Here is a 72,089-nt window from a genome sequence, read left to right as displayed (position 1 = left end):
AGGTTTCACTGTGATAAAGTCTTTTCCCACATCAACACTTCTGAATTTTTCATTCCTACAAATCCCTTTTCTGTGGCTTCCAAAAACCCCATATCTCTGGTACATGCAGAAGAGTGCAGTTCTTCCTTTCAGTTCTCTACTGCCTCAAATCAATGCAAAAGTACTACCTTATGCTGTTGAAATGTCTGCTAGCAATTAAAATTGAAATGATTCTATGACGAAAATCCTCAAAAGACCAGAGATTTGTGCTCTTGGCATAAACCTGTAAGATGAGGTTCAGGCTCTTACTTTACTACAGCTCCAAGATATCATGGTGAACAAGTCAAATGCTGCCACATCCTTTAAAAGATACACAGGCATACTGCTTATTGTCTTGGAAATGCTTACATCTTCATTGTTAGCAAATTGTCACCCGCCAAAATAATTTCTGACCCATTATTTAGTTACTAGAGTGCTCATAGCCAAACCTATGTCAAAGCTAAAATAACCCAAAGAGAGATTTTGAGACTGAGTAGACATCCGTCCCACAGCTAGGCACAGTGCACACCAAATCTATGTACTTTATATGCACTTCATATACTCTCACTAAAGACAAACTATTACAATCTACAGAAGCGATTTCATGAAAAGAAAATCTGAAAGCATAGAGAAATCTGGACAAGCATCAAACAGATATTGAGTCTGAGACAAGAGATAGCTTTCCCAGTGGGCTTGGGGGTGCTTAAGCAATCTGACAAGACTGGTTCAAGGATCCTCAGAAAATGTAGTGCTTTTTTACTTTTGTCTTTGGTTTGTGGGTTGTTGTTTTTTTTCCTCAAAGAAAAGACTCTGAGAGGCTTCTAAGTCACACAGTAGGGACTGGACCACAGGATGGTGAGATTGCCACAGCTGCACACAGAAGCAGCCAGCTGAACACTGAGCCTCACTCCACTTCTGCCTCTGCCGGCTGCCTGGTCCCTCCAAGACACCACAGCAATGCCAGAACCTGTCCCTCAGCATCCTTTCTTTTTTCCCCAACTAATTTAAAAGATTTTCGTCAGACTTGCAAATTACTTACTGATGTCTCCGTCATGCTATCATTGTGAATATGTTGTTTACCTTTGACGCAGCTCTTTAACTGTGTGAGAAAGTATGTTGCTGTCCTGACACCCTATCTATGCAGATGAATCTGTTGAGTGGTATGTAGTCAAATTATTTTAGTTTTTTGCAAAAATCTGTCTGTGTGACCAGAGGTTGTAAGAGAAACAGCATAAGACATAAAAGTATATGGCGTCACTGTTAGCGTCTCCTTTGTCATGGTCTCTCTTTTTTTGTACACACTTTTATACCAAGTGGTGTGCAGTATCCCTCCCAATTTGTAAAGCCTATGAACAGAAGCAAGTCCATTCATCAAATTATTTATTCTAAGGAGCTTTGTTGAAGAACTCATAACATATTTTCAAGCATCTTTTTTCTGTTAACAGTATGAAAGCTGCCATTACCAAACTTACTATAGAAAAAGCTTGCTGAAAGCTGATTTACCAGGATCTCTATTTAATTGCAATATCTTATTACATGTAGATGGCACCACCCTTCCTCCAGAGAGAAGGTTATAAAGCTAACTCTGCAGAAGAGTCATGCTTAATGAGCCTGGACTTTTGCCACTTTGCTGTGTATGATTTCTCCATTAAATACAGCAATAGCATAAATACGTATTTCTCTTGAAGAGCGGTGGAAATAAATTTCCACAGTAGTTACAGCTGGCTTAGCTTACTTGTTTCTTTGCTTTTGACTCAACAGGGCTTCCAACTTCCTCTCGCAGATATTTACAGGAGAAAGCGAAGCCTCCAGATGGGCTACAATTACTAGAAATGGGCAGGTGTTTTTGTAACAGAATCAGAACTAGTTGGATTTACCTCTGCAGTTCCAGAAGCACTCTGTTAAATAACCTTATTTAACCTACAGTATTTCCTGAAGACTGAGACTGAAAGGAAAACAACTCACAGGTTCAGAAAAAGGCTTTTAATTCAACTTAGTGTTGGCTGCATGGACTAATAGGTATGCGTGGGAAATGACGCAGCAATTGCATAGGGAGCAGTCTGGAAGCAGGCACCTGAATGTGCCCGATGGTGATGCAGTGCTTTGTGCTACAGCCTCCTTGCCCCTGAACTTGGTTCATCATCAGCCTAGGGAGGGGGCAAAGCTGATTTTTCATTAGCTGTACGCCACCTGCATCACAGCTCCAGCCCTGGCTCTCATCAGTGGAACCAGGGGAATCTTAGCCAGTTCTAATTTACATTCATTTGCAACATCCCCTCTGTGAACATTTTCCTGATGGAGAATAACTGGAAAACAGCAGGACTGGACTGTACTCTAGCCTTTTCCCAGCATCCACCCCAAGCTGGAGACCATGTTTGCAGCCCCCCTGACAGGTCTACACCCAGGGAGGAATTCACAAAACTATAGCCCATCTTCAGCTCAGGGGTGCTGTCATCAACACACTTAGGGATGTAGAAATTGCCACATCAAATCAGAATAATGGACTGTCTAGTACAACATCCTGAGGCCAGTCACAAATGCTTCAGAGAAAAATGTTTAAAAAGTGGTAGACAAATGTGGAATAATCTGCTGTGAGAGAAGTTTTTCTAATCTTTGTGGAAAATTAGGTGTTACACATTATTTTGCACAATATGCACATTGGCTTACCTGCTAATTAATCTTGTCTTACAAATGTCAAGCAGAGGGGAACTAATACGAAAAACCAAATGAGTAACAGGATAATGTCCAAGAGGAAAGGCTGGCATAGGGAATATCAAGGGTTCTTAATGAAGCTGTCACTGACAAACCCTAGTCTGGAGCACACTCAGATGGCAGCGCTCAGTCTTTCTTGCCCAAACTTAGGATCAAATTATGTATCAGACTTGAAAAATAATGATTTCAAAGGATGGGAAGGGAATTTGATTGAGAGGCTTGTCAGTAACGCTTACAAGTTTAACACAGAGCAAAAAGCACCCCTGAGAACATGTTTATGAAATTTCTCTAAGATTTATGGGAACACCTGACTGTGGAGAGGTTTGCAGTCTCCAGTGTTTGGGGTGGGCTGCAGAAGTTTTTAGATGTATCAATATTGCAAAATGTTTGCATGTTTGTTTCAGCTCCAGTTTACATTGTGCCTCTGTTTCTCATGTTTTCTTGTAAGGTAATTCACCACTGGTGACAGAACCACTGTGGTTGCAGTAGTGCAATATAACAGGTTTCAAATCCAATTCAAATAAAGCAGGAAGGCTTTAATTCATGGTATGGCAACATCTGGAAACACATAGTGAAAGTGATACATTTTCCTGGTTACTAACTGACATGCCCAAGATTTTGCCATTTTTCTATGCACAAACTAATCCCACGTGCAGGCCATTTCTAATTTTGTGAATAAAAGGCTGAGGAGGATTAGTATTGGTCACAAATTCAGTAGGAAGACCCCATTTCAGGTCTTAGAAAGCAGTAACAAACTGCTCCATCTGCTTTCCTGTCCATGTAGTATTATCATTCACTATGAATCTTCACAGAAAATATAATCTTAAAGCAAAAACACTTGCTTGCTGCAGAAAGGGATTTTACCACATCTTATTTTGGCTTCCCGTAAGCAAGCCCCAATCCTGTAGTAGCCTTACCTACTGGATTCCTATGGGACGTGGCAGTGAGGCCCCATAGGACGTTGCCTTCATCATGCCACACTGCTGGGCACTTCACCTCCTCTGGGCACTGCTGGCTGTCCTCTGTAATTGGGGACCTTCCAGCTGCAGTACTGGAGCTTGGGCTGTTAGTTGAATCCAGTTTGCATAGGATTACTGCAGATGTGGGGAAGATGTGGGGAATTACCCATCCCCTTACCAGCTCTCCTCTGGCAAGCCTGGGTAGCCATGCGAAGCAGACCCAGATGGATGGAATTTCAGCACAGAATACAAATCTTCTGGTGATCCAGCTGCACACTTGATGTTAACCCACACTGAAATATGGGCTACTGCTTCTATATCCATCTTGTCCCTGCCTCCACCTGCAAGGGTGGCATAAAGCAGCTGGTTCCGACTCTGAATATTTCTTACTCACTTACATGCTTGTAAAGAAGAGTTATATGGAGCAAACAGACACAAAGCACTTATTTTTCCTTATTAGCATTAGCAGTTGTGACTCTGGATGTGCAGAATCACTTTTCAAGGGGTTGTTGCATGCAATCATGACACATTTGCTTACTATTTCACTGTTACACTCTAATTTAAAATTCTGGAATGGTTGGTTCTTTCAGCGTCAGCTACAAATTAAACAATTGTGTCCTACGTATGCCCCAATAGCACAACTCAATAGCCTGGAGAAAAAGAAGCTTTCATTATTGACGCAGGGAAAAAAAATAATACAGTTGGCACTAAATGGTATCCTGCAAGCCATGTTTCAGCCCAGAGCAAATTTGAATGGCTAATTTTATGTCACAACAACAACAACAAAAACCCCAAACTGATGTAAATTAGCTACAAGTACGTGAACTGTACCTGCAGTCATAGTACTACAAATTACATCGTCAATTAGCTAATCTTAATTTGTTACCATATAGAAAATTGATTTTAATTGTATTTTTCTTGGCTTTTTTGATACATTTTATTTGAACAGAAACTCTTTATGTTCTCAGTGTTCAATATAGTGTCTGTTCTCGGAGCAGGTTGGGGTAGGATGCACTGTAAGAGAACTCACACTTACTGTGTGTCTTTTGAATATAAAAATCCTCTTACGCTATTAAAAATACAGAAAATCAAGACAAATAAAAAGGTTTCCTCTAGAGATAGTAACATGATTTAACATCATGTACGGATTATCTCATAACAAGCAAAAAAAGTGTGTTTTTAAGTGTGCTAGCTCTATCTAGTTCCGTCAACCCAGCCAAAAGCCTCACCGAAAGAAAATTTTCAATCTAGCTACAGAGTATACTCCACAAGATTTCTCTGCCCTCTCCTCCCAAGAAAAACTGAACCAAGGCACCTGAAAAACTCTTTATCTTGCATACATGTAAATTTTCTTAAGGCTACAAAAGCTGTTGTCTTTACAGCCTTAGAGCCTTTTCTGTGCTAAGGCGGGACTGAACTGGTTGTTGCTGATCAACTTCCATGAAGCCAAAATTTCTGTACGAAGTATATCCTTCCTGACATGTCAGAACTGTGCACAGAAACCTGGAGCACAACTTGTCTGAATAAAGTGAGCTTTCTGACATAGATATTTATTAAGTTCTCCTTTGGTAAAGTCTCTCACAGATATATGTACGCTCCCAGCTCGTCATGTACTGTGTTCTAAAGAACTGTGGCTGGTACTTGATACATATGTTGGTGTAGTTATTATTATTATTATTATCATTATTATTATGATTATTATTTTGCAACAACAAAAAACCCCAAAAAACCATGCTAACAACCCTTTTTCAAGTTAGTTGACTTAAAAACAATTGGTCGATGCTGTAATGAGTTATCATATGTGCTTCACTGTTCCCATAGCAACCTGTTAGAGGATAAAGCAAAGGCTGCCAGGGATAAAATCTCTGCAGGCCAGGATGCTGCAACACATTGCTGAACGTACCTAGCAGGCTCAGAGGGACAGAGTAGGCTGAAGAACATTCTCAGCATATCCTGGATTGAAGAGCACTGTGGGAAATGTGATATACTTCACAGGAAGCCCTTCACAAAAATATCAGAACATCAGTGCTACCAGGCAAATAGCAGGAGCAGCGGTAACTTCATGGGCATTTTTCTGAGACCTCCAGGAGACGGAGGTTTAGTGCTGCATAGATGTTATAGGATGGTGAATGCCAAAGCATTGATGTTGAAAGGCACAGATCCATTCAAGACCAAAAAGTCCGTGTAACCCAAAATACCAGAGAATTCTGGCATCTAAAGCTAGTCACTAGGACTTACCAGGACCTGTCTGTCTACAGATTTTTCAAGGTGTGGAGCATCTGCAGAAAGAATTGTAGTTTATTCAGCATGCCTACCATTAACAGCCTAAACATGCGGTTAGGTACGAACTCCAAGCAGCAAGGTTGGTTTGGTTAAGACATATCTAACTGTTAAACTGCTGTTTCAGCACAGCAGACTCATCTATAGTCAGCTTTGCTGCAAGCAGAAGCTTTGGCTAGCTGGTAGGAAAAGCAAACTCTGGGTGGCTTTGGGTTTTTTTTTTCCTTTTTTTAACTGATAATTTAAATAGAAAAAAATTATGTCTGATTAAAAATAAAGAAACAGTTGTTTATGAGGAAAAATGGACTATCTTACAGAATCATAGACACATCTGCATTCTTTCTCTCTCATCCTCTTTGGAATATGCTTCTTTATTCCTGAAGATGTTTCGTTTTATATTATTTTACTCCATCTAATACAAAAATGTTGTTGAAGGCACTGTTCATAAACAGGTGTCTGAGCCTGTGTCACAAACAGGATGCAATTGCTAGCAGCAGTAAAGCAGCAGGTGATAGTAGACCACACTGAGATGGTTATAAAACTGATACTAATTTCCACTAAAAAATGCAGCATTGGAGCAAAATTTTAGTTCTCTCTTACTGCATTACTATGAGAAGTAACACTGTATTAGCTAACTGGTGAGACAAATATAGATGGCTGTAAAAATGGAAGATAATTAAACAAAGCTAAACATAGAAATACAAAGAATACATTAAAAAAAGACAAATGGCAGAGAATGACATGAAAATAGAGGAGACTGAACATGAAAGAAGTGTTAAGACCACTCATAAATTTCACAGAAAAGATGCCCTTCATAATTGTAGAAGTTTTATATTTTGGAATTCATTTTGAAGTATTTTGCCTGTGAAGGCAGTAAATATTGTAACATTTCATAGCACAGCCATTATGGAAGATTAGTGAAAAAAAAATGGGTTCTCATAATCTTTTTTCATCTGAACTTCTAAGTTTGTCTTACAGTAACTTTCTACCTTACTGGCTTAATGCCCTTGTTCAGCACCCAAACTGCAGTGTTAATTAGCCTGTATTTGGAAACTCCTAAATTTAACTGAAGTTGAAGACAACAATACAAAATAAACTTCTAGTACAGCAAAGTTACAGAACTGGATTTGCTTTCTTGCTTACTATGTATGTTTAATGTAGATATTTTGATACAGACTTTCAGAACAAATATTTGTGCATAATATATATGACACTGTACACAAATATGGTATAACATTCAGGCCTTTTTGAATGGTTTTGCTCTATCACTGTAAATTTTATTCAACAAATACAACCTTCATGTCCTCACACACTTCATGACTACAGATTCAGTTCTACTCAAACTAAATATATTCATTCATAATATGCCCAACATTGTGAGTAGTAATGATCCCTAATGTTGACAACCTATAGTTGACCTTTCTGCTCTAATAATAAAAATATGACATAAAGCATATTTTTTACCTTGGTGAAGCAATGGAGTGAAAGAAGTGTAATATCCAGCAGGGCTTTTATGGCTGGTTCATAACCCCCCCTGCCTTTTATAAGAAATCTGACTAAGGACAACATAATAGTTTGTGTCTTGAGAAACATTTTTGTGCCTGAAATAGGAATAGGCTTGCTGGGACCTTAATGTCACTGGAAATCCAACATGAATTTCTGGAAAAAACAAAGAACATTTTTTTTCTTTTAAATGCTATTGAAAATTCACATGTGGGGAAAGACTCTGTGGCATAATTTAAGAATCCTCACTGAAGATATTCTTGATGACAAACTGTTGCACTGATTTTTTTCTGGTTTAATTTATAGCTGATTTGGACAAATAAGTTGTGATATATATATGTGTCATCATATATGAACTATATCAATCATTACAGCATATATAATTAATGTAACTTCAAGGTTGCCAAACTAGATTGGACTTTGTACTCCCTTCACATGAATAAGAGGAATTAGATCAAATGAAAGAAGAAAAAACTTTTTATGTGGTGATCCTGAAAGGAAGGGAAACAAAAGCAACTACATTCAGCAAATATGTTCTATTTCCCTGGTTTAACTCTTGCTGATTCAACTGGTGGCACTTACATGAAAGATACTAAGCTTTGGCTCCAGCATTCAAAGTGGTCACAGCACCCAAAAGAAAAAAAAAAAAAGTCAGGAAAGAACATTTAATTCTTTTAATTTCACTCACAAGAGCAGGAGCTTGGAGTTAAAATTGGAGTTAAAAGTCAGAAAGATTTCATTTTGCAAAATGTGTTCCTTCCCCCTCCACCTTGGGTGTGAATCTGGGTGATACTGTTCAGACTATAAGGGCTTCCCAGCATTTTCAGTGTGGAGTCACACCACCTACTTCAGATCACAGCTTGGGCTTGAACCAAAAGAAAAAAAAAAATTAACAATCCAGGTAAGGGGAAAAGCTTTTTATAACTATGATTTTTTTTTTTAGGTCAACAGTCTTGGAGGAACGTGCAAGGTGACACTTAAGCCACATCCACAAATGACTTCTCACCAGCTGCATTCTCCGTGAAGGGTGTAACAGCACCCTTGCTGTTAGTTGTCCTCAGAGAAGCCGCTGTCTTTCCACTGTTAGGCACAGCCTTTCGTTCAAAACATGGCTCTGGTTACAATAACCCGATGTGTCTGAGACCTTCTCACACATGAAGTATAAGTGCAAATTTGGCATCAGAACAGACTGTACAGGTTGTCAAGACGAAGAACAAAACCACTTCTGTAGACACACCCCCCTCCCCAATTTATAATCCTCATCTGCAGTGCCACTGGTTTGGCTTTTCACTGGCCCATCTCAGCTTTGGTTTCAGAGGTGTGCTCACTGCCCGTCATCCTGCCCAGTTCTTCCCTTTTTATCCACAGCTGTCTTTATGTTTGAGTCCTTCCTTCTTTCTCTGAGGCAAGCAACCTCCTCTCGGTTTTCCGCTCTTCTCAGACTTCACTTCTGGGTAGGTTTCAGCCATCCACCTTTGATATAATCTTCTCCTCCTCGTTTCCTGTCTCATCACTAGCAGTATAAAAGCAAAATAAAGTCACTCAGACAAGACACATTTAAAACTAAAAAGCTACAGTCATACTTGCTATGTGCTGCATTATATTGATTGAACTTGGAGGAGTGTATTTTTAAAGGCACACAGGTGGTAGCTGGCCAGTCCTCTGTGACCTTCTTCGCTAGTGGGGTGGTTTTGAATACTGTCATCCACTTATTGCTATGGCAATGAATATTCCTCTTTCAAAAGTGGTATATTGTTAATAGCAGATAATAATACATTCAGGTAGCTGCTTCCCTGCCTCCTCAAAGTGCTCTCTAAGATGTCACTCATGACATGCCTAAAATGTCACTGTTATTGAAATACTTAAGGACATTGTGATATTTTTTGGTACCTGTATTACAAGAGTTAAATAGAAACTATCATGAGTAACTTGAATAAATCATAGAACTTTCTTTGATGTTTTGATTTAATTTTGTTGGTCTTACCTGTTGCATGAAAAACCAGTATTACACGCTGCAAAAGTGATCACTGTGCAAAAATCTTTTCAGGCACACTGCAGCCCCTCTTACTGTTTGTATATTATCCCAGTAAAAATGCACAATAGACCCATGGCAGTGTTAGACTTTTTAAATGTAGACAGTACCAAAATGGTGGGATGCTCATGCTACCAATGTCTCACCCTCAGGGCAACACAAGCCCTATGCCTGTTTGCAAACAGCCCTGCACCAGCACTGCTACTGCCCCTGCACCTTTCTCTCCCCAAAGCAGGGTCTACTAGTAACACTGCCTGCAGAGCTGCTATTCCTCCCAGCAGTGGGTTGAAAGCAAGCCATGATCCCTCCCTTCTCTGAAAGCAGGGCTCCTTCTTTCCAGGTGCCAGAAGAAAAAAGGGGTACAACGAGTGGTGAGGGATGGGGTTGTCCCCACACCTCCCACAGGCAGGGTGTAGGAAGTCCTGCACTCCAGAAGACCAAGAGAGAAGGTCACCACCTCATACAGCATTTTCTGCCACACAAAGGTTCTCCAGATCAGATTTCAGCTGACCCTGGAAAAATCAGATGCCTGGATGAAAGAATGAAGGATAATCACCCCCAATTACTAATATTTATCTAATAATCTAATAATAGATTGTAAGTCTAATAGTTACTGTCTAAGTCTAATATTTACTGACATTAGTTCAGGGAGATAAGGTGCAGTTACCTCAATGTCTCAGTATTCCTTTATCTTCAAGATTTCTCACTGGGATGTTTCCCAAAAGTTATACCTACAGGTATTTGAAACATATAACAAGGCAAATGAGAGGGAATGGCAATAATAAAATGTTACAACAAAGCCACTGAATTTGCTATTGTATTTAGCTTTTGGGGATTGTAAGGCTTGCACTCCAGGACTGTAATTAGTCAGCAGTAACCCTTCACGACATTGTATTCTATTTCACTGAGTTCTGCCATCAAAATACCCATGCAGACCTGGAGAAGAATCGCATCAGTGTTAGCAGGCAGTCTCACTGTGAGACTTTGATTGGAAAGCAGTCAAATTGCACCATGTTTGTAACGTATTAATGAAATAAATGTTACGATGTTGTTAATGCTCTAAACCCTGTTTCTGCATAAAGATGATCTAGTAATATAAAGCATCATACTATAGATGATGAAATGTTCTCTTTTTTTGTATGTACCGTCAATCTCTCAGAAATAATTATAGTTCTGAAAACGATAGGGTAGCCCTTGTTCTAGGCTCTCCTCAGGATTTTCCTCAGGCAGTTTTCTTTCTATTGTCAGCTCTGTAGTAGTAGTTCAATGTTTTTCCTTCACATTCAAGTTCAGTTTAGATTCAAAACAACCCCTTTGATTTGCACAGGGATAAGATGATAAAGGTTTGCACAGTACCTGATTTTTTTTTGCCTGCTGTCTGTAACTGCTATAGGGATTTATGGCTTTAAGCTTTTAGCACAGTTTGGTAGAGGATATCATATTAAAAAAAAAAAGTCTCAAATAACAATACTGCTACTAGCACCTTTTTGGTTGTTTGTTTAATTTGTCTTTCAAATGGATATATGTGAATTCGGTGTTGTTTCAACCAATTCATATCTACCACTGAACTAAGAAATAAGTTTTGAAAGATATTATGGAGTCAAAATGGAAGATTCCCAAGGGAATGCCCAAGATGTGATGGTATATTCTTATTTTACATTAAAGCATTTAGAGAATTTCAGCAAAAGATATAATTTCATTTTTTTCCAGAGCACTACTGTATGAAGATCTGAAACTACTCACTGATGAAAATAATAGAAAAGAAACTAAGGAGAGGATAACCCAAAATAACATGCAATAGGCAGTCTTAAGAATCAATAGACTGATTGAATCATTGCAATACAGCTGAGCTACTGGAAGCCTTGGGGGGGGAAAAAAAAAAAGTAACCTGCTTTCACTGAATGGATACAGAACATGATGCTCTAGCACTGCTTAAAAGCAATTGCCTCCTACCTAGGCTTACCACCTAAGCCTGTCTTTTGCAATCTAGATAAGGGAGCAAGAAAATCAGATTGCTTACACTGGTTATGTCTAAACTCACCCAGATTTCTTTGACTGTAAGAAACCTTGCCAAGTATAGTTTGTTACAGCTTACAATGAAGTACTAGACAACACTAAATCATTGTGTCCAAATCATATCAAAATGCGGTGGCGCCTGCAAGCAGCCAGCTCTGAGCGAATTCTGGCGCAGCAGCTCAGCCTGCAAGAGGGCTGAGGCACCAAGCAAAGTGGCCTGGCGACACATCCTGCAGAACAGAAAATTACTGACATGCAGGAACAGCCAGGGCAGAAATCTTGTGTTCTTTCAGGTTTTTTAGAATTAGGTCATGGAAAGATCCTTATTTTCAGGCCTCCTTTAGCCATGCTTAAAATTTCTGTGTCATGATTAGAATCACCACACATAGTTCTTTTGTCTGAAGAGACCCTTGTTAAGTAAAGTTGTGAGACGTGGCTCAATGCTTTTGGTAATCAGGCAGTATGTTAGATTACCTCTTACACAAACTTTTTTTTGTTTCTATGTACATGAACTATAGTGATGTATAGCCTGAAGCCACTAATGGGAAAGAGTATGTTTGCATCATCAGAGAGAGTACATTAAGGAGCTATTGGATAAATGATTTAGAAATCATTAACAACACGTTGATCAAAGCTGTAGGCTGCATTTAGTTAAGAACATCCCTTAAAATGGGGCATTATTTAGGATTCCAAGAAAGTGGAGAGATCCTTAAAGGAATCCTTTTAGCCTCAGAGCAGATCCAGAGCCCAATCTTACAGTCACTGTTGTACTAATTAAAAAAAAATACTACCACTGCTATAAATCTTTGCTGTCTACAGAAACAAATAATCAAATTTGAACTGTTTGTAACTTACCAGAGTAACTGAACCAGCCTGTGCCCTCTACCTTTCCTTCAAGGACTCCTCAGGTATTAGCAGGTCTTCAGGTAGGATGGATCACTTTGGAGGAATACTCTTGGGCCAGGATTTTCTTTGGTTTCTGGGAAATAAGAGCGATACTACTACATTTGTGGAGATCAAGAGTGCCAGGGAAGGAAATGCAGAAAGTGGAGCCTGAAGAAAGAGGCTCTGTTTCTCTGCAGCAAACTGCTTAGATGAGAATGAAAAACTTCACTAGGTCATAGGGAGGTGGAAGTTAGAGCAAAACCAGGCTTCAATGCAAGCCCTAATTTAATACAGCTGAGATTTGGAAAGCTTTGGCCTGAAGACTTGCTCATAGCATCTTCTAACCATCTTTCCTGTTTCATCTTCATTATATTCTTTTGTAGAAAATAATATAACTGGCATGTGACAACACAGTATTTTCAAACTGATGAATACAATTGACACAAGAAACATCTGTGCTGAAATCTGTGATGAGATTACTACGTGCCAACAAACCTAATGGAAAGCACAAGGCAATCGCCAAGCCTATCAGCATTTTACCTGAATGGCTGATCTTTGCATAACCACCCACGCAGCAAACCTAACGTCACAGCTGGCCCAAACCCTTCTAACAAAATCGTGAAAGGAACAATTAAGAGGATATCACAAATAGTCGCCTAACCAGGCTGAGCAGCTATTAGCCAATCAACATCTTAACATTCAATCTTTGTCACGTAATAAACACTGCCTATATGCAAAAGTGAGATTGCAGGCTTTATGAAGTGACACATTTTTTCTTTATATCTCTCATTTACTTAATGACCTCGCAAATTGAAAAAATTTAAAGAAATAGTTATCACAAAATCAACTGAGATAAACAACGAGCAGCAAAACCTTACATCCCAATCTTAAATCCTTTTTCTTAATTTTCTGTAAGATTGTTAGCAGTTTATTAGTTTTTATTGCTCCAGAGGCATCTGTCACTTCTTAGTTTTGACTGGGACAGAAGTCTCAAAACACCAACTGGAAGCAACCAACCAGATTCTTCCCACTTTACACAGGTTTTAAACAGAACGACAATGAGGATAATTAAATTTGTAGACACAAATATACACAAAGAAAGGGATTTTGACCTTTTATTCACAGAGCTCCTATTAAATTGTGACAGAACTATTTCCTCCTGTGCAAAGTCCAGCCTTTGGGAAAATTGATAGGGGAAATTATAAATGCTGTAAGAATTTTTATTGTTAAAATTATAATTATGTAACACACTTGTAAAAATATTCTGAAGACAGTTTATCAGCAAACCTATTCCATTAATCAGAACAATCCACTGTGTGTATCTGTGTATATTTATACATATATATACATATATTTTGTGTCTGTTCAGTGTAGATTATTACATTAAGCTATATTAATAAAATATCCAGCTCCCCTGTTCTTTTCACCTTATCCTTAGAGCTTAGAAGTTTCAACAGCTTTTTGGTTTTCTTCATCTCCAAAATCTCTGAACCTTTCAGTGCTCCTGATTCTTCAATATAAGTGCCACACCTTCCTTTCTGCCTTGATAGGACTAACAGAGTCTGTAAATCAGAATCTGTACTGGAGACTGATTACAACTGAAGCTATGAAATCAAGATCATGGCTTTACGATAGACATCAATAATGGTCTATAGCTGATTTATACTTCATTATTATTGCTCCTGTTCGTAATGCATTGTGAAGAAAGAAGCATTAAATCAATGGGTATTTGCCTGAATATGGAGAAAATAAAAATTTAGTAAAGATCTCATATGTGGCTGTATATAAAATTACATTAAATAAATCCACACACTTTTAAGATATCAGTTGTTTTGTGATTTCTTTGGCAGGATTTTACTGGCTATTTTTTCTTATTTTAGTAAGTGCTACTTAGAATAATAAAATACTTCAAGCACAATCATATTTTTCTGCATTTCCATTTAGTTAGCTAAATAAATGAAATTATTGACATTTCAATAATGAAATGGTAGCCTGAAAAATATAAACTGAATTCTCTATGACCTTGGTAACATCAAAGTAGTATCACATAAGTTGCATATTAAACTGTATGAAAACACACTACACTGCATGTTACAAGGCCAGCTTGGAGTTGATTGGTATCTGTTTCCTGACTTGATTTGATTCAGTCAGTTTCAGAAGTGGACAATCAGTTAACACTGATAGCATTAAAAATTATCAATCTACTCTATTCTAATAAGGCATGACCAAATACATATAATTTAAAGTCCAATAAATTTCTTGCCTGATAAACTGAAGATTCATCTTTATGTTCCTAAAGAATTCAGGATTGATGGGGAATGGATAGGGCTCACCTGATCAAAAATCCCCAGTCTGTTTCACTGTCCTTACTAATTCCCCAAATAATTCTGAATTACTTGCAAAGTTTCGCTCTTCATCTTCAGTATCTTCACAGAATTTTCCCACATTACTTATATGAACTGTTTTCTCTTCCCCTGACAGCTACATCCCACTGAAACAGTCAAACTGTTACCCTCAAGAGTGAATCTTGGGACAAAGATAATTTTGTTCATAACTGATACAGCAATTTTCATCTATTTCCAGGTGATGCCCCATTCTTTTCAGTTACAGTGACTTCAATATATGGTGAAGCCTTCCTATCCTATCAGACTCCAGCAGAATCACACAAATAAGGAAGGTGTTACTGCAGGTCAGTGAAAAATACATCTTAAAATCACAATCACAGAGTGACTTTCAGATATCTTGGCATTAGCAGAATTGCAACTATTGTGAAAAGATGGATAGATGTATAGTATGGTTGATATAATGCAGTACTGTACCTTCTTCCTTCTCTATGTATACCTGACTTACAGACATACACAGCTTTCTTAACATTCAATTGCTTACTACAATAACTTCAAATAATATTTAAGATTACCCCTTTGGTAAAATAAAGTACCTGTTTAGAAACAGGCTAAAATATCCTCACAGTCTTCATAGTCTGTTGAATGAAGTCAAACCTGTTGTTGTTATGAGGTTTGTTTATATTTCAGAAAATTCTGCTTAATGGTAAAAATACATAATAGGTGATAGAATTAGGTGTTATAATTTTTGCTGCCAGAAGTTGTAGGCTACTGTGTTGCCTATGAACAGCAATGCTCATTTTACAACATCCATAGTCATGATATATTGTATAAATAAATTCTTTACTATTACAGCCTGCTCATTTCTACTTCTAATTTTTGTTTTCCTTATGTTTCTCTGGTGTATCACTTGTGGGGAAAATAATAATGATTCACATCATAACAATTTATTAACTTATTATACAGTACATGTAATGGTAAAAATCAATATTTAACTTCAAGGAAAACGATGACCTCAGTTTAGCACAACAATTTGTGTTTAATAAAATCGGTAAGGCTTAATTACTTATTAGGTTTAAAAATGCACACGGCTATGCTGCTGAATTGAAATCTAATTTTGTTACATTATTCATTTTATGTCTTCGTGAAAATACAGTATCATAAGTCAACTATTGTGTCTCAGTGCATATATTTTTACTGATGTCAGAACGGGGAAAGACAGAAACAATAAAGTGCTATAGAGCAATTTAGAGAAGACTGATATGAATTAAGTTTATCTCGCCTCCCTTTAGTTACTGCTCTTCATATGCTTTACATGTTCTTCAGTCTGTGGAGCAGTGCTTCACAGTAAGCCTCATCCACTCAAGTAACAGAGAGTGAATACAGTAACCCCATCTCCTGTTTTTTGTCTCCAGTCTTTGCAATATAAAGGGCAATCAGCAGTCAGATGCAATACAAAGGGCAATTTGAACTTCCTCCAGTTGTCATCTTGCTTCCTGGAGAAATTAACATCTAGGGAAATTTAAACTCCATTCTTCTAATCAGTTCTGGGTTTTTTGTTTTTCCCTTTTTATTTCTGGTAGCATGCTGTGGCTGGTGACCCATCAGAATTTACAGTCTTTATCAAGCAGGATTAAAGCTAGGCAGCGTGTTTATCTGCACAGTGCCAGCCAGTCACGTCCTTAATCTCGTTATGCAAGCAGTTAAAAACATGGCCATTTCCAGTGACCTCATGGAGGTATGCCTCCAAGAGACCCAGCTTGGGCAAGGGGGGTTCTTTTGCATCATATGATGCCATCGTGGTCACGGGGAAATATTGATGCTGTATTGATGCTATGGCTATGTCCTCTCCTAAGTCTTGAAAGGGTCTCTGCTGAGCCCCAGCTGATCGCAGCTCCCCAGAGGTCAGCTGTGACGGAGTATCAGCCATTCCATTCTGCCACACAATTTAATACAGAGCAGGCTACAAACTGAGATTACAGATTAGTTTAGATGGGTGACAGCTCTCTGTTAATTTAACAAAGGCAGTGATACTGGGAAATGTTTCTATGTCTCATTTGTTTCAGACAATATTTTATTATACAATACATGGGCTTATAGGGCCAGATTTATTGTTCTTTTTAATGCTTAAAGATGCAGGCAGATTTATAGCTGACTTTTCTCAACTGCTTTAATAGATTGCACTGTTTCTATCAAACAGAAAAAGTACTTCAGCGCTTTGGGAAACACCAGTAAGGGTTTGCCTACTTTTAGGGATGTAAACCACTACAGGCACAAGGGATATTGTGGGGAAGTAGGAAGTGCTTATGCAAGCGTGGCAGATACACAAGTAACTCCTTGAGTGGATAAAAAAGAGTGATAAAAGAAGATCCCTGCTTATTTGGCATCAATTCATAGTTCATCAGTGTCTGATCTGATAATCTTTTGTTGATATTCTCCATAATATTTTTTATTCTTCAGTTTGAATAATAATATTGAACGGAGTTAGCATACATTGGATTTTCTGGAAAACTGCAGTTTGTTTGTTTTGTTGTTTTTTTATACCCCCATACATTTCTGTTTAAAATCCATAGAGTGGTTCATGGTCCACAGCATATATATCATAGTTCTTACAAACACAGTTGCTCATTTAGAGTTTCATAGACCTAACAATGAATGTACAAGAAAAGAAACCTGATGTCAAATGCATAACATCAGAAAGCAGAAAGTATAATGACTTATTTTTAACAATCTACGTTTTTACAAAATTTCACAAGGAAATTACAATTGTCATCTTGCATTCAGCACCACATTCTCCCACTAAAAGTTATGACTTGGTAGGGAATGTTACTTCTGTGCATAGTCAATATCTTTGCTTTAGAATAAGTAGATTTATTCTTCATTTACAATAATATAGAGAATAGTAAAAGACATGTCAGTTTTAAAATACTACAGGAAAAACCTCCATGGGCAGCAAAATTACTGGCTCTAAAACCAAGAACTGGCATCAAATTAATTTTCTTCTGTCTAGTTCTTTCTTTTTCAACTATAAGGAAAATTCATCATTGTGTTTACATTTTGATTGCTTCCCTTTTTAAAAAAATATCAAGAAATACAAACAAATAATCAAACTAAAAAAATCTTCAGCCTCTTGTCTGCATTCATATACAACACCACTAGCTATAGAAAAGATTACAGTACTGTTCTGGCATTTACAGCATGTCACATGGTATATATGGCTAAATGTAATAGGATATTTTGCAAATATTCTGTAAGGAGAATGTGAGAGAGGTATAAAAATGTTATGATTTGCAATGGTGGAACATGGTCCTCATCAAATTCTTTTTGTGAGCTGGAAGTTCATAATTCCTTTTCACTACTTAAGGCCACTGAAAAGAATTAATTTGCATATGTAGATTTAAATAGATTGATTTCACTCTGTTTAAAAATTCATGACAAAAAGTTCTGGAATTTTCCATTTATGCAGACTAAGATTTCCCCACACTATGCATCTGGTAAAAAGAAAAGCAGTGAACTAAGTGTTAAAAGCCAAGAGTGAATTTCACAAGGTAAAAGTGTAAAGAGGTGGTTAAAAAGTTTAAAAAATGGGGGGAGGAAGGGAAGGAAAAAATATGCTTATGAATACTGAAATCCTTTTATCTAAACTGATATACCTGATTTTAGAATACCCTTTACAGAGTGAAGTACCTTAGACTCTGAAGTATCTATGGGGTAAGGATGGTTGGTATGCACTGGGTGAGAGAAGAGCTAAATGCTGCTGGAAGTCTGACCAGCTCCCTGTTCCATGAATGTGACACCACTACCAATACCAGCCAATTCCAAAGGGAGAGAAATAAAGACCACTTAATAATTTTTTCATCACTGAGTAAGCTCCTAGTGACTTGACATGCTATAACTAAACCATGGTCTGTCTATATTTAACCCCCACTTATGAATTAAAACGATGATGGTTTTGCTGCTATGATGATAAAAAAGTAGTCATACTCTACTGAATGTGATATAGATGACTGTCACTTAGATAATTCTGCAAGAAACAATTTTCTATTGTATTTCACTGAGGGTGTTCAACAACTTTCCGTCACTGAATGAATGTTACTCATGATTCCAGACCAAAGAGCATGTCCGGATAAAATCAGCTCAATCATATTGTTAGGAAGGAAAAACTTAGATGCCATATTAGCACATGCACAATGTTTGGCTCAGAGTCTGCTATTACAAAATCCTTTACGCCGTGGGCTAATGGATTAGCTTCTACAGCAAAGAGCTTGGCTGACACTTCTTGCAAGGCATAACGAACAATATAAGATGCCTGCTAAACAGTAATAGACATCTTTTGAAAAGAAGAACCCCACTCTAACACTGTTGTACCATGAGTTTGAAATAGGTTGAATTTGAAGCAAAGTCTTCTTTGTACCAATTCCTTAAAGTTTAACTAAGGATCTTTAAAATAAAGTGTAGGAATCTCCATAACTGGACCCAAAGACACTGATTGTGTTGAAAGAGATGCCTGAGACCAGATGTCAAGGGGGTTACATATGCATATCCACACAAACGTTAAGTACTACTGAGGATTTTTTAAAGCTAAACAGAGATAGCTTTTAAAGATTTTGTACAAACTCTTATAATCAGATGCTTAGCTCTGCCTACAGTATTTCATGCTGTTTAAGTGTTTTCATTATCATGTTAAGAATTTTGTCGTGCTTCATTTCCTAGCCTTTGAAGACAGAAGTATGGGACACCAGCCTTGGCATCTACACTCAGAAAAGTTCCCTGGCAAGTTTTAACACAGTCATTTCAGGCACCTTAGTAAGGATGGACCTCACAACAAAATAGTATTGTAATTCTAAAAAATCATAGTAATTATTGAAGTGCTCAAATATCTTGAAGGAAAGACTCAGAAAATTTAAATAATATAATATAATATAATATAATAAATAAAAAAGAGGGAAATAGCCCTCTTCTAGGGAAAATGCCATTCAATATTCCATATTCGGTATTCCATAAAGCTGTGAGTTATCAGAAGCCCTCTGAAAATCCTCCTTGCTGCATGCAACACAAATGATATGATTGCCAAGAGAATTTGAAAACATTGTTTTAAAGGTGGACGAGAAAAAAATCCCAGCTGGAATACCATACCACAAGAACAACAGAGCTTAAGAGTACTGCTGGAACAAAACCACGTTCTGTGTAAGATGTTCAGGATCCATGCACAGCAAATGTATCATCTGCTTTTGAACTGCCATCTGTCTCTGTTAGACCTTTGACACAAGGTACTGGAGACTCAAACACTTCTAGGCATTGTCAGGTGGAGAGGGAACAGTAAGGAAGAAGGGCAATGCTCCAACAAATGAAATCACATACAAAGCAAGAGAATGTGAGAAATGTAAACTGAGGCATTTTCTTTCACAATAACAGGACTGAGCATCACATGTAAATTTTAATTTTTTTTTTTACTCAACTGTTTCATATTTTGGTTCATACTTCCAAATATTTCAGTTACGAGTCAGATACTGGACTGGATATTACTGTGAGGGTTATGTACCTCCCTCAAGAAATGATCTCTGGTTTAATCTGAACTGACCAATTTACTTACTGTGGAAGGCCAAAGTTTATTTAAGTTTTACAAGTTAGACCTTTCCTGGTCATATTTAAAATCACTGCCAGATTAAATCTTTGGACAATAAATACCAATCTTTCAAAATAACACATATTCTATAAAATAACACAAAAATGTAAAAATGAGATCTTCCATATTTATATGTGAAAATAAGAAAAAGCCTGACCAAAATAGGTAAAAGATGGTACTTAGATTCCTGTTAGCTATTGCAATTTGTTTTATTTAAAGGAAAGACTTCCACACATTAAAGCTTATTTTTACACACCCTTTAAAGCAGGATTTACTTCACACAGATTTTGGTTGTTCTAATTAGAACAATTTTATGTCGTATTTTCTAAATGTTAATATTATATATAATGTTTGGAAACTTTTTTACTTCACTCTGGTGCTTACATAATTACAATCAGAATGTGTAATCCTGTTAACAGCATTCATTCTGCAAAGTTATTGACAAATATTACTTGCCATTATCTAAAAATATTTAACCCAAACAGCAAGCTGCTTATTTCCACTGTTTGCTTTCTGGGAAACATCAGTTTGCTTCCTTCTTCTTGTTCCTGACTGAAAGTACAGTATTTGTTTTAGATTCTGGGCTGCATCCTCAGGGGCATTACTAGCAGAGATAGAGATGCCATCATCCCACTCTACTAAGTGCTTGTCAGGCCACACCTGGAGTACAGTGTCCAGTTCTGGTCCTCGCAATTCAGAAAAGACATGGACTGATGGGAGAAGGTCCAAAGGAGGGCCATGAAGATGATCAAAAGGCTGCAGAACCTGCCTTATGAGGAAAGACTGGAGTTAGGTCTTTTCATCTGAAAAAAGAAGGCTCAAGGGGCGACATAATCACAGTATCGCAGTACTTAAAGGGCAGCTACAAAGAGGATGGAGCTTTCTTCACAAGGAACCACACAGAGAAGACAAGGGGCAACAGGTACAGGTTGCACCAGGAGAGGTTTCATCTTGACATAAACCAGATATATTTTACAGTGAGTACAACCATTCACTGCAACAACCACCTCAGGGACGTGGTAAGAGTCCTCATTGCTGGAGGTTTTCCAGATGCAATTGGACAAGGTGCTAGATGATCTCCTTTAGGCTCTCTTTCCCATGAAAGGCTGGACCAGATGATCTTTCAAGGTTGCTTCCAACCTGGGCTGGTCTATGATTGTATGGTTATAATTTAGATAGATTCACCTGACGTGACTAGTACAGGCTATGTTAGGAATCTTTCTAACATATCAAATCAGAAGAAAAGTCATAGTAAACAAATTTTAGATCTTCTGTAGGTAATAGAAAATAGCAAAGCTGGAGACTTCCTGGAGTAAGTGAGTTTTACAGCTGCACAGCCAGAATTGCAAAACCACCAGAGGGCAAAACCAGGGTAAGACCCTTTCATTTTGCAAACCTCTCTCAAAACAAGTAGCTTCAGGACTGAATTTACCCATCAGCAAAAAAAACCCAAAACCCACAAAACCCAACAATATAGAGTGCTGCACGTGGAGACAAGTGCTTCAGAGGGGATCCTCAGAGGTCTGAGGTGTGTAATCCACTAGGCTGGTAGTTAAACTGGGAAATCACAAATGCTCAGAAGAAAATTAGTGCTGGCCTACATATACAGTACAAGACCAAACTCTGCATGTGAAAACCAGGAAAACAGACAAAATAGGTGTACTGGATGGAGGTGCCCAGTGCTGGCAGCAGGGACCTGCTGGGGGCTCTGTGCGGAGTGGCTGGGGCTGCCCCGTGCCGGGCACCGATGGCTCCAGCTGGCCCCAGTGGCCCCAGCCCAGGGCACGGCCGAGGGGAGCTGGTGGTGTCGCTGAAGACGATTTCCCCAAGTACTTAAATATTCGCCTTCTTTGTTTCTTAATACCCAAATCAGTAAGTAAATTTATTGACAAGGAATCAAGTTAAATTCCCCAAATTGAGTCTGCTTTGCCTGTGACAATAGATAAAGCATAATTTTGTTTAAAGATCAGTTATTTGAATTATCTTGGCCTGAAAAATAGAGTAGATCTGAATTTCATTTTTGCCTCTAAAGGGAATTTGTCCTTAAATATGAGCAGCCTAGAACTGTCAAGTTTGTTATTAATGTCTTGCATTTTTATAGAGCTTTTCATATTGAAATATCCCAAAATATTTTATAAATTACAGCCTACTGGTCATCCAGCTTCCTGCCTGCTATTTACAGCATCTCCAGTAATAAAGGGTAAAAGAATAATTTTGGCAATGGAAATGACAGGCATATTTCATTTCACATAATCTTTTCATAAAAAAACCACACCAACAGCCTTCCAGGAACAAGAATTAATCAGTGGAAGATTACCCCTAATATCTTCTCAAAAAGAACATTTTGTGGAGTCAGTACATGTAGCAGCAGTAACAGGAGCTCTTTAGGGTGCGCTTCATGTGGTCCTGCCATGCAGACAGCTGGAGAGGAAGGAGCTCGTGTGGCAGCTTGAGCCTGGACGCTGGATAAAGGAAACCTCAGCCAGATGCCACGATGCTGAGGAACAACAAAAGGGGTTCAGACAACTTCCCTGTCAGTAAGTAGCCACCTCAGATGGCCCACCCATGCTGTGACAGGTGGCCTGGGAACTATTCCATGTGAACAATCAGGATCATTTCCCACTCAGACAAGGCATTAGATAGGGTGGTGGGTTGTTGTTGCCCTGTAGCATGCAATAGCTTCTCACATAGATTACCAATAGCCTTCTAAAACAATAGTTAGGTGAACATACAGCTTTGCTAACCTTTTGCAGAATGCTTTCTTCATCCACTAAACAGCAGTGACCCCCCCCTCTTTTTTTTTTAACTTCAGCCCAAGAGAAGAATAAGAACAAGATTTGCAGTTCTGGAAGAAACATAGTTCAGGCTAACATATTTATAATTAGGTCTATCTGTCTGAGAAAGTATAAATATTTCCATCTTTAGTCTATATTCAGAAACTATACAGTTTATAATCACACACTGTCATGCAAGGCAGAGCTTTTCATTGTAACAGGTTAAATATATATATATATATAAACTTGATTTTCTTTCACTGAAACTGCATATGATAGAAATTTTTTTGAACTCTGCACTGTTTCCTTCAGCATTTTGGGAGTAGTCATTACTCTTACATATTTGCCAGAACAAAAAACCCCCATATTTTTTGACAAATCTTTGATATGTCAGAATGAAGGTTTAACAGCTTGTGACTAGGGAGTTAAGAAACATTACAGTAAAGAAATTTCATTTTCAGGTTGGTTTTAAAAAGATCTGGTTTACTATGTTGTTTAGCATATGTCAAATAAAAGAATATATTCTGTTTCTTCTTCAGTTTTTCTACATATGAGAACCTGAGAGTAAAATTTTCAGGCAGTAGTACATGCAAATTTCAACCTTTGCCTATAGAAAAAGAAAAATGTAGAGGATTTTAGACAGAACATCTTCTTTTTCTGTTTGGCACTCTTTGTCTATTTAAAAGTAGAAAAAAGTGCAAAGCTATTGCATGAATAATTCATATTGAAGTCATCCTGGGACAGATTTACAGAAGCAGATTTTTCGTTATGTTCATGCTCTGAATGCAAACATAAATGCCCTTATGTGGAATATGGTCTTTGTATGCTCATTATACATTCAGTAGTTTCCAGAATATTCCCTGGCTGTGCTACTTAAAATTCTACAACCTAATGATTAAAAACACAGTCATGTGCAGTTCTATGCAAAAGATCATTATTTTACGTTCCTTTCATCCTCTGTTCATTAGATATGGGATATTTGCTACTTTTGCTTTAGCATTCCTCTCACCCCGCCACACAGGTTTTTGTCCTCAGCAGTTTTGTTAAAGTGTGACTGACAAAGGATGCTCAGGATGATGAAGAGCCTGTGACTAATAGAGATTTCTGGCAAAAAAGGAAAAACTGTGCCTATTCTCTGCTTTAAATGCCTAAATGCAGTGAGATGTCTCAATCAGGACCAGATTTATTTATTATATAACTGCTTCCCCTCTACAATAGTTCACATTCAGTTTTCAGGACACTTCTAAAGAGATTATTAGTAAGCCTAAAACTGGGAAGTTGCAGGAAAAGAGTGCTTCACACCCTCTTTGGTTTCCCCAGAACATTTGCTGCTGGTGACTGATGGATACTGTTTACTGATTGAAGTTATGTTACTTTTCTCACATCTGATCCTGATTTTCAAATAAATTATTAGCTTGTACATAGTACTGTAATCTTTTAGACAAGTTAATGCATTCCATCTACTGTTTTCAAATTATTTGTTTCCATTATCTGCTGATACTCAATTGTGGGAGGAAAAGACAGTCTTTGTCAAATACATCACCAGCTATTTTCTTCCTTGGTGATGAAACAGAATGGTGGAATAAGGAATTACTTTTGGTGAAGGAATAGCGAAAAACATTCTTCCAACCCCATTGGCATCCATATTAAAACCCCTTGGTTTTAGCATTGCTAATATTTTCAGCAGTGTTTCTGAGCATTCTGTTTGATTATTCGTAGTTATGACCACACAAACACAGAAAACCACAACTAGCTTACCCCTATACTCCTTCCTAACCAAGTGGCCGGCTTTCCCTGCTCACTATGCCAAAGCATGATTGTTCCATAGGGGTTGGTACTACTTCAGCTACTGTTAATTTTTAATGATTACACAGTGCCAGTATTTTTACAAACTCATTGCAAACACAGGTGGATACAGAAGCCCTTTACAGAAGTATCATACAGGTACAGATATAGCAAATATTTATGTCCAGTGTTAATTTACTCCAGCTTTCCTAGTCTTTTTCACAGTCTCTTTTTTTTTTCTCCATCTTGAATTGGTCAATGCCCTACCTCAGAATGAGGCCACAGGACACAAATAAAGAAAACAGTCTCAGGTAAAGTATTTGATGTGGAACAGGCTGCTGCAGTTCAAACATGTCACTGGAGAGACAGAGAAAAAGCCCATGAAAGTACACAGAATTAACTCACCAGAGAAGCTGCCTGCTAATCATGAAGTCATTAATTTTTTTCCCCAAAGATTTACAGCTAACAGTGTTTGGGAGGGGTTAGTTGGAGCAGCTAAGGGCAGAGGTTAGTTTGATCGGTCTTCCAAATTTCATTTAAAGCAAGAGAAGACCAGAGGGTCTTAGGAACAGTTGACTCATGCTTAAATATTTTTTGCAAAGTAATTTAGCTCTGAAAAAGCTCAGAAAAGAGCAGCTCAAATGTTCAAAGTCTGCAAGAATCACAAAGTCTTACAGGGGAGAGTGATTACCAGCTTTAGAAATAAGTGATTCTGTCTACCTGTAATGATACAGAAGCTACAGAAGGGAAGTAAGTCCGTAAGTCCATGGCTGCTCCTGCAATGTATTCCAAACGTCCTTTTTGATTCTTTGAAATGAAAGGTAAAATATGGCAGGTTTAGGTTTTTACTTTTCACTCTTACTGAAAGATAATACTTAGCTTTTCTAGTATATTCTTCTTTTATATACTTCAAGGTCTCTTTATTGCTGTGGAGTACTAAATTAGAAAATCTCTCAAATCTTCACTAATAAAGTAGTCATTGAGTGTCTCACAAAATAATCTGTGGGGCCGTTTATCATATATCCAAATTAAAGAAGGATATATGTCCTCCAAGAGAGGACAGGTGATGCACCTTATGCTTTCCTCATCTTACAAGGTCACGTATAAACCCTTACTGCATAGCAGCTGTTTACAGTCATGCTTTTCTAATAGTAGTTTCTTTATGTGCCATACATTTACTCACATCAGCCTCAGTGAATATCTCCTAAATAGCGTCACAGGTCGGGTTTCAGTCTTTTATGATGTGGTAATTCTATTAGATCATCATCCTTGCATTATTTCCTCCGCTTCTTTCACTACTGACATATTTTGTTTCTCCTACCAGTCAATTCCATTTTCAGGAGTCATCCTTCCATACGGCTAACTTCTCCAGTTTTCAAATGTCATTGGAAGTTTCTAAATTTTCTTAGACTATCCTACAAAACTCACAATTACCCTAAAAATAATTAAACTGTTCTCTGTCTCCTGTGAAGCATAACTTAGCCAAACTATATATTCTTTCATATTTTTCACTCTTCAGAAATTTCTTTCAACTTGCCAGTGACCTTGTATTTGGGTTCCATGGCTAGGTTTTGGTAACAGGGGGCCTACAGGGGTGGCTTCTGTGAGAAGATGCTACAAGTTTCCCCCATGTTCAATAGAGCCAATGCCAGCTGGCTGCAAGACAGACCTGCCACTGGCCAAGGCCAAGTGACAGTGGTAGCACCTCTGTGATAATGTATTTAAGAATGAGAAAAAAACTCTGCATGACAGCAACTGCAGCCTGAGAGAGGAGTGAGAATATGAGAAAGCAACAACTGCAGACACCCAGTTCAGTGCAGAAGGAGGGGGAGGAGATGCTCCAGGTGCTGGAGTAGAGATTCCCCTGCAGCCCCTGGGGAAAACCCTGGTGAGACAGGCTGTCCCCCTGCAGCCCATGAGGGTCCACGGTGGAGCAGATATGACCTGCAGCCCCTGGAGAACCCCACACGGGAGCAGGGGGATGCCCAAGGGAGGCTGTGACCCCTGGGAAGCCCGCGCTGGAGCAGGCTCCTGGCAGGAGCTGTGGCCCCATGGAGAGAGGAGCCCAGGCTGCAGCAGGTTTGCTGGCAGGACCTGTGACCCCATGGGGGACCCACCCTGGAGCAGTTTGTGCCTGAAGGGCTGCACCCCATGGGAGGGACCCATGTAAGAGAAGTTAATGGAGAACTGTCTCCCATGGGAGGGGCCCCATGCTGAAGCCTGGGAAGAAGGTAAGGGAGAGGAGAAGGTGTTTTAAGATTTGGTTGTATTTCTAATTATCCTATTCTGATTTGATTGGTAGTAAATTACATTAATTTTTGCCAAGCTAAGTCTGTTTTGCCTGTGATGGTAATTGGTGAGTGATCTTTCCTTGTCCTTTACCTTGACCCAGGAGCCTTTCATTGTATTTTCTCTCCCCAGTCCAGCTGAGGAGTGGAGTGACAGAGCAGCTTTTGTGGGTATCCGGCAGCCAGCCAGTGTCAACCCACCACAGACCTTCACTGATGCTTTCTGAAACGTCTCCCATTTCATTAAACCTCTTTTTTTTAGCAGTTAATTTGACTTTAGATATCTCAGTATTTGACTTTTAGTTGTAAAAGTCCCCATCTGTAATTAGCTTTCTATTCTTTGTCTTCAAGCAGCTGTGTTTGTACCATAAATCTCTACTGGCCATTATTCCTGCAGTAAGCCTGATGCATCGTGTGTAACTGACATTTATTCCAACACCTTCTCCTTTCCTTGCAATTAGCTTCCAGCTCTCCCTCGGTGAGTATCCACCATTGGTATTCTTCTCATTTCCCTGATTTAAAGAGAAAAGTTCATCAGATACTCTCTCTGGGCTGCTTCCCAGCACCCTGGGGTGAGCCTGTGGCAGTAAGCTAGGATGAGTGTGCCTTACACCCCCGGTTTGGATGCAGTAGCTCTCTCCACCATGAGGCAATGGCAGTTTTCTTCATAGAAACCTTTGGTTGCAAGTTTAATTATCTCGCTGCAGTAATCCCAGTCAGCTGTGCTTTGCCCCTGACATGTTCTCTCACCAGGGTCAGCAGCAAGGACTCCAGAGCCAAACAAAGATGCAGTTTGAGAATTTCAGGTGAAGAAACAAAGAATCGAGGCTCCCACAGCAAGTCTTAGATCTCCTCTCCTCCAAAAAATGTTTCTCTCCAAGCAACCAGGGTTTGTTTCCATTTTACTTGCTTTTTACAGGGTTCTTTTATCTGGTCTGCTTTAATAAGACTTGTTTCCCATAGCAGCTCCAAGAGCACAGCTGAAGTTTTCTACCAATTATGTTATTTAATACTTTTATCATACCAAAATCCTTTATTATGCCTGAGGTAAATGATAAATACAGTTTACTTTCTAAGGCATAGATAAAAAATTCGAAGTCTTTGCACAGACTTTGCTTAGATGATGCAATGTAACATCGATTTAATGTTATAATATTAATTATATACAAATTTGTTTAATATTTGACATGGTTCTTCCAATATCTGTTAAAGCATTTTCATATGACATGAGACAAAGCAGCAGAAGTTGGTATTTGCAGTTTCTCTTCTTGGATGTAATTCCAGGTACAACAGCAATCAGAGTAGAAAGAAGTAGGTTAATACTGCAAAAGGGGAAAAAAATCTGATGATACCAAGCAGAACCCTACTTGTTTCAGCCTTGACAGTAGATATTGAGAAAAAAAACTACATCCGTTTTTCTAAAAAATTCCCTGTTTTCACAGATGATTTATTGTTGATAGTGTATTAAATTACACCCCAGAGTTGTCCTTCCCCATCTGTGTACAGAAGCTCCCCAGGTAGACAAGCAGCATGTCCAGACTCCAGACAGAGAGAAGCGTAAGGACTGGGTGAGTTATGTAGGATTAAAAATACGCACAGTGTTCCACTGCCCAACAAAGGATAAGTATTTTCTCCAGAGCATGCTGTAGGAAGACTGTAACAAAACTAAACATATTTAGAGTCTCTCTTAGCACTCTGAGGATTTATTAAGCCTGAGACAGTTCTCAGCTGTGTGATCTATTGGGACAGTGCTGCTGCGGAGCAATGGAAAAGGATTGCTGGCAACAGCGAGCAGCCGAGACCAGAGGGATCCGGGGGTATTCAGGGCTCTGCTCCCAGACCCTCATCCCTCATTTCTCAAGCAAAACTCTGGACCTGAGCTGCTCGATCAAAGCAGCAACAGGTACCATTTTTCGTTATGGAAGTACTTCAGGTGATTTGATTACTCTTGGTCCTTCAGGAACTTTTCTTTTAAATGACAGGGAATAGTTTGTTTCAGTGAGAATAGTTTATTTCAAAGCTGGATCAAGGCCAGATCAAGATTCAGTAAATCTCTGAATCCTTTGCTAACGAGTTTCACAGTAACATTATGCCATTTAGAATAAAAAGAAAGAAAGAGTGGGGTTTTGGTGATTTGACTATGCCACCAGGAAGTTCTGATGTTAAATATTGGTATTGTTATTAGTTTTATTTACAACTGGAGTACTCTAATCTCAGTTCCAGCTGCTCAATATGATGACCAAATATTAATATCACAAAACAGTAAGGATAATTCAGCTCACCATATTACTCCAAGGAAGTATCTCTGGCTATCAATAAACAGTATTAAAATCCCCTCAAATGAATGCTAATAAAAATTCTGTTAAATTTGTTTATTACAGAGAAGAGACAGCTCATTTTTCTTTGTTGTATGCTTTCTATGTAGCTTTTTTTCTTCACGCTTTACAGTGATAAGACATCACTTGTTCCAAGTGATTAACATGAAGATAGTATCTCCAGGTATTAAATATAAAATATCTCTTATGTCATATAGGAGGGTCAGATTATCCAATTACCCATAAACATTGTTTTGGTTTCCATGGTTACTCAGGGGATGCTAGCATTTTTCTTCCACACCATTGGTTGCCAAGGCTACAACAAGTTGTTACAAAATACAGCAGTTACAAGTCCAGATTGCAGGGGTGTAGTCCTTCTGCATTAGGCAGCTACTTGTAGTAAATCTCACTTGATGCAGCACTGGAATCCTGAAAGCCTTCTCAGCAGCATTCTTCTTTGGGTTAACCAAGTTACTAGTTTGATATGAAAGGAGAAAATGCTCACTGCAGCTATCAAACATATAAAGTAGATGAGACTGGCATAGTTACATTGCCTGAAATAAAGCACTTGGATACCTCTGGCAAAAGATGGGAATGTGCTGATCCTAATTATGTTATTCTCAAATAGAATCCCAACCCAAATCAATGGAAATTGAATCAGAGCAGAATGTCTTCTACATTTCAGGCCAATATTACCTTATCAACAGGAATAATCTCATGCACCATAGAATAGCTACTTGTTAAAAAGAATTAAAAGTATTTGAAAATATTTGCTGCATTAATGTAAACCAACAAAAATGTCTATAAACACAAAAAGGGATAAAAGCAGTTGTGTGCTCAGCTAGGTTTGTGTTTTCCACCCACAAAACTTCAAAGACAATTTTATGCAGATGTTTCTACAGCTAAGTGTCTGAACTGCAGGCAGAATACATAGCTGAAGTAACTGAACTGTGTTCAAAAATGGAACCTTTAATGATCTACATCAGACTGCATGCAAAAAACAGATGCTAATTGTTTGTCATCTTTTACTTCAAAACATTAGAAAATAAAATTCTGTATGTTCATTAGAACAAGTGTTGTCTAAGACCTAAGATTTTCACTTATTTAATTGAAAGAATAAAAGAACAGCTGTACTTTTCAGACATATGTAACCCCATAAAAACAAATAACTTACTGAAAAGGAACCAATTCATATTGTGTAAAAACCAAAAAATTTCTGCAATGTGCTATAATACATGATATGGCTGTAGTACCTATAATATTTATTATTAAAAAGACAAAGCAAAATATAATGTATAACTACCCTCCGAATGGGCAGGAACATGACATACTGTTGTTATCTGAAATGACAGATCACATTTCCCAGGCATATTATGACTTTGAATAATCAAAAATAACTTACCTCCCGTGAAAGAGAAGATTGTCTTTTTTAAATGAATCTTCATATTTTGCCTTTACAAAAAGTTCTAGAAATGCTAAATATCAAGTACCTAAAATAAAATCCTGAGGTTTTTTTGTTGTCTCGAGATTTTTTTTTTGAATTGTGCTTGCTAATGGACGTCTCATTACCTCCTTTATAAGATACTTTTTTAAAATCTGACTGCACAGTCACCGTATTTTCAAACCCAGACAGGAAGTTTTTAGTCATTTCTTCACATTATTAACAACATATTGACAACAACATTTTCAAATGTACAGAATTATTAGAAAAAATAGAAATAACTTTCCTAATTTCTGAAACACACGCTATCCTCCTAAATTCAGATACAGATAATGTACAATTTTACCATTGCTTAGGAGCTTAATATAAGAACAATTTCCAGAGGCTGAGAATTTGCCTTTTAAAATATTACATTTCAGTTGTTAATTCTTGACCATTCTTATGCTAAGACATTACAGAATCTGTGAGAGAAGTCTCATTAGCTGCAGAACAAGAAAAGAGTTTAAAATATGATTATGTATTTATTTTTCTTCTGTCCAATTGCCTACTTTCCTTTTTTAAAACTTATTTCATTGACCCACTACAGAATTTGCATTCAGTTCATTAGTTGATTAAAAATCCCAGTAGCCAGCTAATTAAACAACTACATAAAAAGATCTGCAAATTTATAATCATAATACCTTATTTAGCACTGAATTCAATTTCAGTTGAAATTTAAGTAATAATTATATTCCATTATTTTTAGTTAACTGTAGTTGGGGACTGACTTCTTAAGCTACTGGTGTAGCCTGCAAACCTGAGGCATTAAAATAACATCTAGAATGCATTAGAAAGTTGCAAGCTTTATGCGGGTCCCCACGACCTTGAGCCAAGCAGAAAACATTCTGGCAACACTGTAGTGTTAATGTAAAATATAGAGCTAAATCTTTGGTATCTTTAGGATTGTCCAGGACGTGAAAATCAAATCTGGATGTTTAGCTGTGTTAGGGCTATGTTAGGATGCTTTTAAGTCCAGGATTTTGCTGTGTTCCATTATACAAGAGCTGTCTGAAACCAGCTTTGTAGAAGAGTTGGACTCTGATTCATAAAACACACTTCAGTGCATCAGAAAATAGCTGCATAAACAATACTGTAGATACTGCAACAGAGACAATATACTGCAAAAATTCAGCAACATGGTAGAAAATTGTATAAAGTGGGAAAATGCTGCACAGTGCGTGGTGTGGTTGTTCAGGAAATCAGACTTTTTTGATGCCTTTTTGCAGGCATTTCTTTGAAAATTCAACCTGCCTGTGCTCCCTATCAGCTACCAAGTTGTGTAAGTTCGCAGCTGTCAGGCTTTGTACCTTCTTACCAGTGGATGGTATGGAAACTAAGAGCTAACACCTGGTCAAAAGCAAGCTGCGTGTTCATGGGCTATAAATACATAGATACCATAATCAGCTTATGAACCCTGGGCCAAATATGTCTCAATGTCAGGTGCATATTGAGGCTATAACATATACTTTTCCCTAGCCATCTGTTTTTTGGAAACTATATGGGACAAGAAAGATACTGCACCCGCTGAACTTTTGTTTTGACTGCAGTTATGTAAGAAATATTTGAAATTTAATTTTAATAAGGATCTCTCCAACGTAAAGAATGGTTAGAATGAGTTACATGAAAGATTCTGCTCCAAATAAAATTACACTGTGAGATATAAAAACACTCGAAGCTCTGCCTGGCTAATCGCAAACAGCTTGGATTTCCTGTTCTGGGCATCTCTCCCTACAACTACAAACAGTATGGTGATATGGTTATAAAAACAGATCCTGGCGACATTGTTTCTTCTTTCAAAAACATCTACCTTCTCCGTATGCCAGCTGTCTCTTTCTTTTTGCAAGGGTGGCCTAGCAGGGTGGTATCTGGTTGAGTATCTATGCCTGCCTCCTTTTAGCCTGGATAGGAGCTCATGGAGCCAGCTGAGAAACCAGAAAGGCAGAAGGGACTGTCATTTCACTATAATTAAATATGTGCAAACTATGACAATGCGTTTTGTTCCTCTGTTTCCAGAGCTGACTTGTTTTCTGGCTTGCTTTTAGGAACTTTAAACCTGTGGGAATTAACTAGTGCAGGCAACAGAGATGAACTTCCACAAGTGAAAGACTGCTGCAGGGGTGGGAAGGGAAAATAGCCCCCACTCCAGCCCCTGCCAGTGCCACACATTCCCCCTACCCTCAGCTGCTTTGTGGCTTCAGTGCCTGCCCCGGAGGGTGCTAGCTCTCTGTCCTGCCCCCACAGCAGGCAGCGCACAGGCACTGCAGGTTCTCACCACTTACCCCTGCCCTCAGCTGCGCTGGGCATCATGTTCTGGCTGGTACTACCGTGCTTGGGTCATCATGCCGCTGGCGGAGCAATGGGCGCACAATCCTCCTCTGTGGCATTTCACCAGGCTCGGCCCCTGGCCCCTGGGGCACGGTCAGCTGGGGCGGGGGGACATCACCACAGTCCCGTAATGGTTGCCCATGCCCATGCCCTGCGGCCCTGGGGCTGTGCGCTGCTCTGCTGGTCATCACAGGTGAGCAAAAATGAGATCACTGACAACACTGGGATCTAGGAGAGAGTTAGTCAAAGGGAAGCAACTCTTGCTCTTAGATCCTGCTTCCCTCCTCACCTCACCAAGCAGCTCAGGCATAAAAAACCCCCACATTTAAACGTAGCTCTTCAGTATTTTTGTGCTTTTGAAGGGCCACCATGATATGACAACATATTAAAATATTGCCGTAATATTTTAAAGAAACTATTCTCAGCATGCCCAAAAATCTTCTCAGCAGTAATGCTGGGCTTAGAAACATCAGCATGAACTCTGATGAAAGCCAAAAAACTTACCATTTGATTTATTCAGTCATGTTCCCAAATAACTGAAAGCTCATAAAATCCTACGATACATATTGCTTTTTATGGCAAACTCTCAAACATACCAGCAGGAGAGAGAGTATTTGGGGTGGGTGTTTGGTGTTGTTGTTTTTTTTTTAATTATTTTGAAATGTTTTTGTCTTTCATTTCAAAAAAGAGAAGACTTGGTTTAGTTTTATCTGTATAAACTAAATGTGGTGTGCAGACTCCTATTTCATTTAAAGTCATGACAACAGACAGAGTTTATATCTCAATCTAAACATAACACAATTAGCTAGTTTTGCTTAAAACAACAGATTTTTTTTAAAGTTTTCCCTTTTCTTCCTAATAAAATCATGCTGTAAGCACCCGGCTTTTTCCATCATTATGAGCTCTGTACACTTCCAATGATTAACTATTTAAGCGAATGTTTGTTAAACCTCAATCCAGTAAAGTTTGCAAAGTGCTGCTTCTAGGATAGATGGACAAACAATGATTTAATAGCAAAAATGACATGTCAAACATAGAATTAATGAAAAGCAAACAATTAGAACATCAGCATTACTCAATACAATATGGTTTGTTTAGTCCATTAACATCTTAATCCAGCTAAAGGAAAATGGGTATCATTACAGTATAAAAACACAGGGGACTTACCTGCATAATAGCATTGACTTAGCACTGGTCAGCAAGCAAGTGTTCCTGCACACAGTACAACGTGGTGGCACTGCCAGGACAACCCACCTTCTGGCTCTAAAGCTGAGTATTTGTGCAGCACCTTCTCTTACCTGATAAAAATACAAACTTTATGTCTTACTCTTCTAAAAGCTGCAAGCTTTCAGGACAAGGGTATTTGATTCCTGGATTATCAGTTCTAGAATGTTTCACAGGTTTTTAGATTTAATGTAATTTTCCTCTTTTTATTTCCATATATATTTATAACTTCAAAATAATAATTTTGATGTTTTTTTAAGGCCTTATTTCAAATAGTTGGGCCTTGATTCTCTTGGGGAGACAGAATTTCCTATAGTTGTATAAGGGGAATAACAAATTCTTCTGGACACTGCTTGATGGATTTGTCTCTTCAAGGTACAAGTCTCTGAATGGCCAAAAACCCCCACTTTTTTTCTTTAGGTTCTGTGAACATACAAGTTGCACTTTCCTGACACATAAGAGCATTAAGATGGTTTTGCCTTTATACAAGCTTGAAACTATTTTTCCACTGGTGTGGGATACACTATGAGTAGATTGCAATGAGGAAATACAGTGCGTATATAGAATAACAGTTACGAGGGATCTTGAGATTTTAGATGGCTTTGCAGACATGAACATATATGGAACCAATTTATTATTGTTTATGCACTACTTTCCTCGACAAATATACGAAAAAAACAATCCAACTATGAATAAGCTGTTTGAAAAGTTATTTTCAAATTCTGTAGGCAAGATTGTATTTCTGCTTTGTTAAGCAAACCCACATTCCTGGATGCTTTCTGTGCCTTTTCCTGATATATATATAAAGACAAGGTGGCTGAGAATAGATTCTTTCACTGAGAGTACTATACAGTGTTGAATAGAAGAAATGCAAAACACATTTACACATCAAAATACCTTTGTACTTTGCACATTAATTATTTTGCAGTCATACTTCCTTTCATAGCCTCCTATGAAGTGAATCACTTTCTTCATAACTACTGGCTTACAAGATATGTTTCCTAAACTAATTATTTACTCCCAGAACAGTTTCAAGTCTGGCTTTGTATAGCACAATAAACCTACCAGAAAAAAAGGAAATAACATTATTTTATACTTTTATTATAGCCTATCATCTCCGCATATATAAGATTTGTGTCTACAGGTAGAAAATATTGAACAATCTAAAATATCTTAATGAGCCTGTAGCTGCATTTTCTTTTCAGATTTAGTCAATAAAAATCATCATCATCATCATCATCATCAACATTTACAATACCGATGGCTCGTCCTGATATAGTCATTTATCAGTAGTTTACCAGTGGCTGCTAATGACTGAAAAGCGGTCATTTTGTTGTCTCAGACATTATGACAGACAAACACTTATCTGTTTGGACATTCCATTAGTGGCTAGGTTTTGTAGTTGCACGCAGCTTGAATACTTCTTTGCCTATGGGTTCGGCCATGGTCAGAGACACTATGTCAATTTTCCACGGTCAAACCTGCTATACGGTCACTTATATAATATAACTACCTGCTTGGGAGGCTAAACAAGATTATGTCTTTCTCATTCCTAATTTCTAAATAAGTATGCAATCTGACCATTTGACAAAAAGCCCTAATCTACCCTTCTTTAAGTAGTCGGATTCATTTGAATGGAAGTAAGATTAGATGGTGAGTTTTTTTAAATTTATTTTTGTGTTTGTGGTAAACACAGTAAATTAACCATATGTCCTGTATTTACCTGCAAAAATAATTAATATTGTGTATGTTGAAAAGGATATCTGCTGAATTATTTTTAGCTGTATACATTGATTACCCTGTAAGAAAAGGCAAGAACTTTCCGGTACACATTAATCTAACATTTGCAGTCTAATCCTATTAACACAAATAAATTACATACAGTTGTCCAGGAACACACAGTGAGAGAGTGCTGAATCTAATAAAGCCTTCCAATACGCTGCTGCTGTGTACTGTGTTGCATCTTTGCATAAATGCGTCTGGTGTTAAAGAAACCTAGTACTGCAAATACCATCTTAGAAACAGTTCCCTTCACATCTGAGACTTTAATTAATTTGGTTACCTATTTAGTGGACAAAGAATATGAGAGTCAGTGTGGATCCCTTCTTTTTTTCTTTTTGTTTCCTACCTCCATTTACACATATTTCTATGATCTGCCTCACCTTCAGTATTGCCTTTCTAAATGTTAACACTTCTGGTTAGACACAGTATGTGTTTGTAACAGCAGCTAAGAAGCTTAGGCATTTACGTGTATATAAGAAATATATAGAAAATTTTTCAGTATGTAAGTGCAAGGAACACCATGGGTGATTCAAAAGTGCCTACTGCAACATACTTCTTACTATTTGGATGAAATTTAGCTGCCTCAAATCTTACGCGGTGCCTTTAAAACTACTTTTATACCACATATCATATCTTGAATGTAAAAAATAAAATTCTGATACATTACTAGGACAGAATGGAAAGTGTGAAGAGAATTGCTTGGATAGGCTGAAAAGGTGATAAAAAAATGACTGCATTGAACCCCGCATACAAGGAAATTATTTCTGGATGAGCTAGGGAATGTTAAACTCATGCAAGTGCCATTTGCTTTGCACCTTTTCTCTAAAGATAGAAGCTGTGCAATTGGATCTCATCAATATAGTTCTGTGGCAAAGAGCAAAAAAATAAGTTGTAAGGTCAGTTTCTGAGACATTTCAAACAACAGTCCCTTGGATTTTTTTCAGGACAGCCTTAAATTTTCCAGCTGAGTCTTACCTCAAGAAAAAATAACCAAAAGAAAAAAAAAATCATGGCAGAGTGATGAGAAGATTTTAAGGGTGATTTTATGGCCATCGACATGAAGAAATAGAATAATTTCAGGAAGGCTAGGAAGAAAACCAGTTGAGTTTGTACATCAGGAAATTAAATTTGATGAAGACTTTTCTTTTGTCAGGAGACATTGATCTTTAATTCTGGCACCTGTGAGCATTGCTTTGGTTGCCCTACTTCAAGGCACAATGCACAAGGCACTCCTCTGAGGAGTTTACAATACTCAAGAAAGCAAACAGGGACAGCCATCTAATGACTTCCTAAAGCAAAGTCATGTTGATTCATCCTGCACAGAAGGCCTCAAGTTCTAAACATATATTCATGGCCAGGAATTGTCTCTACTCCCATTAGAAGCATGTTGGAAAATGAACAAATACTTTTAGCTCTCCTTCCCCTGCCTGTCTCCAGGTTATAGCATAAAAGCTGAAGCTTATTGCCACTGACAATGCCATCCTGCCCCAAAGCAGGGTAACAGTAGCCCTCACATCACCTGAACCACAGACAAGCTGGTGTGGGCTCTATCAGCATTTAATACAAAGGAGGCAACTAAGCTTAAATGAGAAGCCTTTACTGGACAGCCACCCACTTCCCTGGGCATCTTAGTTGAAGGCAAAGGAATTAATCAAGACTCTCAGACTGGGCATTATAATTAACTTGTAGTCATCTTCTCCAGTGAAAAACTGAAACACTCTAAATGAAACAGGATCAATTTTTTAAAAAATTTTTTTTAAATGTTATTCAGAGCCAGGGAAAGTAAATACAGATCAGGAACCTGATTTCTTCTTTTTCTCACATCCCATGTTTCCTTTCTGTTGTCTTTTTAACCAGTAGTCTAAAGACTATATTTAAATACTACTAACTATTTCAGAAATTTAATTTTCTCCTTATCCTGATGATGTTCAATAGAAACAAAATGTATAAACTGTCAACAAGAACATTTTAAAGGAAACTAGGGTAGACAGACGAACTTGTTCCACAGATCATAGATAATCTCTCTTTCACCAGTTGTCAGAGATCATAAATTATATACCTCTCAGGCTCATGAATTCTTCCATTTTTAAAAAACAGTAAAAATATTCACTGTTATCAGTGTTTTCTCTAATATGAACTAGTTGTAGAAAATATTATCTAGGTCATTTAACTCTTCTTTTTCTTAAATTCTTTTAAAAGATTCCATGTATGTCAAATATCCCTTAACATACTGAATATTCTTCATATGTTATGCTTACTTAATAGTACTTCATATTTAATCCTTAAGCCATAGGTCATCCTAGACATGTTATTTAACTCATTTTGTCTTGTTCTTGTAGCAGTATTGGCTTATTCAGGTTTTTTCAGTTCTTAGCAAAATGGATTTCTCATGTATAACAGACTGGCCTGTAGCATATTCTGTTGTGAGAGAGACTAGTAACAGTTAAATTGGCATAGAGCCTCCCTCGGTGCTGGTAGCCTTATGTTTGCTCTTGAACTCAAACCCATTACAGAGATGTCCTAGGTCTAAGATGTTCAGTCCCTAATCATACTCTGTTTATCAATATTACCTTCTTAGTGAAGAAAAAATTCATTCGCTCCCCAAGTTTTCCACATACACAACTCAGACCACACTGCCAAGTACTAGAAGGCCAGGATCTTTCTCCACTTGCAATGCAGTAGATTAAATAATTTCAGAAAGAAGGATTCAAGCCAATAACTAAACTCAAAGGTTCTTTAGAGGTTGTGCTTTCTGCTGCTATCTATACTCAGTTCATACTGTAAGTGTAAAAATAAACATGTATTCATCTATCAGATCCAGACAACATTATTAGAATCATTACTGGTCATTTGCTGAACTTGGAAAGGAGAAACAAATTTCATTAATCCATTTTTTGGAACCACTGACCAGACAGCTTAAATGTCAATAGATGGAAATGTGTAATGTTAATTTTTGGAAGACCTTTTTAGGGGAAAATCCATAATGAACTAATGAAGGAAGTATTCAGCAAAGCTAATAATCTGGAACATGTTTCCAGTAGCTATAGGAGAAATTCAGAATTTCCCCATATTTAGCTCAGCAGTAGAGAGAAAAGGTTTCAGTAGAAAGACCTTTTCATAATTGGCTCAATAAGAACAGAATGTATTTTATAGTCAAACTTCTTAAGTAAGTTTTATTTCCTTCCATTGGAAATCTCTTAAGAATGAGATGGCAAAACAGATACCACACAAACATTTACAGGACCAGACAAAGTGAAAGACAATTTGTGGTAAACTAATGACACTGTGTCTAAGCCTGTTTTTAAAATACTACTACTGGGACAAAGGTAAAATCTGTTGGTGTTGTTTTACGAGCCATTTATACCTCCTCAGGTAGGAAACACTTTACATTAAATCCTGTACTAAGCCTTGCTGCATCTTTTTACATGATAATTAACTTCACTTCTTTATGATATGTGTAAAACTGATGTGGATTTTGACTTTCATGCCCTTTTTTTGGTAAATGGTAACCAAATTTTCAGTCAGCAACCTCATCAGTTTTCACGTGGCTTGTGGAGCAAACCACCACCTTAAAATCCTAAGTTTTATCTTGCTTTTCAGGTATTTTTAAATTTCATGGTAAATTTTAATCTAGCAATTAATCTAATAAATTTAATTAATTCATTAGTTAGATGAAGAGTCAGTTTCATAGCCTTATTTCTAGAAACAGAGAAAGTAGGTTTCACTAGATTATTTCAAGATGCTCTCCCAGAAAGAGTCCAGGACTTTGCTGGTATATTGTTACTGACCCTGGTAGAATTAGATGCAGTAGTACAAAGTACAAAACAACAAGCATACTCCCAATAATGTAAAAGATAAATATGTTTTGGGAAGCCAACTACTTAGGTAATCCTGGTGCATCAATTCATCTCTGTTACAGTCTGATATTTACAGTAGTAAAATCAAACATGAATCCAAAAAGGTAGCAACAGGTATTTGCATAGCAATTTTTGCACAAATAATTCTACTTATCACAGTTGTTACTCAGCTACTCCCAAAATTAACTTTGCTGATGCAAAAGTACTTCAAATCTTCCCTTATATTGACACAAAGGTGCAAAAATGTTTCAGTGACACATCTTTAGGAAATGCTGTTACCATGCTAAGTGCAAAACTTCATTGAAATGTCTCAGTTTGAGCATATAAAAATGGAAGCATCAAAATCATGGTCATTTTACAAAAATTTAGACTACCTATAAGGCAATGTAGACCAAGTCACCAGGCTTTTACATGGATTTTATTTTCTTCCTATTCAAGCTGAAGAAACTTTGTATTGGGAAATATTATTCAATTTGTATTCAAAAGAAAACTCCTTTTGAACACAATGAATTAAAAATCATTGATACAGCCTCTGGTCTTTAGGTTTGAGATTTAAATCTGTGCATAAAATATTTTATTTAAGAAAATTACTGTGTAGGATATTTAAAAATTATAAAAAAATCTGTGATAGAATGAAAAACATTCTTTTACTAGATAGTGAAACAAGGTATGAAAGATACATCAGCAGTACAATGCCAATATTGTAAGCAAGTATAAGCTAGGATTTTTCTTCAGGTTATATTGTATCAGTCAATTTGTCAAAAGATAGAGCTTCAGCAAAATACTTAAAGCAGAACCGTTCATAGCAGTTTGTGTTGTAAAGAAGACATCTGAAATATATAAAATCCTTATATTTTGCAAATATTTAAGTAGTTGTTCCCTTTTTGAAATGTGTTCCTATGCCAGACTATAAAGTTTCTATTGAAAAGAGTCACAGTGGGCTAGGAAAATAATTCAAAATTTCTTAGAAAATCCAGGGAGAGTCTACCGCTATTTGTCATTCTAATTTACTGGGGAAAAATATGAACGGTGGTCATGTGGCAATTATAGCAAAGACAACAGAATATATTTGCGCAAGACTGGTATTTGCAGTTATTCTAGGTTTCTGTGTAATTCGGGGGAAGGAAAATTTAAGCGACATCTCAAATTGTTTTTCAGAGAAAACTAATTGACTTTTTAGCATGAAGAAATTATTTTTAGCAAACACTTTATAGCACTGCCTTGAAGAAACATGAACTAAACAAAATTAAAATCACTAAACTGTCCCAAATAGTGTGAACAATTTTTTTTTGTGAAATCAAAACTTAAACCTGAGTAGCTTCTTTCTGAACTACCCAGTATTCTCAAAATAATTTGCATTATTTAATGTTTGAAAATTTTCATCTCATTGATTCAGTTAATATTTAACAATTTTAACGCCAGTGACATTAAAACTTTTTAGTTCTTGTGGATAAAAAAAGATTTGGGCTAGATCCTTCTTTTCTCTAACTTGCAGTGCTTTTTCCCATGTCCAGTAAAAGACAAAATATCTAGGACAAAAATCTTAGTTCTAGTTGGATACAATTTCCATCAATGGCTTGAAATTTCACTACATAATGAAATTATACAAAGTAATACAATTGGTACTGCTGCTTTATATGTCATATTGACACTGTCTTACGAAGACTTCAGCTAAGAATATGTCTACAATAAAACTTTAAAATTAAATAGTGATTATTGTTAAGAAAAGCATACTTAGAATATTAGATTGAAAAGAGATATGCCAGGGCTAGTTTTCAGGACACTATGGATAAAATCATAGGGAATTTGTTTTGTCAAGTGCTATCCTATCGAAGTTCAGAATAGGTGTAGTGGTGTAGTTCATATTCTGAGAAAGTCCTTTAAGTGCAAGATATATGTCTTACTGTGTGGATGAGATTAATGACACCAAGGCAAACTTATTTCCACTTGATGTGATTTTAGAGATACCTTTGAATAAATTGTTCCTTATGATCATCTGAACATTCAGATTGAAGATAATGAAGTCACTCAGTAAAAATCTGCCTAAATCTTGAAATCTTGAAAATTTAAATGGGCTTAATATTTTTCTGTACAAAGTCTCTATAAAAATTATTAATATAAATGTATAGTTCTTTTAAGTTTTATAAAAATCTCATAAATATTTTAATCAAAAATTAAATCAAATACTTCTTTGATGGAGGAAAGTTTTTTAGAATTGCAGTAGGTACTTGTGGCCAGATTCTGCTTCCAGTTTCATGAAAGGTTACTATAAATCTTAAGTGGGAACAAGAGGCTAGTTCACAAATTGAAGTTACTTCTTTCACATGGAATTCTTGTATTTGAGAACCCATAAAATGATACAATGCTTTAAAAAGAAGTAGATGTGAAGCACAATTCTGTCTAATGCCTTAAAAAGAGGATGTGAAGAATAATTCTGTCTCAGTGATTTTAAAGATTTTTGGTTTTGCATTAAGCATATTGAACCAAAGTAGGAAGTAAGGTGGAAAAGTGAATATAAAATTATATTTAATTAAACTTCAACAAAAATTGAAAAAGCGAACTAATGTGAAGACAAAAGACTGAAGCAGAATAACAGATAAAGTGGGACAGGATAATCAGGTACTGGAGTAAAATGCTTTATTGCATTTTCATATTGAAAAGGTTCCATTCAAATTAGTTTCTCTAAATACTTGGCAAGGGAACATATATTGGCCAATAGGATATTCACATTGTACAATAAAGGTAATACATCTTATTAATAACTTAAGACATTTAATACTGTGAAATTTAAATTTTCAAGTACTTGCATATTTATGATGTCAGAGGATAATTATAGGAGATCTTTGACCTATATTACAGTATATATGAAAGCTCTACGCTTGGTGACAAGAATGTCCTTTTTTCAGTACAGAGGAGAACATCTTTGTAATAAATAATTCCAACAATCCAACTTTTAACATTGTTCACAAAAATCAGAACATTAATGTATCTTAATTGTGCCAACAGTTCAACTTAGTTAAAAATAAGGTCAGCTAAGTAGTTAATTAGAACAATGTTCTACAGATTTAAAGTGGTATTTATACTGATGGCTGCCAAAGTTATGTACTTACAAAACAGAACTTAAGGCAGCCACTGGTATTCCAGGTACCGGTACTTGTAGTAATGTTCATCTAAGACAGGATATAATTCAGTGTATTCCAGTGTTCCAAATTCCTAACAGTTTACAGGAGTCTGTAATGATGCTGATCCTGCTTTTCCCTTGTTGCAGCTTTAAAATACCAAGTCATATACCACTGTTTCCAGCAGGTCAATGTCGTATATTTCAAATATGGCACTTTCCCTGCAGTCGATTATTTCACTTAGTCTTATGAAGATTCTTTCCGGAAATGCACAGTCCTTTTTCTGAAACACGACATTTTGGGGGGATTTTGGTTCTGAAAGAATAACACTAGTAATATGCATAATTTTTTGTATTATTTACCTTCACCTTCTGCTATCTGCTGGTTCAAGCTAGTTTCATACTATTGTTGGGTTTACAAGTTTCAAATGAAATTTATTATGGTAATCACTATATGTTCACAGAGGAAGAGACAGTTCCAGCCTCAGGTAACTTGTATTTCTTGAGTAAGAAAAACTAAGAATGTAAAAAGCATTTTCATGTAACAGGGGAGAATGTTGTCCACCTTTACAATAATTTCAGCCAACAACCTAGTTTCTTGTCCGTTACGTGAACAAAGGTACAGAAACAAGTTATGTCTTAAATTAGACTGAATTTACATTATTTTTATTTGCAAAGTGTGAGATCAAGCGGAGGAATAACCATGGAGATATCCAAGAAACACAAGAGCTGGATTAAATAATGTTTGCAGTTCAAAATAAAAAGTGCGGTTTGCTGAGTCACTCTTCTATTAGACATCTAACATGTTGCTAGTAAACAACATTGGGGAAATAACATTATTTGATTGAGATGAAGAAATAAAGGTCCATTTTTTTCTGAAAAAGTCAACGGTTTAAAGTACGTTTTTAATATTTTTTTTATGTTTCTAAATACGGACCTGATTTTGAAAAGTGCAGACTATCCATGTTTCAATGAAAGCATGCTGCTCTGTGGTGACTTTGAATTAGAAAATAACTTTTGATGAGTTACCACAAAAGAAAATGCTCATAAAGTTAGAAGTACAATGTGTTAAAGAATAACCCACACAGAAATGACCTGGTTTTCTAATTAATTTAAAATAATTGGGATTGCAAAAAATATATAATGAACTATCCACTCAGTGTTCAAATAATCAATATTTCTATTAAACAAATTTGGCCTTACTAGTCACTTCTGATCTGCTGTTAGCCTTTTACTTTTTTTAAAAGAAAGCAGATTCCCTTTTCACTTTTTTTCATACGTGCTAATATATTTAATACTTGTCAGAACTTTGACTTTACAGTTTAATTAGTAATTTTCCTTACAGCATTATCTAAGGTACATTTTCAAGGCTATTCATTAAAAATAACAATCAAATGTAGAATATTAAATATAACCTATCAGCTAACCCATTGGACTATCAGAAGTTAGTTAAGACACGTCTTTTATAGAGTGAAGCCTTCCTGGTTTCACTTGTAAAGATGTTATTTAACTACCTGCCTAACACATAAGCAATTATGGCCTTCACTAATCTAGTGTTAAAATTGAGGTTTCTGTTAAAATTCTCACATCTTGTCTTGCTCCAGCAACACTTGTTATTTTGCATATCAGACACTGACAAAAAAAAATAAAAAAAAAATCAGTAAAATCCTGACTGATAGAACTAGTAACTCAGACAGCCAGTCTATATATGCAGATCAGGTCAGCTTAGCAACAGCAAGTAATAATCAAGGGCATACACAGCCAGCCCATTTTACAGCATCGTGACCCAGTTTTTCAAGGATACAAATCATCTATCAAATAACCATTACATGCTGCAACATCACTATTAATCACGCACATTAAGGACTTCTCAAGCACTGTTCCCAGGACAGCGTTTGTTAGATCCCCAAGACCAACTCTTCAGTGTCCACCTAGAGACATGACTTGCTTGCTGGATGTTTGCTGTGGGAGTCATCAGTAAGGGTCAAAAGAACAGTCCTGAGATGCTCTGGGGAATGAGCTTTCCATAGAGTTATACTGATTTAACCAAAATGGTGAATCAAAACTTTGTGAATCAAAAATTCATTATTATTTAAAACTTAACATGTAAGCTAAATAAAAATACCAGCATAAAGACTGTTCAAGTTCAAAATGTCAGTTTTTACACCAGTTGTTGAACAGACAGGAGACAAAAAAACTTTCACCAGTAGTTGGTAAGGTAAAGAAACACTTTGATAAGCCCAGAGAAGCCCATGTAGTCAGACACATATAGGGAAACTTCAAGGTCTCTAGGGTTAGGAAAAAACATAAGATACAGTTCATACCACTCCTTTCACAATATGAGTAGTTTCCAAGTGTTGATGTGTTTGTTCTTTTATTTGCTTCCAGAGATGGTAGAAGTTAAGATACTGAGTAAAGTAAAAGAAAAGTGTCAGCTTGTCTGTGAAGAAAAAATGTTACAAGCTCATTTTTCCAGTTTGTACAGGCATACCAATCTTAGAGCCTGGTTTTCATTAGAAACTCCATCTGCCTACCTACAGCAGACACAAATAAATGCACAAGTTTAAACAGAAATGTAAAGTAAACCTAGTAGAAAACCAAACTTTAAAGCATAATCCTATAAAAAAAACCTACTGGCTGGATAAACCGAGCTATTTGAAAGTAAATGTCATGTTTCCAATGAGGTTCTTGTGTTCTTGTCATTCAAATAACATTGCAAAGGTCACTTTATTGAAATTTCATGTCTGAAAAATATATATGCATTTTTCTTGCTAGGTTTTAGAAACAGCCTTCCAGGCACCAAAATCAAGTTATCTTAAGGTCCCATGCTATCTAAGCAGTGCAACAAATAAAACTAACTGGAAATATGTTTTGTACTATTGTAAAATAAAATAAATATACAACAAATACTTTCAGTTGATAGCAAATTCAAGCCGTTGATGAACAGAGCAGTAAAAAGCAAATTCAAGCCGTTGATGAACAGAGCAGTAAAAATAATTCACACAGAAAAAATAATTCACATCAAAGGCATTCTCATTTTGAAGAGAACTATATCAATAAATAAGTAGGAGACTATAGATATAACGCACAGACTGAGGTCTGAAAATCCACAGATCGCAATACAATTTGTGGGGGGCACGATCTTACTTCTGTTCCTTTTTCAGGGTGAGAGTCAGCAACCTTGCTCCTTCTAGGCTTACCTTACCTCTGCGGTAGAAAAGAGGGAACATCACGCCTTCCAAACGGTAAAATGCTCTTAGTGATAAAAATACAGTTTTCAGCCTTTCTAGTGATGCAGCTCAGACTAAAGCCCAATGGCAAAGCTAAAATATTTTGAAGAAGTTCTTAGTCTGATGAACAGTACCTTTCACTCTGAGAGGAAAATTCAGATAAATGCAACATGCTACTCATCCAGGACCAACAGAAAAGTAAACACATCAAGATACTCACTGAGTATTTTCTCCCTGGTGTGGTGTTGTAGCCTAGACATTGAACTGGAGAACTGCGTGTTGAAGTGTGGTACTTGCTGCAAGACATTTGTGCACAGTAGGGCTTTCATAAGCCTAATAAGCCTTGCAGTTTTAAACAGATGCCATGCACACTGAGGAGCACTGCAGGATGGGTGACTACGTAACAAGAATGCTCCCAAAGAGCCTGTCTGAATAACTTCAGTGGAGGCTGAATGCTTAGTGACTGCAACAGCGTGTTAGTGGAGAAGAGGAAATCGCCTCCTTCTCATACCTTACCTTACTGGGGAGTAAAGGGGCCATTTGTATCCCTTCTGATGATGGATACCTGCCTTCTGAAGGAGTCATTTTGACAGACCCTGAAAAGAGCCACAGTTCTTCATCTTCAGCAAAGCCATCTGTCTGGATTTTGTGTGTTTTTTAAAAAACAAACATCCATTGCCTAGAAAGAGAGGTAAGGGAGAACACTTCAGTGTTGCCATGATTTTTAAAAATAAGTGATGGACCCGAACAATTTTCTATTGATAAATAAACCATGCAGATTAGTCTTCTGAAGAAGCCTGAGTATATTTAAAACAGGTATCTGAAGTCAGTTTAGCTTGAAAGTTAGATATGTTCAGAGTACATAGTCCTTAGCAGAGAAAGTCTCCTAGTCAGAGCATTTTGTGCCTGTTACACATGGTTTCAGTATTTTGGGGGAATCCTTCGGTGCCTCCATAGCAAAAGTTAAACATCTACCAAAGCACAGCAGTATTCACCAGGAAGAGAGATGGTTTTCTAAAAGTAAAAAACAATAGCAAATCATGTCTCTGAGCTCCAGATCTGAAGTTTGTACCTTCTGTCATGCAACAATACCCTACTATGACATTAGTATTTTTATTACTGTTTCCAAATGTAGTTTCATTCACCATCTCCAAGCTTCATGAGTTTCCAAAGGATACTATTTTCACCAGTCTTAGGGTGCTGTACACTCTGTCTTCCTTCATACTGACTTGTATCATCTACTTGTATGACCAGAAGAAAAGGGACTGAAATTCTTTCTGCATAGCTACGTATGCCTTTGATTCATGAGGCATTCTTACATTACTGCTGGAGTAAGAAAGGGCTTTCTAAACTGAGTGTTGAAATATGTAGGAATAAAAAGGATAATGTTTTAATTAAAGGATGTGAAACCCCAAAGTCTGTGCTTTTTATTGTTATCAGAAAGTATATCCCAGTGTTCAGTCATATAGATTAGACATTGCTTTATCAATATAAAGATAAATCAAATATATAGATATAAAAATACAGATTATGAAGCTTATACAGATATTTCTAGGAAGGGTGAGGAAGGAATTAGCTGGACAAAAACTAAAGAATATATAGAGATTTATAACTGACATTGGTTTTGATCAATTCCTAAAAAAGGAACCGTTAAAAAAGATGTATCAACTCCTAGTAAGTCAGAAGTGTTAGACAGATGGAATTTTTCCTAAAAACAGAGGTGTCTGGTACAAGTGTTTCTGTAGATTATTGATAGTGGAATTATCCTGTGCACTGCAGGGAGCCATGCTTAATTTTACAGAGCCGAAAGGAACTGTTTAATGTGTACTGCAGGTTCTCCACCTATATTGATGAGCATGCTGAGCTGAAAATGTAAGAAATTGTTCACTTTGGAACTAATCAAAACAACTTCCTCTCCCCCACCCTTCTGCTTTCCTTGTTCCCTTTCTTCTCTTGAGACTTTCGGTTCTTCTCTGTAAGAACTGACTGAAAGAATCCATTACCAGCTATTTCAGAAGAAATTGTGATACCACACAGGAAAAAAAGCTTTTAATACAAGAATATAGGCATTGGAAATTAGTTGTGCCAATATAAGCAAAACCCCAGTACTTCTGGTGTGGTAGAAATGTGTTGTCACAGGGACAACATCAGGAAAAAACAATGATAACACATTGCTGCCAGGTCTTTGATAAGTTTCATAGCTTCTCTCCACTGATCCACCATGGCAAATTATCATAATTCTCATAATAATATTATTATTATAATTTTGTCATTTATTTTTTCCTGATTCTTATCCAAATGGAAGAGTATGTGTGCAGTTCTAAATATTGGGTAAGATCCTATAATATTCAAACACAGAAATAAACTGGTAACCAGTGTTCTAGTTCTTGAAAAGGGGTAAGCTTTACTGTAATTGATGCCTAGAGTTAAAATAGGTAGCAACAATGAATATAAGGTATCAGACATAACTGTTAACTAGTAATCTGTATATTAATAGCCCCCTCAATTAATCACATAAATAAGTACATGATGAAACCCATTATAATAGGCAATGTTTACAATTAGGGTTAATTTCTGAACTAAAAGCCACTGAAAAAAATGCCCCACAAGTGGCCATAGAAGTACTCTGAACAGAAAGAGATTGTTAATTGCTTCATTCACTTAGCTTTAAATACAGTTCCATGTTTTATTAAAAAAAATAAAAAAGAAGAATAAGAATAGAATAGAATAGAATAGAATAGAATAGAATAGAATAGAATAGAATAGAATAGAATAGAATAGAATAGAATAGAATAGAATAGAATAGAATAGAATAGAATAGAATAAGGGAAACTAGCACAAGAGCAGTTTTGAATTTCATTGACAAGGCTTTTGAAGCTTCAAACAATCTTCAGATTATGGAGATGCCACACAGAAGTGTCTTACAATTTCCCTTGTTTTAATTTTGCATCTTCCTATTAAAGATCGACTGCAAGACCAGGGAGGGAAAAATAAAAATCAAACCAGTGCAAATTAAACAGTAACACCTGGGTGAAGCAAACTAGTCACTTCTTTCTTTTCGGGCTTTATATAACCAGCCAAAGGGGAAAAATACAATGTCAGAATGTATAGCAATAGAGAAACAGAAGTCTGTTTCCCTGATAAAATACCTTATTGTCTAATTTACAAGGAAATATATTTACAGCTGAAGAAATACATCCATAAATACCCAAGGTAATAGTATCCTTTGGTCATTTGCTGTGGCAAAGATCAGTTTCAGAAAAGCAAGCATTCCATTAAATTGATAGCTGTGTTTTCCTTTTTAAAATCTGATTAGAAAAAGAAGCAAAAATAAAACTGTGGTTGCCCATCCTTTGAAATACTACTTTTATAACAGATCCTGAAAAATGCTCCTGTTTCTGGGTGAAAAACAAATGCTGATAAATCTGAATTTCTCCACAGTGAAATTTCCCAAAGAGGCAGAGACAGACACATCACTGAGACAAACAGTAGGACTGTTCCCTGAGGTAGAAGATAAGAGACTGATGTGCACCTGACAGCCTGCAGTGTGGAGGAGACATGACTGAGAAGACTCCGTTTTGGAATACTTTTGATTTTGCTGTAAGCTCCACTACATACAGCAGTACATGCCTCTCTGTTTTTTCAGTGCCTACTGAGTGCTTCTGTGTTGGTCAGATGTGAGGATCTTACCCAGGGTCCCCTTGAAACCAGAAGTACAAAGGGGTCGGGAAAAAGGAGGTGGCCTTGTTGTTACTGTGAAAAATCATGGTTTTGTCTCCAGAAAGCTACTGTCTGGTTGTCTCATGGCTCTTCTTGTGCTGAGGAGGATGAATGTATGCAAAGTTTGACAGACTGACAGCTGATGGATTTATCACTTACTACTTTCTTTTATTCCCATTTCCAGCTTCATTATTATCACTCACCAAGGTGATATAGTTAGGCTATGAGCTCTTCAAAATAACTAACTTCTGTTACTTTTCCATGCACCAGATTCAAATAAAACCTCACTATTGTGGTAATACATATGACCTAAATAATCTGTCTCAGAGTCTGAACAAGTTTTTATTGTACTAATTATGTACTGCCTAACACTTTGAAGTAGATTCATCACTGAATGTAAATTCTGTAGCATTTAATAATTGAATGCAAAAAAAAAAAAAAAAAGAATTCCATCTAGCAATTTTTTTTCCCTATCAAAAACTTTACTTTTCAGCAGTCAATAGAATATTTTGGATACACCTGACAGTGCAGATAGACATTAAGGTGGGGGAGAGAGAGGGCAGTGCTAGCCACAAGAGCTATGCGGTCTATGTGAAACACACAGTAGCTTTTTCTGTAGCATGGCAGGAGATGTAAAATATTTAATATCTAATAGTGCTGTCTTGGTCCATCTGGCACAGGCACCTATGTACTCAGCAAAGCTTCAGGGAGACCCTTTTTAATGAATAACATAAATGATTACAGCGCTTCTATCATCATCCTTAACAAAGTACTTGCTTCCAGGTCAGACAGGCAGTCAGCTTGTTCAATGGGAAAAAAACTAGTACAGAGAAATTACCAAGCTATCTTCAGATCTGCACCTTCCTGTCATTTGTGCAGTCAAAATTCCTCTTAGCCCACTTCTGTAGCGTGAAGAAGAGAGACAGACAAACTAGACCCTTATATCTGGCAATCCTACTATCTGTGTATTTGGCATTTCCTGATTACAAAGGAACTGATATCACAAAAGGATTCAGCATAAAACCCATTTGCGATCTCTGTGGTCTCTCAGTAGAAAGATGGCTTGTCAAAACATGAGAGAAAAAGCCTAAAGTCTTTGGTGCCATGGAAACTGAACAATTAACAACTACTTCTTCTTACTTCAGCTGGAACTGCACTTGAGCCAGTCTTTTAGCAGAAAATTGTTAAAAACCTCCCTGTGGCTTAAGTAGTGGCGGGGTGGAGTGGGCAGAAAATACAGGAAAGAAGAGTTATTTGGGAAGCACAGAGCAGCGGTCAGAAGAAGCAGGGCAAATGACTCAGTAAAGGAGGGGAGCTCAGAAAGAATTTCAAGGCTAGAAAGATCAGCAAGCTGACACATAGCAGGGGTTTACATAACAGCTTTTGTTATGATGCAGGAGTGTATAGAAAAGGCAGGGACACAGGAGGAAGATGCTAGAACTATAACCAACCTTTTCTGCAAGGTGTTTTTCAGCAAAGGTCCCTGTCTTTTCCTTTGGCACAGTGCAATACTTTCAAGGAGCTCCTGTTCCACAGACCTCTGAAATAATAACAGGGCAGCAGCTTCCCACCAACGCTCATCAGCTCAGGACTCACTGACGAAGCTTCTGGGATTGCCTCTTTAAAGTAAACTAAACCAAGGCGTTTTCTGTTTTATTTGTCATCCCCAGCCCAGCCCCGTATTAAAGTTGAAGAGAGCCTGCAGCAGTACACAGCTCCATGACACAGGACCACCCTTGCAGCTTTTGAATACCTCTTGAACTTTATTAAGTCTGCACTGCTACAGTGCATGTTGAGGTTTGCATTTTCCTCAGTATTTTGGAGAATAAGAGAGCAATGCATCCCTAGTTTAATGCCCCTGTTTTTGATAATCTGTAATTTAGGGATCTCCAGAGAGCCAAAGACTGAACTGAAGATTCAGTAGCCTTTGCAGTTTGGACAAATACACCAAAGAAAAAGTAACATGCATTACAGAGTACATGGAAACCCCATCCAACCCTCAAGTCCCTGAGCTGAAAATAGGGTCAACATGCAAGACTATCAGAAGGAATTGCCATATAACTTGTCCTGATTCTTGTATTTTTTATTAGGCATTCACTTCTCGCCACTGCGGAAAATGGGTCCTAGGTTAAAGTTGCCTTGTGGTTTCAGGAAGAACAGTCAGGCTTCCAACCTCACCTTAGCCGCTGGTGCTGCTGGGGCATATGTTTGTTAGGCCAACCCACAAAAGCAAACATTTCCAAAACCATTTGTACCGATCAAGACACGATTGAGGAAATCTTTCAACTGTTCTAGCAGGCAACAGTTTGACAATTATTCTGGCTAATTAAAAAGCTTGTGATTGGTCAGGTAGGACTCAGGAAATTTTGTAAGCTTCTCCCTAGCTCCCACAGTTGCTACTAATTCAGGCTGCTTTCCACAGTACACCACAGGGAAAAATTCTATAATCAATATTTTAATTAAATGTTAGTTTTTAAAATCTCGGATTCTTCACATATAAAATTAATCATTGCCTAAATCTTTTGCTTTATTTAATCACTAGCCAAAATCTAAGTACTTGCATTTATAAAGAATAGTTTTTTTCCTTAGCTGTGAAATATGAAAAAACCGACAGCACAGATTTTTCTTCCTTCTTGTATTTTCTAGGTTTTCATTATCATGGGTGTCAGGCAAGCTGATAAACTCAATATCTTTTCTTCCTCCTCTGCTATCATAAAGGAAACATTTATCTCCGTGGACAAGATCATCTTCAAATCTATCTTATATAACTATTTTGTAGGAAGGCAGGAGACTGACAGATTCCAATTTATCTCTGCACAATAGTACCCCTATATTGCTATTCAGATATTCTAAATCTTTAAACTTATTTGCATGTTCAAACTAGTAAGTAATACATACTACTACAGAAATACCTTTCTCATTTTCAGGAAGCACTGGGCTTGCAAACACCTATTACTAGCTCTTCACTCTTCTGTTTAGCCTTACTGAATTAACGGAAACATGTATTCCTACTAGAGAGTTCAGTGCTCAGTGTTGACAATAAAAAGCTGTGGTTCATATCATATAAACAATAAATCATTATTTTAGATTCCCAGCTTAGCTAAAACAATTATATGTCTACATAACACAGCACAGTCCTCAGCCTTTGCCAACCCATTTAAACAGCCCATATGGATATGCTGCCTCCTTTTTTTGTAGGACTATCTCATTTGAAACTCATTCGGATGTTATTCCAGAGCTTTGCAATTTATAGCGTAGACATGCACTGGATATATTTCAATATATCTCTGTCACTATGCAACAAAATATTTAAACACACACTTAATTCCTAATAAATGTTTTATGAGCAGGCACTAAATGTCAGTAATTTTACAGGATTAAACTTCAAATTGTTTTTTATTGCATTCCATTGGAGCAAGTTAAAACTGCTGCCTTTACATATACAATTACTAGTGGAACTAGGCAACATTATGTTATCCTCTTAGCTGTCTGATAGGAAATGCGGTTACTTGTGAGTTAATGATATATTATTGTCTCATACTAGTAAAACAGCAATTACATCTATATTTTTCACAGCCAAGCTTAATCATAAGTACATCTGTCAAGATCTCAAAATACACTGAAGATCTCTTCTGCTTCATGTGTGACTTTTCTCAGTTCCTCCTTTCCATTCTGCTGCTCCTCGAGTGACATTTAAAAATTAACTTTCCTTTCCCCAGATCTATGTCTGAAAAGCAGTCAACTGGTCTTCCAAGCATCACACATGCTTTTTTGTACTAGCTGTTAATTTTAAAGATGCAGTGGTTTACAATTACTTTGACATTTACTCTAGAGGATTTGTGCTCCTGAATACATTCATGTAATTTATTTATCCCCAGTTATTTTTGAAACTCAGATAAAGGCAGAGCTTGATCGTTGCAAGTTATTGGCCTTGAGCATTTGCTAACTACTTTGAGTATCCCTGTGCTTCTTGCACTACTTCTGCTACTATGGCACTTTAGCCACCCCTGAATGCTTAATAATCTTCTATATGCCTTCAATGAGTTTAAATAAATAGATAGATAGACAGATAGATTAAAAAATAATCTATATGTATAAAATACATCAAGAATACACACATGTCAGTTGATGCCAGTACTTTTTTTCTCATCCAATGTAGGAGCAAGGTATGAGTATTTAGTCTGTCACAGTAACCTGACAAACCAAATTATGGACTATGATTGTTGGTATACTGACAGCTTGCCCTCAGGTAAGAATAAAGGCTGTGTCAGACCCTTACATCCTTTTGCAGACACAGATAAATGCAAAAACAGCTAGAGATGCTCTTGCTGGATGCTAAGGAACCCTTGGTCTGAATACCGCAAAAGGCACTGACTTGCCTAGATAGAAATGGATTGGAAATGAATGGAAATTGCTCCTTCTGCAGCACAGAGGACAGGCCAGTGAGATGGCATAGAACTGATTGTTGCTGGAGTTAAATGGGAATGAGATGGGCTAATTTCTTTTAGAATTTTAAGGTTTGAGGATAGAAGCAAAGCAGTCCTTTGAGATGAATAAGGGATAGATATATTTTATATCTAATGCAGACAAGGAAGGTAAGAAAAAATCATCATGAGCTAGGAAGCTTTAATGTTAATCATTGCCCTTTCTAGTGGACATTTCTAATACAGCTCCTAAATCTAATGAAAAGCTGTAATTTCACAACCACTTTACAATGACATAAAGCAGGCACAGCTGTCAAAAAAACCTGTCTGTATCTCCTGCCTGCAAGTGCTCACTCTGTCTCCTATGACCCCATGTTTCTACTGGCACAAGTTGCATTCAGGCAGCTATATGCTAAAGCTCGTGAAGAATCTGATTAAAGATATGTCAGTTTAAGGTGGCCAGGAAACTCCCATTACAGTTTTGACTGAGTGAGAGAGTCTGGCCAGCAAATACTAGAATTTATTGTATATGCATCTATAACAAGTTGTGAAGACTAAATCCTCTTGCTCTATCATACATTAGTGTTCATAAAAAAATGCATGTCTATCATTTTTTTTTGGTGGTGTAAATCCATCTGTTCATCTCTGAAAGGCTCATTTTTTATTCTCTTCTGCAGTTGGTATATCTATGTATTTACTTATCATACTTTTCTGTAACTGCCAACACTCGCCATTCTGAAAATGAAAAAAATATCTGAGAAAAGCTTTTTCATAAAAGGTTTGAACTTCATAGGAAGTACAAGATATTTTCTCTGCTGTACATCCTCTTCTTCTACTTCACATATGTTCCTGGTAAAGGCTATTTACATTTTTTTCTTTCCTAGTTTGTCATTGTCTCTGTTCAAATAAGTAATCTCTAAAGAAGATTGACAAGAGGCATAAACTGGGGAGGTGCTATCAACATCAGCTGTAACAGGCAGATTTACAGCAGCTGTAAGCCTGTTCCATTATCATTACATATATTAAAAGTAGAATCTGATAAAGAAAGTGCTTCTATTTAAAATTTTATAAAGCAAATAATTTGCTAAAGAGCAACTGTTACTTTTACCTACAATCTGCCTGAGATTTCAAGATCATTTGATCACAGTCAACAGTGTCCTCATGCTTGCTTCAGAGCAAGAGTCACTGGTATTTTCTCAGAGGTTCTTCAAGTGGAAGAGAAAGGGAAAGAGGAGGCAAAAGTAGAACAGGCAGGCAAATAAAAATTGAAACTAGAAATACACAGACTAGCAAGAAGGAAGGTGGTGGTACATCCTTTGATTTCTTCAGACAAAGGTTGGTCTTTTGATTTCTTCAGATCAGGGTTGGATGCCCTTTCTCAAAGATTGATTTCACTGAGATAGAAAGTTATTTACCTCAACAGAAGAACATATGGATGCAATCCCAGTTTATACCATCAGCATACAGCTGCAACCACCTCACATCAGCTGGGAGCATAACTATACCTGTCACTGCTAATGTGCAAACTTTCTGCTCTTCTCCCGTTCCTGCCCTTTCCTTGAGAAACCTGTAGCTGAGGTGGGTGAAAGTCTATGATTAGTGTCATAAAGGAGATCTGTCAAAAGCAAATGATAGATCCCCTCCGATCTTAAAATGTATTTGTCTGCAATTAGCATTACCTTTTCTAACTGTACACAGTAACAAAGGTTATATTAAATAAAACCAATATTAAATGCTGTATCTAATATCAAATGCACAACTGTAGTCATTATGAAAATGCTGGTACTCTCCTTCTACCTATTAATAACTGTAGATTGATGTTAACAGTCTATCATTAAACAAAAATCCTCATTCCTTTGACAGGACCTCTCACTCTCACACAATAGAATAATAAAGAATAATTGGTTCTAATGGCATCCTGGCAAGGAAAGTCAGAAAACAAGGAACTCTGTCAAAACAAAACAGTTTCAAATATCAAAACTTCAACATCAACAGCTGAGGAATGAACCACATACAGAGATTTTTCAGTAAATATATCTAAAAACCTGACTTGTCTAGTCATAATTTACTATCATTTATTTTTAAAATTAGTTCTGTAGTGGTGGTCTTTTTCTTTTCTTAAGTGTTAACTGTTTTTTTGCAGGCTAATAGCTGTAATCTTGGATAGAGGCATGCAAAAATACAATGCAAAAACAGCACGGCATGCAAGCCAGCTATCTAATCGAGGATGCACCATTTTGTCCCTTCATGGACTACACACACAGCAACTGAAGTCACTAGAACCTGCATTAACATTAAGCTCATATAAAATACTATGCAAGCTTAGTGCATCATCAGGCTTTAAATATGCAATTTACAGGAGATTTGACTCTTACATCATTGGGATTCTTCTTTGTGAATTGCCATGTTGTTGGATCATCAATCAGGAGGATGAAGTCTCAACAGTGTTGGTGTGCAAAGCATAGGAACTTTAGACTGTTTCTTACTTAGTTAAGGTTTTTTATTACATCATGTTGTCTTAAGTTGCCATTGCTGTCAGTAGAACTTGCAGAGGTCTTTTTTGCTGTGAGTTTTTCTGGTTTGAGGCAATATTTCTATTTTATGTCTTCTGTTACGGCACTGCCTAACTGTTTGACTGTTACTGTTTACCTCTGGGCACCATTCAATCACTCAGCAACACAAGTTTGATCCCTGTTAGATGTGAACGTACAACTGCATATTTGTTGAAATGCTAGGGTACACAATATGGAGTTTATGTCAGCTTATATATTTCTCTGTGTTTTACACAGTTTGCAGAACCTTATCCAGCACAAAGCTTTCCAGTAACAAGTTAACTGTCAATTTTTTCTGAAGTCAAAAAAACATGTTTATATCAGATCAGTGCTTTGTACCATGAGGCTGTGACTTTCTGATCTTGGCCTATAAGCCTAACACCAGATTTTGTTATTAGATCCCATAGGTACCTCATCAGCTGGCCTCATTTATACTACTTTATGCTTACAATAACATGCAATATTCCGCATACCTCATTCCAGTTGCAACCAAAATTCATGAGATAAAATGTATATGCATAGCAATAGAAATTCAAACTACTGCTGTTATAAAAGAACAGATGAAAATGTGTTTTCACATGATGTGTAAGTCATCATTGCAGATAAACATGACACATTACAAAATAAATTATTATTATGTGCTCCATAGTAGAAAAATTGAATGGGTGACAACATATTGGCTCTCTAGAGCTCTAGCTCTATTAATAATATTAATTGTTATTTCTCACCCAAACTGGTAAAAGCTGAATAATACATGATCTTCTCATATTAACCTTATTTAACTTTTATTACTTCCTGTGTTCCTGCTAGCAAACAAACAAAAACACTGCAAAGATGATTAGGCAAATACTTCCCTCAGAAACATGCCCTTAGGCTGATCAAATGGATAGTGATATAATCCGGCATGTTTTGCAAAAACAGTTATCGTTTTACAATATCTCTGTATTTATAGACTATATGGGAAATACTTACTACCTTGTCCAGTATAGCATAATGTATTTGTGTATTACACGCTACGGTTATGAAAATAGTCTTATCTTATATATTCAACTCTTTTAAAATTATTCCTTAGCTCCTAATAGACAATGATTTATTTTGAAATTTCATAGGGAATAAATATATGTAACAGTCTGAGTACATCAGCCTTACCTGCTCTGTCCCCATTGCACAGGGTTTATATGACATTCCTCCATAGTTGTCCAGTCAGCTCCGTATCATCAGTACAAGTTAATTACAGGCTCTATCTTACAGTTAAAGCACTGATGAGTTTGTAAATAAAAATGCCAGTGATTTATTTCAGGGCCCCAAGTGCATCCACAGCCCTGCCTGTCCCTGCTCCCCCCGCCCCTGGGCTTCCCCCCACCTGCCAGGGCCCAGGAGCCCACCTCAGCCCCCTGAGGCCATCAGCCCCAGCCCCAGCGATGCTGCAGAGGGGCCGGTCTCCAGCCCCCCCAGCCCTGCCCTGCCCAGACATGGGCCCCCACGCCAGGCCCACCCGCGGGCCCATGGCGCAGCCCACCCTCAGCCTGGCCCTGTCCATGTGGCCCCGCCTGGCCATGGCTGACTGCTGGAGATGCTGCTGTTGCCCACCCCAGGCACACGGGAGGGGTCGGTGCCTAGCAGACAAGACGAAGATTTCGCTAAGGCCTCCTACACTGCTGTGCTGATACCAAGTCTCTCGCCCAAGAACCTTGGAGAAGCAACACTTTTCTCCAAGGGAGGAAGAAGGTGCCTTCGCATAAGCCCCAGGCCATGGCTTTAGCAGTGGCCTGGCAGGAGGAAAACCCCTTCAGCTGCACCCCCATGTATCTGAGTGCATCCAGCACAACAGACCTGAGGCAAACTCACAGCTGGAGAAGAAACCCTCCACACTAATGCAGACACATCTGCAGCAAAGTGTATGGGGCACCCAAATGTGTCAAGGAGGAGCTGCAAGGTGTAGCTTCTCCCTGCCATTCCCACCACATGCGGGGTGGTCTCAGCCTTAATGCTGTGCTTCGTGACTTTGCTCACCCATTCACATCAGAAGCTGGATACAACTCAGGTCAAAGCCTACACCAAATTCAACCAAATGGAGAAGCCCAAACCTGTCCAGACAATGGTCTGGCAGGAGGAGTATGAGCAGAAATCTCTGCTCAGTCCTTTAAGGCTGTGACTTTAACATGTTAATTAAAATGATGGTCTCAGCAGTACTCGCCTGATGAATGCTTTATGTCAATTGCTCATGGCTTTAGCACCAGACATTGCACAACTTTCTCTTAGGGTCCTTTTTTAGATGTTTCTGTGTGACAATTTACTCTCCAGCTAAAAAAACCCTAAGTGTTCATGACTGTAACATGGCACTCTCTTCCTAGGTTATTAGTTGTACTCCAATGCAAGTGAGAGAGCTAGCAGCGCTCTCACGCCATCCACCTAAAAAAGTCTGATTTAAAGGAAAAGGTCAACAAAATGACATTTTGAAATACTCCTGACCCCAGAGTTATTTAGTACTGCTTTCCTATTTGTTTTCTTTGATTACCAGATTATGTTTTAAATTGTCTCCTCTGGTTTTAGAGCTACTACAATTAGGATCATAGGAACCTTTGAACATTTATATTTGGCAGAAGTAAGCAGGTGTGTGTTAAGATTAAATACACAATATTTGGGAAAGCCAAAGATACATGTCAATTAGATTTAAGAAGGGAAGTGTCTGTTTAACTGTTCAAGGGTTTCACACAAAATGTCAGGAAATATTCTTGTAGACTACAGAATTCTTAGAAAGCCATGGAATTCTTTTTTCCACACTGGGCTGAGATTTTCACACAGAGATACTTTATTCCTCAAGCACTCTCCTTTCGACCCGAACTTCATCAATCCACAGCTGAGGACACAGATATTAATTTAAACAGATCCTGAATAAACACGTGCCTGGAAGAACACACATTCCCTAGCATCTACTTACTGAAGAGAGGAAGAGGACTATAACGATCAAAACAGGAATCCTCCGGATCAGGGAGAATGTACCTTATTAAAATTAATTCATGTAGATGAAGGAAATGGGTAACGTATTCCTCCAAGTCATTATTTCAGGCTTCAGCTGAACGTGGAGTATCTTGAATACTCCTTGGCTATCCGACTGTCAGGGAGGACATTGAGCCAGCAAATCTTTCATCTGAAATTCTTTTGACTAATGGCTCAAAGGAATGTAATGACTTTCAAAAAGAGTACGCTTGAGCTGTTGCCCATAAAGCCATATTTGGCATTACATAGAAGATAATTAGAGGTACCAGCCCTCCATAACACACCACTGTGTGTTTCTGGATGAAACAACTCACCAAGTTTCTATGGATCAACTACCAAGGCTTATCTCTTCTAAATAAGACTAAAATTCTGTAGAGTATTTAATCAGATTAAAAGGTAAATACTGAGAATACAAAAAGTCCAATTAATAATCTTTTTTCCACTTTTCCTTTGTCTTTGTACACAACTAAGGCAGAGGCGCTTTGTATGCAGCAAATGAAAGTGAGCAGCCAAATTCAGCAGGAAAACAGAAAAGGAGGGAGAAAAACTCAGGCATATAGTTTTTCCAGTGTGTAGGCACTGGCAGGGGTCAGGAGAAGACACAATGCTGAGGAGGGGAAACAGGAAAGGAACCAAACAAAACCCATTTTTTGCTTAGAGTTTGATTACTAGAAACAAGACACGATAGTAAACAATGACTACTTGATACTCCCATCTACAGCGCAGGTAAATCATCTGCCATTACTTCTAAGCTACCATGAAAGTTTCCCACTGTCTCCAGTGTACTCTGTTTATCTAAGAAGAAGATTAATGTGCCACCTTTATAAACTGTTTGGCATGGATGTACATTCACCAAGACTATGCCTCTTAACTCACAACCCTTACATTAAAAACCATGTATTGTTTTTTAAAAAATACCATGGCATGTTGAAATTACCTGTACATTTGGTAAGAGAACTCTGTGAAAAGACCATACTTTTTTGCTCTATCACAAATTTATTTAAATGTCAGAAATCTGACCTTTATCCTCATTCTTATCTCATTTTGAGTTTTCTCTTTAGCACTCCTCAAAGTATTTGTTTCCAAACTTATTTTTAGTCATCTTCTCTGACTCTGTCACTTAGCTGCTGAGTTTATGAATGTAAACAGTCAGCCTAGCAAACTGATAAATAACTTTGAATTTGGCAAAATGACTTGCTGAAGTATGAAGTAACAGTTGTACTGCTAACCCTTTCCCTTATTTCTTACCCCAACTTACTTAGCTTTGCAGGCACCGATTTAGGATGACTTTGGAGGAAAGTGGTTTTTTTTTCTCTAAAAGGACAGCATTAAGGACTGTGGAAACCTGCTTGTGGGTTTTAGGAGCACTACTCCAATAAAAATAACAAAATGTATTAGACACACTGTTCAGGATGTGCTATGAGCTAAGCCTGTACAGAAAAAATGCAAGGCACCCAAAAATTGTTAAGGCATGCCAAAAATAATGGGAGTGACAAAGTACTGGCCTGCATCACATAACTGTGAGAGAACTGTGACTAAGAGCCAAGTCCCCCACAGCTGCTGCATTAGAAGATGCCATTCCAGCACCTGGTGCATGAGATTGCCTGGGACTTCAGTAACAATCTCCAGCCAGAGCTCTGTCACCAGGAACATGGCAAGAAGGCAGTGAGACACATCTCATGGGTCTCTTAGAAGACAGCAACATCATGTCTCAGTTCCAACAAGTGACAGGTGATGTCATGGGGCTTATCATATCCAAGAACATCCAGGTCCCGGACCACTGCATTAGTTACACCACCATTTTCTTGCTGTTTTTCTCACACTGAAAGCAGTAAGAATTACAGAATGGTTTGGGTTGGAAGGGACCTTTAAAGTCCAACTCCCCTGCAATGAGCTGGGACATCTTCAACTAGATCAGGTTGTCCAGAGCCCCATCCAACCTGACCTCAAATGTTTCCAGAGATGGGGTATCTACAACTACAAAGAACACTATATTTAACATCAATAAAAGCAGATTTTTACAAACAACAAGCAGTTAAGATACAAAACAATCACAAAAGAATAAATTCTGAAGAAAGTTATACCAAAACAAGCTTTCAGAATGCAGTGAAAAAAATACCTGTTTTCAGTGATTTAACTAAAGCAGTCTTGCAACTGTAGTCACAGAGCTCTTAGAGGCAAAACCTTGTAACACAATCACATTCGCTAAAAACCTCATTAGAAGCAGTGAGGATTAAGCATGACCAAGTACAGTAAACAGACATACAGAGCTACATAATGTTTTAGACACCTACTCCAGCCTGCCTGTTCCTGGTTTAATGGAACAGAATGTCTCAGGGCTCCTAATGAGATGAGCTTGCAAAATGAGATGTTCTGGTGACATCTGTTTGGTGTCTCTGTGGAAACTTTATTTGACTTAGGCTGATGACTTGCATTTGGATAAACCGATAGTTTCTCTTGCTTACATAGCGTCAGAGCTGGTAACCACTTCAGCAGGACTTAGGGACAGATGTAGTCAAATGTGACTGATTTACTGCTGATACTACCTGTAAAAGTAGACTTTTAATATATATCAGACATGTAAATGACTAGTTCTGTAGAACTGTGATTTGTATTTTTATATATAAAAATGTAACTCATACAAGGGAAGGAGAGTAAGCAGAAATTACAAAGTAAAACCTGAAGCAATACTAAGATGAAATGTAGAAAACAGAGAGCAGAGAACAAATGTCCTCTGCTTTCTGCAACTAGACCAAAAAGTCTGATAAATATGTGTTGGCTGCCACTCTAAAAGGCTGTTGAATAATTCCTTAACTAAACTACTGGTGGTAACATGCAAGGGGATTTTTTTGAACAATCACTTTACCTGTTTTTTAGAATTAATTATGCTATATGTAGTGTGTATTAAACAATGTATTGGAATATTTGTGCATTGTCTAGACACTTCTGAATGTATCATTATTCCACAAATCCATGGCCTATAACAAATGAGATCATCCTTTTCTTTTCCTTTTTCTTTTCTCAGCAGTAGGAATTCCAAGGAACCCTGGGTATGAATTTAAGCCCTCAATTTTGTATTGTTAAAGAGATAGCAAATGGGGTCATGTCATAGTGATAGACATTGTAGTCAGATAAAAGTCAGATTTCATGACATCAAAAGCTTATCAGGAGATTTTCCTCTTCTTTAGAGCATACTTCATTTTCATTTTCTGTCTTTACAAGAACATTGTTCTGTAGCATGGAGAGAGGCGGCGGAAGCAGCAATTTGAACACTATTTTGCAGTGGGACAGGTAGTCAGATCCAATTTCCACTGAAATAATTTGAAAGACTCACTAATTTCCTGAGAAGCTAAATCAGATTTTTTTTTAAAAAAACAAAAAAAACAAAAAAAAAAAAGGCAAAATAAGTGACAGTTCATAACAGAACAATGGCTGCTAGGAAAGTTTACTGACCTGCTAAATCACATAGTGATATATCCCAAAAAATTGCATACTGGAGAACTTTTCAACTGCCCAGTGATAGCTGGCATTCCCAGTATCCCATTACTTCTTTCAGTATCTTTTACTGTTACATACTCATGGTTTTATCTTTTGCTTTCCTTCAGCAAAGTCCAGATGATTAACTAAACAATAACTTTGATTTTGCTCAGGTGAAGTACATTTGAAGTTACAATAACACTTAGAATAATAAAATAGAATTTGGTCGATAGGAACAGTTTTTATTGTTTCATCCAATGAAAACAAGGGATGCCCTTGACTTAGTCATCTACGTAAATAAGCAGTAATAGACCAGTATCACCCTTATTTGCACCTTGTTAATTTACCATCTTGCATCTTAGAATGATGAGTAATACAATTCTTGGTTTTAGAAATAGTCTTAAAAATATTCCCCCTTTTTGTTCTCTCTCATGTGCACTAATTGTTGGAAGGATAAAAGTAATTTAAAAACAGTTTATTTTTCAGTAACAGTGGGGGGTCTTTTTACAGACTGGAAAAGCAAGACATGAACAGGCATTCAGTGCTATAAGCTCTACTTTGAATAATACACACTTTTTTAGAAATCTGAGTCACCAAGCAAATAATATGCTCCATTTGCATCTTTTTAGCCAAGCAGAATTAAATACAACAAATATCATTCATACATAAGAGGAAAAGGACTACAAGATTTAAGTCAAATTTAAAAACTAAAATAATGTGCAGAGCATAGTTCCTCCTAGAATAACTTCCTTCTTATCAGCCATGAAGTAGTCATTTTATTACCATGTTCTTTTACACTGGTGGAAGCGATTTCACTTAAAATCAGGTGAAAATCAGTATTTCACAATGAAAAGTGGGAAAGTTGTCTCAATAGTGTATTTAAGAGTGGGCAAATACTGTAAGATTCAGATTAGAAGTTGGAAATTCATTTTCTTCCATTTGTAATCAGCTAAAACATTGATAACATCACTGTCTTATAAAAAGAGGAACGAACTCCTGCCTTTACATATTAATGAAAAGTATTGAATAAATAATTTACAGGATTCTATTTCATTTGACATTGCAGAAAGCTTTTGGATGTGGCAAAATTAGCAAAACACCAAAAATAATGAGGTTTCTGTCATTACAAAACATCCTGAATACCCTCCTATTATTTCATCCATAGCAACATGGTCATGAGCCCTTTATCTGGACAATATTTTCTGTCCGTATTGATGGTATAGTTCCGCATTACTTCTAGCATAAGAATTTTTCCAGCCTGGGATCATAGTGTAAGTATTCTTTCCAAACAACTTTCATGTGTGAATACTGCAGATGAAAATTATGTCCATATTTGAACCTATTTGCTGTGTCTTATTTTCCACCAAGTATCATATCAAGTGTTACTTTGTTATTTCCCTGGATGTTTAATAGTGATTTATACATAAACTGTGCCTTGCAGGCAAGTGTCTACAAAACTGGAGGTAAAATAAACCTTTTATTTTAAGATTATCACAGGAGTTAAAAAGAATATGTAAGTCCTCATTCATATGAACGCAAGAACAGCTGAAAACACATCTCAGGATAACTCTGTAGAGTAACAGGGGACAATGTAACAGAAATATGATTCTGCAAGGTTTATTATAGACATGAAGAGATAAATACATGTACGAAATAATGACCCAAGTCCTTAAAAGTCTGCTTTTTCCTTATAGTGACAAATTGCCTACAAACTACTAAGTATTGCCTAGACAGAGGTTGAAAGTTGGAGCCCTAAATATATTCCATTCACAAACACTGATGACCTTCAACATTTACTCCCTCCTCCTACCCTTCCTTCTCCTCTGATGTTAATAATTAGGTATCACTTTTCATTTAGTGTATCAGGCCACATTATCAGGATACCCTTGAATCTATAGAAACACATTTTGTCTTTACAGACATAGGACTGTGGGACTAATTTATCTGAATAACTAGAACAAGACAAATTTCACCTGAAGTGGCAGATGGCAGAAGAGGGAGAAAAGATGTTGCCTGTGACAACTGTGATATTTCAGGATCACAGATTTCAGGGTTGAAAGTACAGAAGTGGTTTCCTTGAAGCTCAAAGTTCCCATTTAGGCTGCTTACTACAAAGGTCAAAACAGTCTCTTTGCTCCTTTCTTGTAGCACTGAGGGTGAAGGGAAAACAAACCAAAACACAACCCCCTGCTCTGTATATACTTTAGCAAGGAGTACCCAGCAGTCTTGAAAACAGCAGACCCACCATTCACACCAGCCTTCCCACCTTACAGCCCCGCAGGATGCCTTGCATGGCAGGTAGGCAAACTGGCAAGCAGCGTTATCAGTGGGATGAGATGCTGGCCTGACCACATAGCATGCTCGGCAAAGCCCAACTGCTAATAGCTGGTTAGGGGGACACCCCTCCAAAGTGATAGCAATAAAGTGATCAGAGCACTGTACAACTCTTGCAAGTGAGCAGGATTTGGGACAGGAGCAATTTTGAAGCTGTTATTCCTGAAAATCACACAGGACACCCAGAATTAGTCAGGTTTATCTACCACCTGACCTCTACAAATCTTCCCAAAATGTTGACTGCTCTATCAGAAAAACCATGGCAGATCATGTGTGTTCAGTGTAGCATTTAAGCTAAGCTGACATGAAAACACTGTCAGATCCTCTAGCTTGTACAGATTTCCAACACAGTTTCACATGTTGGTAAAAACTTTGACATTGACTTATGGAGTGGAACGCAATTACCACCAGGTGTTTCAGACTTGCCAGCAACTATCAGCCCATAGTTCTCATGAAAATGATAAATTGCTGTGCAGAAGTAATACAGAGTGATTACATTTAGAGTAATTATGGCAAAAAGTAATTAAGCAAAATGAGAAGAGCATGCAGCAACATTTTACTTCTTTTTCTAACGATGGCAAACCATATGCCAGAGATTTCAATTGAATTGTTTAATCATTGTAAGATCTTTTCAGGATGTAGTCCACTTGTTGAGTTATTCTATATACATCTTCAGATGATCCCATACAGACTGAATAAAAGCTCAGTTTTCTGATATTTTTCTTCATATCGGCATAGCTCTCATACTATTAATTACAGAAATGAGAGTAGCGATGCTAATATATTAAGGTCAGAAGGGGCCATTGTGATCATCAGGTCTAGATAGTTTGTAACATAAGCTGTGTTTTTTTCTTCATAGCAGTGCTACCACCCAGTCCATATTTTGAGATTTAAATACATAAAACCTTTTGAGAAACACCCAAATGTGATTTGAAGTAAGGCAAATATATTGCATTTGTTTATTAAGCATTCCAGGGCTATTCATACCCATGGCTGAATGACGAGACTTCCACTTCATTTACAGATTTAACTGCTATAGATTAATTTCACTATAGGGGACCCTGCAAACTCATTCACTCATTTAAGAGAGGCATAGAATCAGGTATTTGTCTGTATGGGTACAGAGCTTAACCATATCCTGCTGTATTGGGTTTGTGTGGCCAAGTTTTGGTAACAGGGGGGCTACAGGGGTGGCTTTTGTGAGAAGATGCCAGAAGCTTCCCCTATGCCTGATGGAGCCAATGCCGGCCATCTCCAAGACGGACCACAGGCAAACATCACCGATGGTGGTAGCGCCTCCGGGATAACATATTTAAGAAATAGGGGGGGAGGGAGGGGGGCGGGGGGGGCGGGGCAAAATGACTGCGCAACAGCAATAGACCGAGAAAGGAGTGAGAATATGTGAGAGAAACAACTCTGCAGACATCAAGGTCACTGTAGAAGGAGGGGGAGGAGGTGCTCCAGGTGAAGACCCTGGTGAGACAGGCTGTCCCCCTGCAGCCCATGAGGGTCCACGGTGGAGCAGATATGACCTGCAGCCCCTGGAGAACCCCACACGGGAGCAGGGGGATGCCCAAGGGAGGCTGTGACCCCTGGGAAGCCCGCGCTGGAGCAGGCTCCTGGCAGGAGCTGTGGCCCCATGGAGAGAGGAGCCCAGGCTGCAGCAGGTTTGCTGGCAGGACCTGTGACCCCATGGGGGACCCACCCTGGAGCAGTTTGTGCCTGAAGGGCTGTACCCCGTGGGAGGGACTCACATTGGAGAAGTTCATGGAAAACTGTCTCCTGTGGGAGGGATCCCACGCTGGAGCAGGGGCAGAGTGAAGAGCCTCCCCCATGACGAAGAAGGAGCAGCAGAGACGATGACATGTGATGAACTGACCACAGCCCTCATTCCCCACCCCCCTGTGCTGCTGGCAGAGGCGGCAGAGCAAATTGCGAGTAAACTTCATCCCATGAAGAAGCGAGGGGTGAAGGGAAGGTGTTTTATAGATTTAGTTTTGATTTCTCATTATCCTACTCTGATTTGAATGGTAACAGATTTAACTAATTTCCCTGTGACGGTAGCCGCTGAGTGATCTCTCCCTGTCCCTATCTCAACCCAGGAGCCTTTCATTGTGTTTTCTCTCCCTGGTCCAGCTGAGGAGGGGAGTGACAGAGCAGTTTTGCTGGGCACCTGGCATCCAGCCAGGGTCAACCCATCACACCCTCTATGCTGAATTGCTAAGTTTTTAGCTTGGGTGTTTGGTTTTTTTAGGAACTTTGTCTCTGTGAAATCTCCCCCATTTGCAGTAGGGCTTCCAGTGACACAACCCCGGGTACCGCCATGCTCTCAATTCACAATTCCAGGAGTTACACAAGTCCTTCCAGTTACACAGGGCTGGAGGTTATGTTTAGTTAACTGGCAATTCCAGAATCATCATTTTCCAGTACAATACACTAATACATTCTTAAAGTTTCCTTCATGTTCTTCATTCCTAAATGTATGACTTTTTCATTTTACTATATTAAAACTACCGGTTTGTTTGTGCTAAAAATTGTGAGATTTGATGCAAAGGAACACTGCCATGCCATCATCTCATCTATAAATGTTGTATCTACAAGCCATCAGCAAGAATTTTGTATTTTCTTTCAGAATCTTCATATTAAACTTAACAAAATTGATAAATTCTCTATATGTATTGCTAGAAACATCTGTGTAGCTCAGATGATTTATTACTGAAGGGGAGATTTTATTTTTCTCAGCAAATTTTAAATATGGTTAGATGTTTATGAAGGATGAAATAACCATGCAATGGAAATAGTACAAAGTTTTCCAAGGGGAGACTGCTACACTTAAGGAAATATTTCTGTAAATTAGATGTTAATCTGCATCTAGGAAATCTATCTGGCCAAGGTGCACCAATGCATCTACAAATGTCAAGCACATATGCATATACAAATGATTAAGAACTGCACAGCAAAATTGATAAAGTGCACATAATTTTAAATCCATGCTGTAGCATTTACTTTTCTTTTTAAAAGTACTTTTCATTAGATGTAGAACTGATTGTATTCTGGTTTCATGCTCATTTATCTATTTTTACTACATTGAAATAGTCGTTACTCAATGTTAATGCAAATCAACGCACACAAATACGTACTGTTTGACTGCCTCCTTCCAAAAGTGGAGCCACATACAGGCTTTCATAAAATAGGTTTGGATTTCACATCACTGCAGAACTTTACTTCTTTCCAAATACATGGATATGGCCCTGTTTGTATGTCTCTTAAGCAACATGTAAATTACAGAGATTTAAATTGCACTTGAATAAGAAATATCAGTGAATTCCATCAATTTCAATTTACTTTTACCAGTCATGAATGAAATGGAAAAAAGAAATGTACCATGAATGAAAGGACCATGCCTCCTGCACTGAAATACTTGAAAATGAGAATGTTTTTTATATTCGTCAAATTTTCACAAAAGTATTTTCAACCCATAATGACATCTAACCATCAAACTCTATTGAGTTTTATCTACACTATTTCTTCTGGAAGTTTTCCTGAGGGGACTGCTTGTTTTTAAGTATTATGTAAACATTTTGTAAGAAAAGCAGTTTGCATTTTGTACTATAGAAATAAGCAGAGATGGTACAGATCTATTGAAAATATCACTTGAAATTTCATGCAAAGTACAGCATATCTTAAAACAACTTCACATTACTTTATATTCATTATACATTGAAGCAAACACAAAATTTTAATTTTCTGGTCTTCAACATTTGTACATGTAATGAATACATAACATTAACACAAGCTCTGTAAGCTAGAAGCTTTTCTTTTCTCTGCTTTTACCCTTTCCCAAAATACCACAAATATGAAGTTCAATGTGACACATTGTACTGGGAGGCAACCATGAATATAACCATGACTAAAATAATGCATTCACAACATATAAAAATAAAAAGATCCCTCACTTTCCCTATAATGTGGGATTTAAAGTAAAATTTACTTCACTGCAATATTAAATATACAAAGCTTAATGTTTATCTCTTGAAGACAGTGATATTATTTTTAAAAAATGAAGATATAATAGATTATGCAAATAAAGTTAAGGTTTTAATAAAGAGGTGCATGCATACAAAGTGAAAGTGAATACAAAGCTCAAAAGATCGTAACTTAGAATATGTCATTAAAAATTCCTATCTTGCCAAAAATTAAATGGCTTTGAAAATATGCTTTTTTTAATGTTTAAATTTAGAAAAAGACTTCAGAAGAATTTGTAAATAATCAACAGATCCAATTAATTTCATCATAAAAAAGATTGCAGGTGGAAATACTCAACTACAAAATTAAAGTTTGCTCCTTATACAGTCATAATCATTTTTTACATTTAATTTCAGCCAGTTTGGTCATATCTTTGTAATCTATTATAGCATATGATTTTGTTACCTACATTAGACATACGAAAAATAGTAGGTAATTCTACATTTTTTTTAACCTAAGAGAGAAATTTTAGGCAATTCTGAATGTTTACAATATTACTTATGCTATGAAGCTCAACATGGCCCTGCAGTGTGCACTCACAGCCCAGAAAGCCAACCATCCCCTGGGCTGCATCAAAAGAAACATGGCCAGGAGGTTGAGGGAGGTGATGCTCCCCCTGTACTCCATTCTCATGAGACCCTACCTGGAGCACTGCATTCAGCTCTGGGGGCCTCAGCATGAGGAGGACCTGGACCTGTTGGAGCTAGTCCAGAGGAGGGCCATGAAGATGATCAGAGGGCTGGAGCACCTCTCCTATGAAGACAGGCTGAAAGAGTTTGGGTTCCTCAGCCAGCAGAAGAGAAGGCTCTGGGGAGATCTATAGCAGCCATCCAGGACCTAAAGGGGGCCTGCAAGAAAGCTGGAGGACTTTTTCCCAGGGCATGCAGTGGTAGGACAAGGGGGAATGTCTTTAAACTGAAAGAGGGTAGATTTAAACTGGATTTTAGGAAGAAATTATTTACTGTGAGCGTAGTGAGGCACTGGCACAGGTTGCCCAGAGAAATTGTGAATGCCCCATCCCTGGAAGTGCTCAAGGCCAGGCTGGATGGGACTTTATGCAACCTGGTGTAGCAGAAGGTGTCCCCGCCCATGGCAGGGGGATTGGAACTAGATAATATTTGAATTCTCTTTCAATCCAAACCATTCCTTATAGAATTTCTAAAAATGTTTAGTACATACTTCTGACCAAAAACTGCAGTTTAATGACTCGCTCAAAAGCAGCCATTAGGCGTTAGCTTGACTTTCAACTAAAATGATTACCTTCTTCAAAATTAGTTAAATGGATGCAATAACCTGCAAAGTTAGCACAGCTGAACATGTTGGTGGGCAAATCCCATCATTTTTCAGGTGTTTGCACATGATGAACAGCTTGTTGGTTAAGTACCAATAATTTATTTTTTTTTTTTAATTTTGGTTATGGATCCTAAATCTGATTTATGTATAGCAGTTCACAGTGTGCATCTGGGTTCACACATTTACTGGAAATGTATTTTAGGCTTTTTTAGTTGAAGAAGAGCACTGCTGTAATCTTTTGTATCATACCTCAAACACTTACCCACAAGCAGGCAGTGCCAACAGTGCACAAAGAACCCTGATGGAATAAATTCTTGACCCCTATAAACATGAGTTTCAAAGTTCCACTGACACAGTGTTTTAATGAGATTTCTGCATCTTTTTAAGGCAGAAGTGTTAAAAACCAGAAAATCTAGCATATAAAATGCAAAATTGGCTAAAAACCTACATGTTTTATGTCTTAGTCTTAGTACAACCTCAGAAGATGGACAGAACTGAGCTCCTTTCCAAAGACAGCAAGAAAGGAGACCCTCTCATGTTAGCATCATGTACTCTGAGATGCCACCTCTCCATGGGTCTTACATCCACTTTGCAGAGAAAACTACGAAAAGGAAAAACTTCTACACTTCTCCACTGACACAGTTTTGAGATGGACTGAACAGCTCCTAATACTTGATCTGATGGGATACACTACTTCTGTCATCAATGTTGA

The sequence above is a fragment of the Falco cherrug genome, chromosome 3, assembly GCF_023634085.1.
Source record: "Falco cherrug isolate bFalChe1 chromosome 3, bFalChe1.pri, whole genome shotgun sequence".
Lineage (NCBI taxonomy): Eukaryota > Metazoa > Chordata > Aves > Falconiformes > Falconidae > Falco > Falco cherrug.
The sequence above is the reverse complement of the archived record's forward strand: the minus strand, read 5'-3'. Positions refer to the sequence as shown.